The sequence below is a fragment of the Lampris incognitus genome, chromosome 1, assembly GCF_029633865.1.
Source record: "Lampris incognitus isolate fLamInc1 chromosome 1, fLamInc1.hap2, whole genome shotgun sequence".
Classification (NCBI taxonomy): Eukaryota; Metazoa; Chordata; class Actinopteri; order Lampriformes; family Lampridae; genus Lampris; species Lampris incognitus.
In genome coordinates this window covers 95,105,938-95,174,464 of record NC_079211.1, presented here as the reverse complement: position 1 = coordinate 95,174,464, position 68,527 = coordinate 95,105,938, and the positions used below count along the sequence as shown (strand labels likewise).

Genomic DNA, 68,527 nt, shown 5'->3' with positions numbered 1-68,527 from the left:
TCCCGACGCCGGTGCTAACAACATGGCTATTGCTAACGCTAGCATTTACGCCGCTACTGTGAACCTACCCGACTTTTGGCAGCATAATCCACGGCCGTGGTTTCAACATGTGGAAGCCCAGTTCCAGCTGAGAGGGATAACGCAGGGTGCAACGCAGTACTTCCACGTAGTGGCGGCGTTAGACGCATCGACAACGGCGCGAGCAATGACACTGTTGGAAGCTCCGCCAGCTGCTGGCAAGTACGATGCTCCTCCTGAAACTATTTGAACTGTCGGAGCTGGAGAAGGCAGACCGTTTACTGTCCCCGAATGGCCTCGGCGACGGCAAACTGTCTGAGTTAATGGAAAAAATGCTGTCTGTGCTGGGATCGGCTGATCCGGCCTTTCTTTTCACACACATTTTTCTGAGGCAGCTCCCCGCGCCTGTACGCACAGCACTGGCCAGTTCTCCTCTCGCCGCCTCCAAGGACTACCGTTCTCTGGCTGCTGAAGCAGACAGGGTTTTCCTGGCCAACCGGCAACAGTTTGTGCATGCCCTGCTACCCCACAAGACAGCCCCACCACCACCTGTGTACGACTATATGGACACCGCGGCTGCGGTGACAGCCCGCCGCCAAGCTGACGACGGGCTCTGTTATTACCATGCCAGGTTTGGGGCAAAAGCAAAACAGTGTCGCAAACCCTGCAGTTACAGGGTTCAGGGAAACGCCAAGGCCGGCGCTCGTTAACGGCTATGGGCGCCGGCCGTGACTGCAAGCTGTTGTTCATCAGAGACTCCTTGTCGGGCCGGCGGCTGCTGGTTGACTCTGGCGCTCAACGCAGCATACTACCAGCACAAGCTGTGGACACGATGACCGACAGTCACGGCCCCCAGATGGACGCCGCCAACGGCACGTCCATTCGGACGTACGGTATCAGACATGTGGACGTGTGTTTTGGCGGCCGACGTTTCGGCTGGGACTTTGTGATGGCTGCTGTATCCACCTCGCTCCTAGGTGCGGATTTCCTCTGTGCTTTCAACCTGCTGGTGGATGTTAAAAACTGTCTCGTGATTGATGCCGTCTCTTTTGCGTCATACCCCTGCACGCTTGGGGGGGCTGGAGCGCTGTGCCTCGCTAACACACTCTCCACCGGGGATCCATACTAACGCCTGCTCGCCAATTTCCCCGAGCTCACCACACCCACCTTCTCCTCGGCGGTGGCCAAGCACGGCGTGGAACATCATATCACCACAGTGGGCCCCCCAGTTTACGCCCGGGCCCGACGCCTCGACTCGGCCAAGCTCGCAATAGCCAGGGAGGAGTTTTCGACTATGGAGCGCCTCGGCATTGTCCGCCGTTCTGACAGCCCGTGGGCTTCCCCTCTTCACATGGTTACTAAGGCCAACGGGGGTTGGCGCTCGTGCGGGGACTACCGTCGCCTAAACAATGCCACGACCCCCGACCGGTACCCCATACCGCACATACAAGATTTCTCTACCCACCTGGCGGGCGCTGCCATCTATTCCAAAATCGACTTAGTGCGGGGGTATCACCAAGTGCCGGTCCACCCACTGGATGTCCCAAAAAACGGCTGTCATCGAACCCTTTGGGCTCTTTGAGTTCTTACGTATGCCTTTCGGCCTTAAAGGGGCGGCGCAGACGTTTCAACGCCTTATGGATTCTGTGCTCCGCGACATGCCATTTTTGTTTGTGTACTTAGACGACATCCTAGTGGCCAGCGCGTCGGCGGAGGAACACATGACGCACCTCAGACAGCTGTTCGACAGGCTCAGCGAACACGGCCTCATCATCAACCCAGCTAAGTGTCAGTTCGGGGAGTCGTCCATCACCTTCCTCGGGCACCACATCACTCCACAGGGGGCCGTTCCCCTCCCTGCCAGGGTTGAGGCTGTCACCATGTTCCCTCACCCCCGCACTATACAGTCGCTGCAGGAATTCCTGGGCATGGTGAACTTTTATAACCGTTTCCTGCCCCGTGCCGCCCACATCATGCGTCCCCTGTATGAGGCCCTGCGGGGTAAGAAGTCTAAGGACGAGCTGGACTGGTTTTCGGGGATGGACAAGGCTTTTGTGGCCGCCAAGACCGCGCTGGCCAACGCTGCGCTGCTAGCTCACCCGTCGCCTGCCGCCCCCATAGCCCTTACAACGGATGCCTCCGACTACGCCGTGGGGGCCGTGTGTGAGCAGTGGGTGGGGGTGGGGGGGGCTGGCAGCCGTTGGCGTTCTTCAGTAAACAACTCCGTGAGAGCGAGCGCAAATACAGCACCTTTGATAGGGAGCTACTGGGTCTCTTCCTCGCAACCAGACACTTTAGGTTCCTATTGGAGGGCCGACAGTTCACCGCTTTCGTGGACCACAAACCGCTGACATTCTGTATGGCCAAAACCTCAGAACCGTGGTCTGGGCGTCAGCGGCGCCATCTCGCGACGGTTTCCGAGTTTACCACGGACATACAACACGTGTCGGGCAAGGATAACTTCGTCGCCGACTGCCTTTCACGGGCGGTTGTTAACGCCGTTCACTTGGGACTCGACTACGCCGCTATGGCAGCGGACCAAGCCAAGGACGCGACCGTTCAAGACTACCGGTCGACCGCTACGGCTGGAGGACGTGACGTTCGACGCGGCCAACACCACCCTCCTCTGTGACATCTCCACCGGTCAACCGCGCCCCCGGTGCCTACTTCCTGGCGGCGCCGAGTTTTCGACACCGTCCACGGCCTTTCCCACCCTGGAGTGAAGGCCTCGACCAAGCTGGTGAGCGTCAACTTCGTTTGGCCTGGGCTCCGTAAGGATGTTAGAGCCTGGGCCGGCTCGTGTGTGGCGTGCCAACGTGCCAAGGTGCACCGCCATACCAAGGCCCCTTTGGCACCGTTTGTGGTTCCAGAGAGGCGGTTTGACCACGTCAATGTTGACCTGGTGGGTCCCCTGCCCCCCTCCCGTGGTTATACATTCCTCCTCACTATTGTGGACAGGGCCACCAGGTGGCCAGAGGCTATTCCCTTGTCCTCCACGACGGCAGCAGAGGTAGCACGGGCGTTTATCGGCTGCTGGGTGGCCCGTTTCGGCACGCCTGGTGACATCACGAGCGACCGGGGCTCCCAGTTTACCTCGGAGCTCTGGACGGCGGTCGCTGAGCCCCTGGGGGTGAATATCCACCGCACTATGGCGTACAACCCGCAGAGCAACGGACTTTGTGAGCGGTTCCATCGGGACAGGTTCAGAGCAGGAGAGCATGCGGCCATAGGAGACATCAAGAAGATGTACAATTCTGTGTGGCTGAACGAAAGAGAGGTTCACCTTCATCAGTTCCTCTGGAGGGACTCACTCGAGGAAGAGATCCGAGACTTCGCTATCACTCGGGTCAATATTGGAGACAGGCCAGCGGGATGCATAGCGCAGGGAAACCGTGAGACTGCCCAGGTTCTCTCACATGAGCGATGAGACAAGAGTGCTTGAAGAGGAAAGCTATGTGGATGACATCTTCACGTCCCACAATGACCCAGGGAAGCTGAACAAGATCACAAGAGGAGTGGAGGAGATACTCTGGGCCGGAGGCTTCTTGCTCAAACCGTGGGTTCGGTCTGGTCAAAGTGGGAGGTGCGAGGGTAGTCAGGTTGGGCAAGCTGATAAAAGCCCAAGTCCAGAGTCCGGAACCCTGGTGTTGCCCAACCAGCTAGGGCAGGAAGACAACAAGGCTCTTGGTGTCGGATACTAAGTGGACAGCGACAGACTCTTCCTGATGGTTTCAATCAACTTCTCCAAAAGAAAGCAGAAGATGAGGACGGGGGTCGACCTCTCAGAGAAGGAGATCAAGGAGAAAACGCTAAACCCTCAGACCAGACGGGAGCTCCTAAGCCAGGTAGCAGGGCTCTATGACCCTGTTGGTGTAGCTACCCCGGCCAAAGAGAGAGGGGCCATCTTGGTAAGGAGAGCCTTCCAGGAGACTGGGGGAGGAGACTCCAAGAAAGACATGTGGGACAGTCCCCTTCTGACAGACCTCTGGGCAGATGCCATCAAGCTTTTTGAAGAGTATGTGCGGCTTCATCAAATCAGTTTCGAAAGGAGCCTTACTCTTCCTGGATGGAGGGGGAGGCCGTGGGGCATCACGTTTTCAGATGGGATGATGACGCCTTCGGAGCTGTTCTGTACCTGAGGTGGGAGACGTCTACAGAGGCGGACATCCGCCTTGTTGAGTCAAAGGCCAAGCTGGCGCCCCTTGACCAGAAGGGCGACGTGGTCAAAGCAGAGTTCTGCGGCGCTGTCTTCGCTGCCAGGCTGAGAGGGTTCTGGGAGAGGCAGGGTCGACTTGAGGTGGAGAGATGGTTCCACTTCGTAGACAGTCAGACTATCCTGGGAGCTATCCAGAGGGAGAGTTACGGGTATCAGACATTATTCGCGAACAGGGTCGGGGAGTTTCAGAAGGCTGGGCCAGTAGCTGACTGGTGGTGGATCTCAGGAGATCTGAACGTCGCCGACCTTATCACCCGAGGAGGTCCTCTAGAACAGTGTTTCTCAACCGGGGGTCCGCGGACCCCTAGCGGTCCGTGGTGTAATTGCAAGGGGTCCGTGAAAATAAAATATCTTTAAAAAAAAGATCCTATGACATTTATAGAAATAGGATCATTTTACTCAAATGTGACTGAGACCTTTATCTACCTAAACTATAAAGGGTGACAGGACTTTTTTCTCTAATTACATCTGTTTCACAAGTGTAATTTATTGTATTTTAATAAGAGATCTCGCTCCCGTTTGCATTGCTAAAAGTTACTGCATAAAAATTCTGTTGTTACCTATATCTGAAAGTTACTGAATACATATTCTGTTTTGTTACATATATCTGAAAGTTACTGCATAAGAATTCTGTTTTGTTAACCATATCTAAGTTACAACTGAAAGCTCTTATTTTTGCCCCAAAGAGTGAATAAATGCTATAATGCAATTTAAAATGCAGTTTCTACTGTTTCTATCAAATTGCAACCCCCCTCCCCCAAGATCAGGTGGAGGGGTCCTCAGGGTAGATCAAAAATACGCAGGGGGTCCAGGACCCCAAAAAGGTTGAGAACCACTGCTCTAGAAGACCTGGGTGAGGGCTCCATTTGGCAAAAGGGTCCTGAGTTCCAAGTGAGGCCGGTAGAAGAGTGTCCCATGAAGTCCGCGGCGGAGGTGGCGGCCAGCACCAGAGAGGCTGTGAGTAAGCTCCAGCGGAGGGCATTCACAGTGGCTTTCACTAGAGCCCAGTGGAAGAAGACGGCAAATCCTGTCCAGGGGCCTCTGGGTGGGACTGACGAGGCTCCTGTGCACACGGTGAAGGAGGAAGAGTCGTCCTCCGCTGAGATTGAAAACAAGGAGAGGCTCTTGGGCGCGGCTATCGTTGATCTGGTTGAGCCTGAAAAGTTCAGTAGCTTGGTCAAGCTCTGTGGGGTGATCGGTTGGGTTCGCCGAGCTGTTAAGAGACGGATGATTCGCGGGAGAGCCATGGAGAGAGCAGAGTGGGAGGCTAAGCACTCGAGAGAGAAGGTGAGCAAGCCAGTTCTCGATGTGGGGGAGGTCAGAGCTGCCTTTTGGGACCTATGTGTAGCCAGGTGGTAAATCTGTTAAATATGTTAAATGATTTTCCACTTAAATTTAGTATAGTTTAACTGTTAATATATGTAATTGTTACACTGTCAAGCCATGTAAAATGTCATTTGATGTAGTTAAATTGTGAAGCAGATTGTGAGTGTATTTTTATAGTTTTGGTTGTCATTGCATGTTTTGACCAGTAAGTGGCAGTGTTGCGGACTTTTATTGTAACTCCGTGCAAGTTATCCAAGTGCATCTTGGGTATTCTTTCTTTTTTTTTCTTGTGTGGAGCACCTGAAGATTGCGGTGTGACGGTGCTCTGACTCCGCAGTAAGTAAGGGTAAATATCTTGTGAAATATACCTGTAACATTATTCCAAACAATATTGTATGTCGGTAATTTGACAAGATGGTTTGATTTAGACGCTACTGGAGTTGATGTTCGGTGATTTTGGGCGCGAGCCGTCGACCACTGTTCGCCATTGCAGGCATGACAAGGTAATGTTGGCGTGAATAAAGCCACACCATGCCATTGTATTTGGGATGTAAAGGTTTTATATGCATTTTAATTCTGTTTAAAGGTAACTGACAGAGTGAGAAGTTGCGCGATCTTCAGGAAGTTCCACATGTCTTTGTTAAACCCTGTTTAACATACATAGTCCACTGCCGTATTTTGCACCGTATGTTGTATGTTGTATTTATTTTCCTTTTAAAATCTTTTCTGTTAAACTTGCCACATCTGTGAACATTTATGAGCTGTTTGCTCGAAAGACACAGGAATGTATGCACTCAGTAAAACGATCTGCATTCGAAGGTTCAAACAATAAAATTAAAGCTACAAGAACCCCGGAAGTAATTGTGTCCTGTGTGGTATCTAATTCCACGGGCTACATAATTTTGGTACCAGGAGTGGGGTGTAGCTAAAACATTTTTTTTTAAAATTGGCAACAGAGTGGCTTATTTTTACTTAAAAAAAATACGGCAGTGGTGAAGATTGCTGGTGACGTCCGTTGGTGTTGAGTCAGAGATTTTTGTTTAGTTTAAGTACAAACTTGTGAAAGTTATTTCGTTTACATGTAGTTAAATTGTAACATTGTTTGAATTGTTAGTTACATAAGTGAATCTGAGTATTGATAATAATAATGCGATTTATTCCAGTTCCGATTGTATGATTTCTGTGTGCTTGTTAAGGACTTTTATTGCGAAATTCTATTGGCGAGAAATGCGTGCATCCGGGGTCTCAGTTAGGGAGCTGCTGTGATTGGCTGATTTACGTTCTGGGGGTGACGTCAAGAAAGTTAATACAGCTTCAGAGCGGGGACTCTTTAGTATGACTGGACGAGGACGGACTGGTGAGTGATTGCAAGAGTGAGTGAGCTATATTGTGTGTTAGCTTTGAGTTGAGGGTACTTGAATGATGTATGTTTGTATTTTGTGTGTTTTCTTTTTCAAGGTTCGTAACCTGTTGGTTAAAAATAAAGAAATTTTCGACCATTGAGTGACGTCCTGTTCATCCTCGCCTCAGCTGCGGGGCTTGTTTGAGAGTTAGCAGCACAGTGTGTGTGCATGGGGTAGTATCGTAGACCCCCTGTTAAGCAGTTGGCTGAATCACAAATGAAGAGGCCTCAAGAGGTATCCAAGTATCGGGTGCCAGTCTTGTAAATTATACTTAACTTCCTTGATTGAGGACTTAAGATTAATGGGGGGGATTTTTTTTAGGACGATTGTGTGATTTGGTCAGAGGGTTCTTGAGGCTTGTCTCATAGAAGCCTCAGAATGAACACTGATGGGTAGCAATGTGAGCGGAGCAGACATGGACATGGTTTTTACATTGTTGACCACAGCATTTATGAATCATGTTACATTCCAAATGACTGGAGCTCTCCTGCCTCTTCATAGTGCAGTTGAATGGGCCAGTAAGGTATCAGCTGTCAAAGTGGGTCTGCATTTTGAGTAATCGGAGTAAACATTTGATAAACACATTGAACACTGAGGTTGGTGGCAGGGCCCTCGCAGGAGCCGCGGTCCAACGTGGGTGTCGACTCTGCAGTAGCGCTCTATACGCCCGTTCGAATCCCTGTGTTACCTCCGGCTTGGTCGGGTGTCCCTACAGACACAATTGGCCATGTCTGCGGGTGGGAAGCTGGATGTGGGTATGTGTCTTGGTCGCTGCACTAGCGCCTCCTCTAGTCGGTCGGGGCACCTGTTCAGAGGGGGAGGGGGAACTTGGGGGAATCGTCCTCCGGGTGAAACTCCTCACTGTCAGGTGAAAAGCAGCTGGCAACGCCACATGTATCGGAGGAGGCACGTGGCAGTCTGCAGCCCTCCCCGGATCGGCAGAGGGGGTGGTGCAGCGACCGGGACGGCTCAGAAAATAGGGTAATTGGCTAAGTCCAATTGGGGATAAAAAAAAACTGTAGTAGCGTCTATGGCCTGACCACTAACCAGCAGTAGGATCTGGGAGACAAGGGAGGGTGTTGGTGTTTATAAAGTAATATAGCGGCAGTCCTGACTGACCAATGCCAACTAGGTTGCTGCTGATACTCTCCTGCCATTTCCATTGAGTGATGCCAGGGTAGAACAGTGAATCTCCACGGGTTTCAAGCAAAAAAACAAAACAAAAAAAAGTGACGTTGCTTTCACACTTCAAGTAAGACTGAGTGGGAGCCCAGCAAACACGAAAGTTCAGAAATTTTGAGTGTTATATGTAGTAAGATATAAAAGGAAATGAGGTCTTACTCTTTCAGCAAAATATCCCGTTTCTACAGTAATTATGGCATGGGCTCCATAGTCCAGAAGCGTTCTCCTAAATAGGTATTGCTGCAGGTCTGGTCTAGTTACTCACAAGGGCACTGGCAATCTTCTTACAGGAAGAATGAACTGCAAGCCCGGTGTGAAGTCAGGATAGGATAAGCCTTTACTTTGTAGAGGGCATTGCAAACCTTAGAAGAAATAAAGTTATGTCAAACATTATTTTTGTGGATATTCAGTCCATTAATATTCATTGTGTATTTTTTTGGAAAAAGAAAAAAACTATGCTGTCAGTTACATGTACTGCAGACTGTTATTTTGTCCACCCCCTTGTACGGCTATCCATTTATCCAGTATAACCACCATTCTTTCTGACAGCGATGCAGAGCCCTAATCCCAGAGTATTTTGGCACAACTGCTTCCAGTTGCTGAGGTGGAAGTCTGGTTGAAGCATACAGATATGGAGGACAGATGTGGACTAAAATTACTCAAGACTGATGACCAAACAAAATTTTCTAATTTTTATTTTTCAGTTGAAACATGAACATATAAAAAGATACAAATAACTTGTTGAAAGCTTTAACAACAACACAGTTTTACAGTTACAACACATTAGCCACTTATACAGTACATTAAAAGAGCAGCTGCTCATTATTCAAGTGTCCCGCGAACAGGATTGGTTTCAACTCATTTCAGTGGATGGAACAACACAGATGTAACACATTTCAATGGTAATGAACAAGAATACCACTGACCATATTATATGGGAAACTTGTAAACGGACATCAGTGATGGTGCTTGGAGCTAATTTGATATGAAATGTATTGTTAACCATAACTTGGTGAAGTTTCCCAACTATTTTCATCGAAATGCAGCTTGGGGGGGGGGTGCTCTGGTGGCTCATCTGGTAAAGTGCGTACCACATAAAGTTGAGTCCTTGCCACAGCTGCCTGGGTTCGAATCCGGCCCAGGCCCTTCGCTGCATGTCATCCCCTCTCTCTCCTGCCTTTCTCAAAAACAGCCAATATAAGAGTAGGCATGTTAAGTGTAACTGTCATGAAGGACAGTGTACTCCAACCTCCCATAGAACGATATTCATAAAAGGAACATGTAGCCACAAATTATAAAAAAGTTTACCTTGAATAGGCCCTTACCTAAAGACTTGATCTCACCAACAGTGCAGTGTCAAGGACTGTATTCACCATCTTCACATCTTAACCAAAATTTTGATCTTAATGCGATTACTAAAATAACACGGGGTTTGTCAACATTTGAATTATGAAAGTTAACAATTAAGGTCATACTTGGAGTGGCAGTAATGCGGCAGATTAGTCCTGTATAAATCATTTTTAGGACATCTAGACCCCATCTACTTCTGTATGCTAATCCATCGCAGATGTCATAACTTGGGACATTCACTTAATACATTGAAAGGGATGTTTCAGAAATTCGAAAGTGTATTAATTCAATTCAATATAATTATAAAAATAATTATAGTGAATGTTAATAATGAAGATAATAGTTATGTAATGAACAACATCAGAGGCGAGCAGAAAATAATAGGCTTCAAAAATTCGAAACTATCCCTTTAAGTTGTTCATTTTTAAAGCTGCCATCTCTACTTAACTTCATCTTTTTGTATTGAATCAAATTAAGCGCTAAATTTAGATTACGGTGTGCGGGAAAAAGTGGTGTTCAGCTAATCTGCAAAGCAGGGAAACAGATCTCTCCGACATTAGAATAGTTTTTTACAGGTGGTCAGTGAATGACTTACAAAAAAACTGGACCGATTGGTAGGTATCTTAATGATAAGGTACCATCAAACCTCTGTGAGAGGCTAAATCTCAAGTCTTGTTCCTGGGCTGAAAAACCGAAAGAAGGCTATTTTGCAGGAATCTGAGCACATCAGTGTTTATGTTCAGTCACTGATTAAAGTATCTGTAGCAGGTCTACATTAGTTCAGAGATGAATTCCTGAAAACAATACCTGGTTCGGTCACATAGACTGGGGAGAATAGAATGCTGTGGTCTCTAATACATTTCCAGTATAGACACAGAATTCGGTGTGTGTTCAATTAGCAGTCTGAGGTCTGCTCAGAATCACAATAATACCTTTCAATAGTTGTCCATGTATACATTTATTGGTTCGACAGTCTTCAGCTTAGCACGCACACATCTTTTTTGGCTGTCTATGTCCATCTCACAGCCCCAGTGAAGCCTTTAGTAGAGATGCCATATCTTCAGGTATGCTCCCCTCATCACCTAAGAGAGAAAGGGTGTTTTACATACAAAAGAAAGAAAGCCATTTTATTTTGTCATTGTATTCTTACAACAAATTTGTTCTCTGCATTTAAACCATCTTATTGTATAGCAGCAGTGGGCAGCTGCAGCCCCAGGGGACCAACTCTAGTTCTTCTTTCCATTGTCTTGGTCAGGGACACAGATGGGAGTATTTACCCTAACATGCATGTCTTTTTGATGGTGGGAGGAAACTGGAGCACCAGGAGGAAACCTACGCAGACACAGGGAGAACATGCAAACTTCACAAAGAAAGGACTGGGACAGCCTGCAGTTCGAACCCAGGACCTTCTTGCTGTGAGACAACAGTGTTAACCATTGGGCTACCATGGAAATCATTCCAAGGGCTTTGGCCTCCGTGGAACTCAGATCAACCGACAAAGGCATTTTTAGCCCCACGTGTCAGGTAATATAGCTAACTAGCAGGTAAACCATGACTTGAATTATTCCTTTAAACTTAAGGTCTACTACCCTTGTATGGGTCTGAAAACTGTGGAGAATGTCAGCATTATAATCATGCACTCTATACAACACTGCTTATACAGGCTACTGTATTGAGCTGAACTGTAAAATTTGTGTAAGAAATCCTGGACAATTTTATGTCATAAACATCCTGTTGGGGAAAAAGAGTGAAGCAGCAGGAACTGGGATTCATCAGACCAGACAGTGTTTCTCCAATTACCCCTGTCCAATGTTTTCCTTTCTTAGCCCATTCGAACTGCAGTTTTTCTTTTTTTGTTTTGTCCTGAAAAAGGTGGAAATCTGTGAGGTTGTCAGCTACCATATCCCATTTTTGTTGAGCTGTGACAAGTTGTGCATTCTCTTAGGGATGTTTTGGAACCAATGTTGTACTGACCATAGACTGTATGTTGCTCTGCACAATTTCATGTCAGCCTCCTTTGACTCCTTATGTTAATTAGTTGTTTTTTGATAACTTGCCGATATTGGGTGGACATCTTTTGGCTGGCGGATCATTCCAAAGCCATATGGACTGAAGCTTGTGAAAACTTCAGCATTATTACAGTTTTTGACGCACCCTTCAAAAGTCGCTTGAACATTTTTATTGTCCATTCTAACTCCCATATAAATCAACGCCTGATTTTTTCAAGCCTAAAAATCTACCTTGTAACCTGTCTCTACCCCATCATTTACACTGACTAAATTGGATTCAACCCATGAAATTAACTAAAGATCATAATTTCCCCCAAATACACATGGTTAGGGCCGCCCCCCCAAGAGAAAGTGTCCCTAATCTTTTATACACTCAATACATATTTATTAGGAATGTCTTTTTTGACTGTGATGGACTGGAGGCTTGTCCAGGGTGTCTCCCCGCCTGCCGCCCAATGACTGCTGGGATAGGCTCCAGCATCCCTTCCACCCTAAGCAGCACAAGCGGTTTGGATAATGGATGGATGGATGTCTTTTTTGAGAATTGCTGACTCTTGGGACCCTATAAGTTAAATATTAAGTATGCCAATATAGTTCAGTATAATATATATCTATATATATAGATAGTTATATAGTATTCACTCATTAAAAAAAAATCTCTTTCTTGCGCGTTTACTTGAGCACTGGTTTTGCTCTTAGATACTTGTTTAGAGAGAAGATGCACTTATGACCTCTGATGACTAGTAGCTCTCCTGATTTCCTACGTTAAATGCACTTATTGTAAGTTGCTTTGGATAAAAGCGTCGGCTAACTGACTGTAATGTAATATATCTATATGTATATATATATACATTAGCAGCTGATGAGTGCGCGACGCACGAAACAAGCTTGTACTGATCTGTATTTTAAAAAAAAATTCCTACATCTATCTATATCTATATCAACAATGATGATATTCCGCTCCTCATTAGTCGAGCACTCAACACCATTGATGGTTTTGGAAAAAAACACTATATATATATATATATATATGTGTGTGTGTGTGTGTTTTGGCTGTCTGCTCTTTCGGCTGTGCTCCGGACCCACTCCATTAGATGATGTACATTAAGTACCCAACTGGATATTTAAAAAAACTGCAGCGGATTGTCAACAAGGCATCCAAAATCATAGGTAACCCACTCCCCTTAGTTGAATTGCTACATACTAACTGGACTGTAAAGCAAGCAAAGAAGATCATCTCCAACCCTTCACATCCTGCTCATCACCTCTTCCAGCTCCTTCCCTCAAGGGGGTGCTACAGGTCACTGTCCACTAAGACTAAACGCTTCACAAACAGTTTTTTTCCCCTAGCTATCAGGACTCTGAATTCCTCCCTATAGTCCCCTCCTCACACACCATTGGCACAAATACCACCATTCACCTAACTGTTATGCGTGATATGTTTATTTCTGTTATTGCGTAACTGTATTGTTTGTGATAATATGTGGAGTGTCTGTTGTTGTCCATGTATGTATTGTGCTGCAGAGTTTGTGTACCAAAAACAAATTCCACCAGCTTTGGTTGTGTGGCTAATAAAACAATCTAATCTAATTTCATTTTGTTATATTTTAAATGTATGCTTTTTCAACAGTGCCCCAGCCCTTTAAGTCCTTGCTTTTTCAAAACGAGCCCAAGTCCCTCCCCCATTGGTTGTAATGTTTCTGATGTTACTTTTCAAATGTTTTCTATCCTCCCATTGGTTGCTGTGCACCGTAACTAGAGGCGTGGCGTGAGGCAACATAGCATTTATTCGATTTTTGTTTTGTTTTGTTGTCATTTAGCCACCTTGGCAGTTGATGAGTGCGTGATGCACGAAACAGGCTTGTACTGCAATATATTAAAGATTTTTTCCCCTACATCTATCTGAATATTCCCCTCCTCGTTTGTTGAGCACTCTTACCAACACCATTGATGGTTTCTGGGAAAAACAACCCTATTTCTGCTCCTTATCCTGTTGAGCACTTTTGAAGCCACCACGGATCCAGTGAATTTTGGATATTCAACAAAGAACATACCAGTGCTCACACAGAAGAACTTCCTGAAACGCCTCATTGCAAAGACAGAAATTCACAAGAATGGTAAGATGGAGAGCATTCTTCTTTCTTAATCCAGCTAACTCACCAAAAGAAAAGCTAACCTATGGATTCAAATCATCTAAATCACCGCTGCCTATCCCAGAGCTGAAACCCTTTGATGAGAGTATGCTCAGAATCATTCAGAACATTAAATTTAAACACCCAAACAAAGCTTTCCAGAAGAAACTCCATAAAGACACACGAATGATAAAAGAGGATGATAAACTCTTCATTGCAGCTGACAAGACTACTAATTTTTTATAAGCTAGGGACCGATCAAAATGACCATCTTCTACATACACTATATGTACAAAGGTATTGGGACACACCTCTTAATCATTGAATTCAGGTGTTTCATTCAGACCCATTGCCACAGGTGTATAAAATCAAGCAGCTAGCCATGCAGTCTGCATTTACAAACATTTGTGAAAGAATGGGTCGTTCCGAAGAGCTCAGTGAATTCAAGCGTGGTACTGTCATGGGATGTCACCTTTGCAATAAGTCAGTTCATGAAATGTCTTCCCTGCTAGATATTCCACAGTCAACTGTAAGTGGTATTATTGAAAAGTGGAAGCATTTAGGAACAACAGCAAGTCAGCCATGTGGCAGACCACGTAAAGTCACACAGTGGGGTCAATGAGTGCCGAGGCGCATAATGTGTAAAAGTCACCAATGCTTTGTTGACTCAATAACTGAGTCCAATCTTCCTCTGGCATTAATATCAGCACAAAAACTGTGAGCCGGGAGCTTCATGGAATGGGTTTCCATGGCCGAGCAGCTGCATGCATACCTTACATCACCAAGCACAATACCAAGCGTCAGATGGAGTGGTGTAAAGCACACTGCCACTGGACTCTGAAGCAGTGGAAACGTGTTCTGTGGAGTGACGATTTACGCTTCTCCGTATGGCGGTCTGATGGACGAGTCTGGGTTTGGCGGATGCCAGGAGAACATTACCTGCCTGACTGCATTGTGCTAACTGTAAAGTTCGGTGGAGGAGGGATAATGGTATGGGGTTGTTTTTCAGGGGTTGGGCTAGGCCCCTTAGTTATAGTGAAGGGAAATCTTAATGCTTCAGCATACCAAGACATTTTGGACAATTCTATGCTTCCAGCTTTGTGGGAACAGTTTGGGGAGAGCCCTTTTCTGTTCCAGCATGGTTGGCAGGTGTGGAAGAACTTGACTGGCCTGCACAGAGCCCTGACTTCAACCCCATCGAACACCTTTGGGATGAACTAGAATGGAGATTGCAAGCCAGGTCTTCTCATCCAACATCCGTGCCTGCCTGACCTCACAAATGCTCTTCTGGCTGAACGGGCAAAAATTACCCCAGACACACTCCAAACTCTTGTGGAAAGCCTTCCCAGAAGAGTGGAAGCTGTTACAGCTGCAAAGGGGGAACCAACTCCATATTAATGTCCATGGATTTAGAATGGGATGTCATAAAAGCTCCTGGAGGTGTAATCACCAGGTGTCCCAATACTTTTGTAAATATAGTGTAGCAACGTCACCAATCGTACAAGAAGGCTGCGAAGTCCGCCAAAAGAGACATCACTTTAAAGGACAAAAAAATTGCATCGGATCTGAAATTGGACGACCGCATTGATGTCACAGCCCGGAAGCAAGCCTTTATTACCCTGAAAGACCACAAACCAAAATATAGGCTTATCAACCCCACCAAACCTGAAACAGGTAAGCTAAGCAAAAAGATTATCGAAAATATAAATAGGAAGATTCTGAAGGGGGTTCCTTTAAATCAGTGGAAGAACACTGACCAAGTATTAGAATGGTTTAGGGGCATAGATGACAAGAGCAGACATACGTTTATATGCTTTGATATTTGCGAGTTTTACCCATCCACAACTAAAGAGCTACTACACAAAGCTATTGAGTTTGCCTCAACATGCACCACAATATCTGACCAAGACAGAGACATAATAACCCACACCAAAGAATCAATTTTATACCACAAGGGAAACCCATGGCAAAAGCAAGGTAGCAGCAAATTCGACGTGACCTCTGACGAGGTTGAGGACCTCGTCAGAGGAGCAAGGTGGCATAGAGTGGGACGTGGAGAGGTGAGGGAGGGTGCAGAGGGCGGGCTAGTGCGAGGAGCGCTAACCGGGTGGTGAGAAAAGGAGGATCTGATGTCACTTACCTTCTTGTCAAATAAGTTAGCGAATTCATCAGGGAGAAGGGAGGAAGTAGGAGGGGGAGGTGGGGGTTGAAGAAGTGTAGAGAAGGCTTCAAAGAGTTTTTTAGGATTCGAGGCAGAGGATAGGATTTTAGAGCGATAGAAGGCAGCTTTAGCAGCAGCAAGGGAGGAGGAGAAAGTGGAAAGAAGAGATTGGAAGTTGAGAAGGTCCTCTGGGAGTTTGGCTTTTCTCCATTTGCGCTTTGCCACTCTTAGGCTCTGTCTGTCAGTATGTAGTGAGTCGGACAGACAAAGGGCAGGTGGAGTTGGGCGTGCAGGCCTGGAGGTGAGGGGACAGAGATTGTCCAGAGAAGAGGAGAGGGTAGAGAGCAGTGTCAGTGGGTAGGAGAGAGAAAGATTCCGGTGTAGGGAGGATAGAGGCAACAGAGGAAGAAAGATCAGGGGCGGCGACAGAGCAGCAGTGTCTATGGGTGGAAACCATGTGGGTAGGGGGAGAGGCTGAGGAGGGAGAAGAGAGGAAGAGAGAGTAGGATATGAAATAGTGGTCAGAGAGCTGGAGGGGAGTAACAGAGAGATTGGAAATAGGACAGTGTCTAGTAAAGATAAGGTCCAGCTAGTTGCCGGCCTTGTGGGTAGGAGGAGAGAGGGTGAGAGGTGAAGGTCAAAGGAGAGGAAAGAGAAAAGACGATCTAGCTTGTTAGTGTGGATGTTGAAGTCACCGAGAAGGATAAGTGCAGAGTCATCAACAGGGAAGTGCGAGACAAGTGTGTCAGGCTCCTCCAGAAACTCACCAAGGGGGCCTGGTGGGCAGTACACAACCACAATGGTGAGTTTGACTGGATAAGAGACAGTAACAGCATGAAATTCAAAAGAGGGCGGAGACAATTGTAGAATGGAAACAGAGTATTTCCATTTCGGGCAGATTAGCAGGCCAGTACCACCACCGTACCTCCCAGCTCTGGGAGTGTGAGAAAAAGAGTACACATCTGACAGAGCTGCGGATGTGGTAGTGTTTTCTGGCATGATCCAGGTCTCATTTAGAGCTAGAAAGTTGAGGGAGAGCAAGGATGCATAGCCTGAGGTAAACTCAGCTTTCGGCACCGCAGACTGGCAATTCCAGAAATCTCCCATCACCACTTGCTCACCGTAAGTAGAGAGAGTGGGATAGATGAGATTGGTAGGGTCACAGCGCCTAGGAGTGACCCAACATCTATGCCAGCCCCGGGAAGAGGGAAGGATAGGAATGCGAAGGAAACACAGTCTATACTAGGTACACAAAATACAGATGACTGACCAGATCTAAAGAGAGCAGTCCTTGCTTGACTCAGTCTTGGCTTGAAAAAGTTGCACTTTCCTTTGTTCACTCTAGCTTTCGTTCAACCTAGACCTGTTTGCCCTCGGCTTGTTTGCCTGATGCTTGTAGCAGAAGTGATTTAAAGAACACTCAGTACGTTTACATGCACGGTTTAGTAGCGCTATGGTTACAGCTCGATTAGTTCATTAGTCTGACTACTGACTTTGGTCCCAGTATACATGCGCGGGAGGGAAATCGATTTACTGAGGGAGTCATGTGGGCTCTGCTACGATAGGTGGCGATATGCACTCTTTCAGCTTGTTTGTATTGTGCCATTACCGGTTGACCTATTACGTCACACACGCAGAGCACAACAATCATCGTAGTGAACTAGGAAGTCCTTTTAAACCCTGTCTCGACCATCTGCTCGGCTATGTTTTTGAATAAGTCGCCATTTCTTGTCTTCCTCCCGTCCATGTATTATAAAATGTTCAGCTCTTTCAACTGAGTAAGCATATACTCCGTCTCTTCATCCGTCCAAAAATGAGCTCTCGATGTTTTTGCCATGTTTGCAGTTACTGGCTTCCTCTTCTTGTGTCCCCCTCTTCTTCTGTTTACGCTGTTCGACTTCCGGGTCAAACTTGGCGCGTGGAAAGTTAGCGCGTGCGCAGATCGCCTCGACCAGCTCCAGTCCAACTAAGGTGTATACAAGCAGAAGTAAATCGACTTCCAATCGCATTATCTGGGTGTGTTAGTCCGACTATTACAACTTCGATTTCAGTCGAGCTAATATGTTTACATGCATTTTAAAAGTCCGGGTTTAGTCGGACTAACACAATAATTCGATTTTTTAAGTGTCATGTAAACGTACTGACAGATTGCTAACTGTCTGCCAGGAGTGCTGGCCACACCCTGGCCACTTAACACCCAATTGGCCAAATAGCTAAACTGAAACTAGGCCTATTACCCAGAAACTGGTCACTTATGTAAAGCTCTATCAAACCTCACACAAAACTATTAAAACTGCAAACAGCAAGCTACCAAGGAATATATTTATAATCTAAAAGGATAACTAAGTCAAAACAGCTGGGCAACAAGAAATATTTAAGGACACACTAGGTGATAACAGCTACAGCTAGAATAAGATCCCACTAGGAACCAGCAGCAGACCTTTTGAGAAAAGCACTAATACTCAAGCAGCTGGAATAAGACTAATGGCAACTTGTTAAGCAAGAAAGATGATACCTACTCTATTCTAGATGAACCAACAATTCTGAATCACTCCAGAAGTTAAAATGCACAGATATATCAAAACAGCAGTCACTTATATCAAAACAGAAGTCAGATATAGCAAAACAACAGTCAGTTATAGCAAAACAGCAGTCAGTTATATCAAAACAGCAGCCAGTTATAGCAAAACAGCAGTCAGATATAGCAAAACAGCAGTCAGTTATAACAAAACAGCAGTCAGATACAGCAAAACAGCAGTCAGTTATACCAAAGCAGCAGTCAGTTATATCAAAACAGCAGTCAGTTATAGCAAAACAGTAGTCAGTTATATCAAAGCAGCAGTCAAGATATATCAAAACAGCAGTCGGTTACAGCAAAACAGCAGTCAACATGATTTGTAGTGACAGTTTGCGAGCACGTAATTATGCATGAAACAGTTTGGGTGTGCTCGTGTATGAGATGGTGTTCTGCATCTCCTTACCCCCCTCACTGGCAGTCATATCCTGCTCCAGTTTGAGTTTCTTCTGTCCCAGTCGCAACATAGAGTCCTCTATAGTGTCCTTACTGATTAGTTTAATCACCTGCACTGTCCTGATACACATGTGCAGGCGCGCGCGCACACACACACACACACACAAAAAGGTAATTAGTCACAGTGCCTTACAACACTCAACACTCTCTTTTGCCACTTTTCTTTTTAAAACAGGATTTTACACAAAAGATATTTACTCTTTGTAAGCTTTTATGAGTTAAATCTTTAGTTTGGATCTAACCTTACTATGTGCCTCCCTGCACTTGTCATTTACATGTGGATATAAATGAATTGTTAAATGCAGCAGGTGTTGTCCATTCTTACTTAGTCTGGCCAAGACGGTGACATCTGTCCTCAGCCTGTTTGTCGTTATAAGGGTTACAGTCGATGTCATGTAGAATGACGACATTAGCCGAGGTGAGATTGATGCCCAGGCCTCCAGCTCGTGTTGACAACATGAACACAAAGATGTCACAGTCCGTATTGAACTCATCAATCAGCACAATCCTGTAGGAAAGAAAGAGTTTCCTGAGCCATAGATGTGACATTCTAATGTAAACTGGAAGCTAGAAGACAAAGGCGTTGAAGGCCTCTTCTGAATTTGCAGATCAACCTGACGTCCTAGACAGAGTTGGACAATGCACATGCTCCCACTGGCCTTGGACTGAGCTTTCTCGCTCGTGTTTCTACCCTCTACTCTAAAGTCAGAATAAAATTACCAAGGAGGACTGGACAATTTACTGTCCTTTAAAAGGAATAGAAGAAAATCCTGGACTTTGAATATGGACAGAAAAAAGAAAGAAAGAAAAAAAAAAATAGAGCTTGGTCCCAGTCTGAGACACTGGATCTTTTGCTGAGCTAGATGGAAAAATATTTTCACATTTTTGATTGCATGAATTAAAATCCCAAGAATCTCAATTATCACATCCTTTTTCCTCCACAAATGTACCATAATTTTTCCAACAGCCAATTTGAGGGTTGAACTAACCTATCTAAACAGTTACACTGAGCAGCAAAGCAGAAAGGGACAGAACATCAGAGTCGATTGAGGGTTGGGCCAGGCAATATTGACAAAATCAAATATCACAATATTTTTGACTGAATAACTCCATATTGATAATGTGACAATGTTTTGGGAATGATGACTGGCACTTTCATAAGATACCTATATACAAAAAAATATTGAGAAATGATCATTAGTAATGTGGATATGATGACCAAGCAGGTAGAGGCATTCATTTTTTGTTTTTTGATTTTCTCCCCAATTGTACTTGGCCAATTACCCTATTTTCCGAGCCATCCCAGTCGCTGCTCCACCCCCTCTGCTGATCCAGGGAGGGTTGCAGAGTACCACACGTCTCCTCTGATACATGTGGAGTCGCCAGCCACTTGTTTTCACCTGACAGTGAGGGGTTTCACCAGGGGGATGTAGCGCCTGGGAGGATCATGCTCTTCCCCCAGCGCCCCCCCCCCGAACAGGTGCCGCGACCAACCAGAGGAGGCGCTAGAGCAGCGACCAGGACACACCCACATCCGGATTCCCACCCGCAGACAACGCCATTTGTGTTTGTAGGGATGCCCGACCAAGTCAGAAGTAACACGGGGATTCGAACTGGCAATACCCATGTTGGTAGGCAATGGAATAGCCCACTACGCTACCCGGATGCCCAGGTAGAGGCATTCATTGCTGATTTCACTCAGTTAAGACAGTCTAATAAGTTCAGAAAATTGTATCACTTTGCTGTAATGAAGCCTTTTAGGACCAAGAACGACAACAACATTTTAAGTTGTATCACATTATTACATAACTAGAATCCCACTTCATATCTAGTCTCATATCGCGATATTCGAGCTCAGCTCTAAATGAGCGTTTTCAAAGTTGTCCATTTACAACAAAGAAAACAGAAATATTCGTAACAGTTTCCTTACTATTTCATGCAGTTAACAACAGTGAATCATAATCAAAGGTGTAGGATCTATTGTTACAATCCTGAAAACAGTTTTTGTTAACTGTTACCTATGATGATAATTGCACCGTTTGACCACTCATTCTCAATGAAAGAATGGACAGTGCTGTTGCCTCAGCACTCTCCTGGCTGCTAAATAAAACGTTTTAGCTTTTGTTGTCGTACTATGTTGGGAAAGGTCAGGGAAAGTTAGTAACACTAAAATGGGCATTTACAAAAGCAAGATTTGGAAATTTGTGGATTAGCTACTTTATTAAATACACCAAATATAGAAAAGTATCAAAACAGACATTTGTTTGTATGCATAACCTCAGGATTGACTTTAATGAATTTGAAATAAATGTTTGGCTAACCTTATATAAAATGTAATTTCAAAGTATGTCAATTCTAAACAATTTCGACCTGCTGGTCACCAGTTTAACTGAACTGACTTCAATTTCTGTCACTTTTGACTCCTATGTGATTTGTGCCGCTTCGTGTTAGGTTTAATTGCACTGAACACCCGACCACTTTTACCTGTCGGCTATAGGCGTGGATCCATCCAGTCTGACATAGCGATGCTTGAGGTGTTTCAGCAGTATCTCCACGATGTCCAGCATCATGGTGAACTGACTGAATAACACCACTCTGTCCCCCTGGAGAGCCAAAGTTATATATGCTGACAAAATGGTGGAAACATGTACATTAGCAAGACAGACAGGATGGTATGAGATAGTCCACCGATAGTCAGATGAGAAAGTCCAGCATAGTAATGTTTGGAAATAGCTGTGAGTACAACCTTCCTGTCCTGAGCAAAAATGTTTTGAACAGAGTAAGCTCTGCACATTCAAAAATTTAATGTCACACACTCAGATTTCAGTTTTCATTACTGATTTTGTAGATTACTGGAATATCTGCAATACTGAGCCAATTTATGTTATTCATTATGGGTGCTGTAGTATAACAGTTCTATTGTTATGATCCTCATTTTGAATTTAAATGTGGATCCATGAATAAAGTACAAAGTTTTCCCTCAATGTAAAAAAAAAAAGTCTCTTGCCTTGTTTTTAAGTGAGGCCAACAGTTCTGTGAGCTGGTGGAACTTCCCAGAGTCCAGCAGCAGATGGTTTTCAAGCTGGTAGGCGCTGATGGAGGAGTACTGCTGGCACAGACGATGCAGCTCAAAGTCGGACATCAACTCCATGTCCTCCTGGATTAAAGCAGCATCTGCATCAAAGTGACTAGGCTCCTGGGGAAAGAGAGAAGAGGAATGGGGATAAAAATGATCATAAAGGCAAGCACGTAAATGGCAAAGAAACCTTAAGAGAATAGATGAGGCATGGTGGGGTGAGGTTTATAATAGTAATGCATTTTACAAAACACAGTTAAAAACAACTAGCACTGTATCAGACGACATAAAATCAAACAAAGCAGGGGTATACAATGATAAGTTAATACAATAGATAGATATAAAATCAATCATCTTCTGTGCAAAACTCAATGTGGGTGTAACCATTATAGGCAGGATCAGACTGAATATGCCAGTTTGAAAAAGTGTGTTTTGAGATGGGATTTGAAGGTGGAAAGAGAGTCAATATTGTGAATGTCTTGTGGGAGGAGAGTTCCAGAGGTGGGGGGCAGAACAACTGAAGGCTCTAGACCCCATGATAGTCAAGTGGACAGATGGTGTAGTGAGTTGGAAGGGGCATTAGATGAATGATGAAACGTTTTTCTCTCAATAAACTTTGTTTCCAGATGAACTGATTCAACTTTCTGTGATTTTCTTACCTGGATTATTGAGCATGCATAAAGACAGATGGGGTTATCTATTTCCCCTTATCAAAGGAAATGAAAAATCCTTAAGTGTGTGCGCAAAAACATGTTTCATGTCTATGCGTGAATGGGCATGTGTGAATTTAAGTATGTATCTTAGCTATTCCCTAATCAAAGACAATTTTCACCAAGGTTCAGAATTTCTAGATGGGCTTTACTGGAAAGTGAGAGGAATGATCTAAGAGACATAAATTGGGAGATGAATTTCACCCACAGTGGATAACAAACACGCTACAGACAAAAAAAAAAAAAAAACAAAAAAAAAAAAGAAAAACAAAAAAAAGTTGGTTCTCTCTGAAGTCATACTGACCTTGAGCATAAGTTTACTCATGGCTTTGAGTTTGTCCGTGGTGTAATACTGTCTATGAAGCAGAGGGTGGTTCGCCATTTTCCTTAACTGCATCATCACATTACATAACTCTTTCTCTGCAGGGGAGAGATGGATACATAGATGGACAGAGATATAAAGATAGCTGAGTTCAAGGGATTTTACACACACACACACACACACACACACACACACACACACACACACACACACACATTGTGATTACATAAATATAGCAAATATAAGTACAATGCAGTAGTAAAAGCCTTACTCTCTCCATTGTTGGAATGTTTAAGTTTCTTGAAAAGGTTCTGGTAGAGAGCCTGCTGTTTTTCACTCATCGAGCAGAACACCAGTTTTTCTTCTTTGGCTGGCAACTGCTGAAGGACCTGGAAAAGAGAAAACCCACCAGCTATTTAATGAACTGTTTCAAATTTTTCATTTAAAAAAAAGTTTACAGACTCTTTATCACACTTGTTTTTAATTTGCTTTTTTAAATACATTCAGTTGTATTTTAGCAACCTTGCCTCATGTATTATTTAATATTGAGTGACTGAGGCCTGTGTAGGATTTATTTAGGAAGTGAGATCCTACACAAATCATTACAGATGTGATGACAATCTTTACTACCAGACCTCTTTGAAACATGTCTTGCATTCTTTAGCAGCACTGTTTCTAAGTGTATTACAAGATATGATAAACACTGCTCACCTCACTCTTAAGTCTTCTAAGGATAAACGGTTTCATGATGAGTTTTGCCTGTGTGATGCGGTCCCTCTCAAAAGAGCTTTTCTCCTCATGGGATTTCTATTAGGGGAAAACATTCCAAATCATTAATATGCCAGCCCTCTTAAAAGCATCTGAAACTGTTAAAGTACCCCTCCACTCAAAAAATATATATAAAAAAAAAAAACTTTCCCCTAAAATGTCTGGCCTTGACTATACTGGCTTGTATCTGTGCAATGTTTGTCACTAGAGCGGTGTTTTCACATTCCACTACTGGAGGAGGAGCTGTCCATACACTTCCCTAAAATCTGATTCAAACTTTTCCTGGGTAAGCTAGACTTGGTACATCACAAATCTGAAAGCAAATTGCTGTCTAATATGCAAATGCAGGGCGGGCAAAGAAACCTTAAACCTCCTGTGCAGAGCACACTTGTCAGTGCAAAGAACGAGTTTGCATTAGCACAGTGAACGTTTTGACAGCAAACATGGTAGTGTGCAGTTTTTGGATGTAAAACGGATGCTTGGAGCATCCTTCTACTATCTTCCAAAAAAATCCCACTATACTGCGGAAATGGTTAGAATTTATTCATAGACATCGGTGTCACATTCCTACAAACCTGGAGGGACTGCATATCTGCAATGCTCATTTCAGTGAGGAGTGTTTCCATAACCTAATGCAAAAGCCACTGGGTTTTCACAAGAAATTAGTTTTGAAGTCTGATGCCGTGCCGACTATTTATTCTGGGACTGTGACATCAAGTGGGGAGTCATTATGTAAGTTATTTCTTTTACTCAACCAACAGTCAAATGAAAGCTTTCTGAATGTAACACATTTCCTTTGTGACTTATAAATAGCATTAACTATGTTAGCTATTTAGTGGATACCTTGGGAGAGGAATAGGCTACGGGAGTAAACCCCTACAGAAAATCAACATCCACAGTGCCTTTGTTTTTCTTGCCCTTTTGTATCTGTTTAAGTCAGAGAGTACTGCTGGCGTCGTATGTAGCTGCCACTTCTCCCTCTCGTAGCCCCCCCCCTTCCCATCCACCCCTGTATGTTTATGCTATGTTTATCTGTTGTCTTGTTTCACCGCCGTTTACTGTAAAGTGACTTCGAGTGTTATAAAAGCGCTATATAAGTTTAATTTATTATTTGCTAGTTCTTTGATAATAGTAAAACTTCAAACTATGTATTTAGCTAACATTTCTAGTCTGGACTTCGATCCTGACTGGGTTCACTCGTGTCCCCCCTGCTCCAGCAGTGCCACTAAAGGCATCCGTCATCGTGCGCGCTGAGAGCTGACAGAGCACTGTTGGCAGCCATCAGCGACGGGGCCCCCTCCGATGCTTTCCAGGGTTGGCCCCAAAAAAAAACTATCGAGACCATAAACTTAAGTGTGGTGCAGGTCGCCTCGCCCTGACGTCCCGGTGGTTTTGAATTTTAGACGACTGCCAATGAGCCAGTTCCCAGGCAAACTTGGTTGGCTATCAAGATAAACAGATATTACAAATAATATAAAAATCTCAGCCAGACGGCATATATCTTTCAGCAAACTTTGATTAGATCTCTGGTATATCAAGCTCAATATATCAAGATGATGTGTGGTGGGTGTTCTGGTGCAAAATGGCTGCAGTGCATCACCCAGGTGGGTGCTACACATTGGTGGTGGCTGAGGTGAGTTCCCCTTCAAATGTGAAGCACTCTGGGTGTCTTGAAAAGCGCTATATAAATGTAAAGATTATTATTATTATAGTAGTATTATTATTACATAGTTACGTAACAACAATGTGACAATTTGAACACATTGTAACATCGTAGCACATATTATTGTATGTTTTTTAAACAAGGTTTATTTTCAATTTTCTAAACACACCCACAACCTGGGCCGGATCTAGGCATAGTCAAACTAGGCAGCTACCTAGAGTCTAATTGCCACAGGGGGGGGCCCAGACAGACAATAAAAACATCAACTTTAGGTCTACATTAAAAATATTTAACATAAAATATTTTAAAATAATTTTGGATAAAAAAAAAATATCCATCTATAACTTTATTTCAGTAGAGTCCGACTGAGGCTCAAACATGTATGGCTGAATCTCTCCAGTGTTTGCTCTAACGCTAGCCATTTTGGCACACACCGCTCTTTCACAGGTCAACCTAGACAAAGCAGCAGTGGTGGGCGGGGTGTGAGGCCTATGATATTTGCATATTCATAGATCCTGAATTTCTCAATGAGGGAGAAAAAGTAGATGTGCTTCCAGCCCCTTTTCAGAGTGTTTTTTTTATTACTTTTTATGTGGTAAAACCATGTTAAACAAGATATTAATTATCCCCGAGTATTTTTAAACTTTAAAAAGTGTCTGGAGGGGTACTTCAACAAATAGCTGCAAAAAAAAAACAAAAACAGGAAAAAAGTGTATAAAGAGGATGAGTAAAACTTTACAATCCCAGTTTCTGAGAGCTGACTGGGCTGCTTGTAGAACTTGGTATTTTCTGTGATTACAAGATGGTTTACCCTTCAACGTTAAGGGAAAATGAACATGGCTGTGCATTTTATTTGCCCTTCAACAAAGCTCTATATCTTAATTTGAACAGTGGTTATCATCACAGAAGCAAATTGATCTTGTCAGGTACTCGTTTTGGCAAACCAAGGGCATTTCTGGAAAATAAACCGCAGAACTGCCTTAATGACAGAATAAAACATTATTTTCCTTATGGCAGTGAGCAGTGTACTTTGCATTCTGAGGAAGAAAACAATGTCAGAAATGAATTTTTGCATTTCAAATGATGAGCTAAAAGAACAGGTCAGTAAATTGTAAAATTATCAAATAGAGATAGAATTTTTTTTAGATTACAACACTGCACAGGACCCTGTATGCATAGGGACCATTTTATTAAGATTTTTGTCTTTACTTAAAATCCTTTTGTTCTTGAATTTGAAGATATCTTTTCTTCAGTTGACTCATTATCTAAGGATTGAAGCATGGACTCACGAACAGCGCTGGGGAAAATGGATGATAGACGAGAGAATGAATAGACGAGATGAGTTCCATGTTGGTATGAATAGCCTGGACCAAAGGTTGTAACTTGAGAGTAGTACCCCACCCCCATCCCCTTTTCATGTTTTCGTTTTTTTATATTTTTGTTTAAATTTACTTCATTGTACATACTATGTCATCAATCTTGCTTTTGTTCATTGTAATAATTCACCGTTTTCCTTATTCAGCATGCCTGCAATGTATTGTGGTACAAGGTGTATAGGACGCACGCCAGATTGTAAACAAACACGCGTTCAGTACTGTCATCAGTGGTTATGTTATGGATCATGCTAAAGTTTCAAGCGATTTTCCAATGCTATCTTCGAACGATCCCAGGTCAAGTTTTTTCAAAACTCCAGCAAGGACTCGGGATCCAACCACACGTTACTTGAACATCATATTTGCGAAGAACCAAAGGAAATCGAGAACGACTCTGCGGCTGCAAATCGAGATGGGAATAGCAGTGTGGCTTACTGGTGACAGCGTCATGGTAGATGTGAGCAACACTGATGGTTGCTGGATTACAGACTTAGTTCTAATGCCCAAAGTAGATGAAGACATTTTAAACAACAGATTGATCAAAAATACAGAAACTATGCCTGACAAGATTGCACCGATGGCCGACAGAAACAAGCTCCATGGTTACAAATTTTGGAAAGAGGGCTATGTGTCGAAAGTTCGAGTGAAACCTAATGTGAGCAGGGGAGACAAAAATCTGTTTCTGGTCAAGTCTAGTGTCGCAGCTTCAATGAAAAGTGTTCGATATGTTGTTTACTGCTATCTAGATCAAATTTCTGGTAAAGTAATTTATGCTAAATGCAACTGCAAAGCTGGTGAAGGGGGCTCTTGCAAGCACCTTGCTGCTGTACTATATACACACTTCTTGACTACACAAATTTAGAACTTAAATGTGTTCCAGAAGATGTGACTTGCACTCAGAGGTTGCAACAATGGTATGTCCCAGGTAAAAGGATAACTTCAAGCACAGCAGTCAAAGTTGATGCCCTGGAGTTTGAAAAAGCATCATATCAGAAGGATAAATCAAACAATGATTATAGACAAGACTATTGCTCTACACCCCCATTTGCCAGGATTGTTACAGCTGAGGACATTAAGAAGATGTCAGAAGCTGAATACCATTTGGGATGCAATAAAATTCTAATTCCTTGTTCTTCTCCGAATTATTCATGCATCCTGGAACACAGCAAGTGTAACCACAAAAAACATTTTTGGGCCCATCTCGATTTGCAACCGCAAAGTCGTTCTCGATTTCCTAAGGTTCTTCGCAAATATGACGTTCAAGTAATGTGTGGCTGGGTCCCGAGTCCTTGCTGGAGTTTTGAAAAAAAAAAAAAAACTAGACTCAGGATTATTCAAAGATAGCATTGGAAAATCGCTTGAAACTTTGGCATGATCCATAACATAACCACTGATGACAGTACTGAACGTGTGTTTGTTTACAATCTGGCGCGCATCCTATACACCTTGTACCACAATGCAGTGCGGGCACGCTGAATAAGGAAAACGGTGAATTACTGAAAAATTAAATAAAATAAAGACAATAAATTAAAAAAAATATTCTAAACTCATTTCTGGTAGCCAGCTAGCAAAAATGTATATTTTTATTTGAGACAAATGAAATGCTACAGGGTGAAATTTCTTAAATTAGCCTCGGAGAAATGTGAGGGATGGATGTTAAGTGAGCATGTGCAATTTGTTTATACAGTCTCACTCTCGTCTCTTGCGCACATACACACAAGTAAGAGGAAATGTTAAAAGCAGCACACTTACATTGGTAGAGACATATACTTACCATGGAAAACATCTTGGAGATCTGTGTTGTGGAGCTAGAGAACAAAGAAGGCATGATGAAGTTTAACAGAGACATCAGCTCTATGAGGTTGTTCTGTAGCGGGGTCCCCGTCAGCAGCAAGCGATGCTCTGCCTAGAGGAAGCAAAAAACACAGTTAGTGAGAAACACACACAGAAACACACACACACACACACGTAGAAATACTGACACACAAATAAATGTAGATTTGCTAAATATTACATAAAATTAAATAGATTTGACACAACAAAAATGCCAGTGAACTAACATTGATAGCCATAAGGTGACGATAACGCAGGGAGTTCATGTTCTTCAGCATGTGGCCCTCGTCAAAAACGGCATATTTCAGACGAAGCTTCCGGAAAAGGCTACGATCACAGTCATTTCCTATGGCCAGGTTATACCTAGAAAACAATATATAAAAAAACGACAAAACACATTCTATACATGAACACACAAAAACGTTTCCTTCTGGCCCTGAGTTGTACTTTTTGGAAAACGTAAAAAAACAGGCAATACACGCAAGAAAACCTTATATCATGGTCAAATACCTGCAAATATGAAGATGGGTGGACAACCACATGAAAAGACTTTTGAAGCAATCAACAGTAGAATTACAGACGACTCAAAATTAACTACAGATTACTTAAAACTGACTTAAAAAAAAAAATCACATAAAATTCAGAAATGCCAGTGGCCATCATTCAAAACATATCTCAGGTCTGGAAAAACGGCCAATTTACTTTTCTTTTTTCTCCACTTTTTGCAAAAGGCTGACAATGCCATTAACTCCCACTAGGGGTCTCTTAAAAATATTGTATGACATTATGTCATGTATGGATTCAGAAAGCTGCAAAAATCACAAACACACCGAATGTTTTACCTATGCCCCATGATTTGCAAACAATGTGATTTATAAAGGCCCCACAATTCACTTTACAAATACAACACACACCTCTCAAAACACAATGTGATTTGTAAATACGAAACACAATGTGGTTTGTAAATACAAAACACGGCTATCAAAAAAAGCACAATGTGCTTTGTAAATACAAATGCTACTTACTAACAAATGCTGGGCAGGTTCCACAAATGTAAAGAAAAAATGCTAATAAATAAGCAACACTTTGCAAGTTTGTCATCAGTTTTACAAGTACACAGCAACACATAATTTGTGGTTCATCTGACTTCTGGCACTGTTATTCCACATGTATGAGTTGCAAATGCCTGATTTCTCACAAATGGGCTGAGCAAAAAAACAGCAGGTGGTGCCACAGGGGCATCTACCCTCCATTTAACTCATTTAGTCTTCCAAGGGAGCTGCCTCGGATTTCTCCAGATCAGTCAGAGTGCATGGACATGGTGTTTCAAAATGAGCAGTCAACAAGTGGGTTAATGTTGTATTCGAGACAACTCGGAACTGCCGACTTGAAATTTCCCAGTTCCAACTTTGAAACACTACTTGCATAGAACTTACGTGGTCACAATAACATTGAATTCCTCCACTTGGTTGAGGATGTCACGTCGGAGGTATCGGCGATCTTCCACAGATCCTGCATGAAAGGACAGTCTTAGTTTTGCCCTGTGAATTCCATACTTGTTTTGAAGTTAGTTTAAATGGACTATGAATAAGAGATCACCAAAACATTACAGCTGGAATGCATAAGTGTGTAAAACTGCCCATTTCAGTTTCATTTCTACAACTATGGGAACACTTTTTGACTGCCAGTACACTTTAATTGCCAACTTAACCCCAAAAACAAACATGTGAAATCACCTTCTCGAAAAGGTGTGCAAGAAATCTTACCATAATAGACAAGAACTTTGAGGCTTGGACACCACCGCTTCAACTCTCTAACCCAGTTATCTAAGAACCAGCAGGGATAAAAAAAAGGATGCACGAGAGCAATGTAAAACATTAAACAGAACAAAACACTTACTCCAAAGATAATGCCAGGTATGTTAAAGAGGCCATATCATGCTTTTTGGGTTTTTCCCTTTCCTTTAGTGTGTTATATAGCTGGGAGGTAACAGTAAAATGTCTGCAGAGTTACAAAGCACAAAGTCCACACCAACGGGAGTTATTCTCGCCGACAGAAAACACTGTAGGAAACGCTTTGTTTGTAGTCCAGCGTGTTTTCTGTTACTTAACTACATCACTATGTAACACATTTTCATAATCCCTGCCTCGCGGCTAGTTTAGGCTGCCCTCAACACTGGCAAGAGGATGAGGCGGTGCTCACATGGACTGAGTTCCTCCCTTCGGCAGGCTTCCAGAAGCTGGCCAATACGAACAAAGTAATGGGCTTTTAGGGAGGGACGCCTTAAAGAGACAGCTAAAGCAAGCTAAAACAGCTTGTTTCAGACAGAGGACAAACTGAGGGGCTGCATAAAGGACCAGTATAAGATAAATAAATAATTTTTTTCTTTAACTGAATCACGCAAAGCTACTCCAGTGGAGCCCCAGAATAAAAATACAGAGCTGGAATGAGCATGATATAGCCCCTTTAATGCTGATGTCCATTAATAATTTGTTCTGTGTAGGTTAATGGGATAAACTGCTTAGCATTGAGCAGGGTAATGATGAAATTACACCAGTTGTTATGCTCACTTTTGTGTGTGTTTGTACGAGAAAATCTGTGTGTAAGAGCATCTATGTAAAAATTGATATTGGATTTTCATGTAAAAAAAAAAAAAAGTAGAAAAAAGTGCTTATTAAATCAGGTGGTTGGGCTATGTATTGGCATGAGTTTGGCAATATGAATCATGAATCAATATCATGATAAAATTGTCATATTCTAATATATATGTGATATGATACTATAAACACTGCAATTTTTTGTCAAACTTTTCAGAAAATTTCATAAAGAAAACACCTCATGCATAAAATCAGAGTAGTCAGAGCCATAGCTAGTGTGGCACTGGCAAAGCCTGCTGATGTTGTGGCTCTGTGGAACCCTGTTACAATACTGCACCTGCCAGCTAGTGGTCAGAGATGTAAACAATAATATGCAGAAGTGCCGCCACCACAGCTCTTTGATTGCAATCTTAAGAACCGATGCAGTGTTTTTGAAATTCCATTAAATTATGGAAAAGATAGTTTAGCGATACTGAAATGTATCAATATTTTCTTATACCCCTATAATGTTGATTATAATTACCAAGTGTAGAAGATGGCACAGTAATGAGATGGGGACCTTCTATTCCATTCTGGTAGAGCTGGGCTAGGAATGCTATGGTCTGAATACTCTTCCCCAAACCCTGGAGTGGAGGAGAGAAACAAAAGAGGAGAGAGAGAAACGAAGAGACAAAGATAGTTTTTCAAAGATAGAGAGGGAAAGAAAAACAAGCATGGCAATGAAGGAGATTGATACATAAAGAAAAAGAAAAAAGGGAGAGAAAGGTGAGAAAAGTCTGTTTGACATCTGTGTTTTTGATCAAACACCTTCAGTGTAAACAGTAGAAACCCTGCCAGTACTTAAATCCCAGTTCACAAACTAAACCAATGACATTATGTGTGAGCTGTGCAACTTTCTTCTCATTCTCTCTCTGAAGACTAAAACAACAAATCTTTGTTCCCTACACTTCACCTGCCAGGTGGTTAAATACAAACACTATCACACAAAACACTTTATATAGTTGTACCAATTTTCACTGAATTGGGTAACTTAAAGAGGGTGAGAGAGAAAAGAAAGCAAAAGAGAGAACTTGTGTATAGTGTATGTGCATGGTCAGTCTTCCTTACCATTTCATCTGCTAGTATGCCACTCAGTTTGTGCCGATGCAATAGGAGAAGCCATTGTAGGCCAATCAGTTGATAGGACTTCAACTGAAACCTGACAGACCATAAGAATGTGGTTCAACATCCTGACATCCAATTAAAAAAACTATACAAACATCTTAAACCAGACATTGTGTTCAACTAATGAAAGGAGAACTGATAATCACTGCCCACTACCTGATTAGGAAAACAATGGTTCTATCTGACCAAAATCTAATATCGCTACAGCATCAAGCTGTTTTCTAAAACTGGCATTGGCTCCCTACTTGGTCTTGGAGAATTATATTGAGAGGGGTTTACCTTTGAAAAATTGCAATAATTTCCAATTGCTCCTGCCAGAAAGTATGTGTTTATCAATAGCAGAGATGATTTCACTTAGGGTTTTAGCTGACAATGCTTAGCAACAAAACTGAGTCACATACAGTAAAACCTCTACAGGCTTAATCTATTTTTTTTATAAATAAGGCTTTTCTACATAAACTAGGAATGCTTCTTCTCTGTGCATTCACTTAATAGAGAACTTGGGGAACTTGCTGTGTAGATGGAGTCTGCCCCCTTGTCCATGATCAAAGTAATACGATTTACCATTAAAGAGGAAGTATGGGTATGCACACACACACGCACGCACGCACGCACACGAATGTAAGTTACTTACTGGCTGTTAAGTATACTGGGCTGTGTCATGGTCCCCATTCTCTTCTCCATGACCTGAGTGACCTCTTTGACCATTTTAGAGGAGATGGTCTCACATTTGGACATGAGGCCCAAGACAACTGTCCTCTCTTTGAGGACCACTTTGCAGCCAAACAATAGGTCCTCTGATAGTCCATTCTCCTTATTGAAGACCTCGCTCTGGAGAATAGAGGAATGCATTGTTACACTATATAAATACAGTTTAGATGGTATCTATTCAGTTGGTATAGTGCAGTGGTTCTCAACCTTTTTGGGGTCCTGGACCCCCTGCGTATTTTTGATCTACCCTGAGGACCCCTCCACCTGATCTTGGGGGAGGGGGGTTGCAATTTGATAGAAACAGTAGAAACTGCATTTTAAATTGCATTATAGCATTTATTCACTCTTTGGGGCAAAAATAAGAGCTTTCAGTTGTAACTTAGATATAGTTAACAAAACAGAATTCTTATGCAGTAACTTTCAGATATATGTAACAAAACAGAATATGTATTCAGTAACTTTCAGATATATGTAACAACAGAATTTTTATGCAGTAACTTTTAACAATGCAAACGGGAGCAAGATCTCTTATTAAAATACAATAAATTACACTTGTGAAACAGATGTAATTAGAGAAAAAAGTCCTGTTACCCTCTATAGTTTAGGTAGATAAAGGTCTCAGTCACATTTGAGTAAAATGATCCTATTTCTATAAATGTCATAGGATCTTTTTTTTAAAGATATTTTATTTTCACGGACCTCTTGCAATTACACCACGGACCACTAGGGGTCCGCGGACCCCCGGTTGAGAAACACTGGTATAGCGGATGCCTTTGCAGCACTGCATTAAGTGCTCAGTGGATGCAAGTACTTAGTAGATCATTCCCTCATTGGAGCCCCCCACCCCTGAATAGATTATAAAGGGACACATAATTGCAATTACTGCTTACACAGTTACAAGTAAAACTTGGCAATCGCAGTTTCTGAGAGCTAACTAGACTGCTTGTAGAACTTCATATTTCCTGTGATCATAAGATGTTTTACCCTTCAACATTTACATAGTTCCAGAGACTGTCAATTAATAGTCTAGAAGTAATTGCTCTTAATGGCAATACTCCTTATAGGGGTTCTCCCTCAGGGGGCAAAACAGCCCAACTCCAGGTTAAAAGAACCCAATTTTAAAGAGGTACTGCACATTTGTTTGTCAGACATATATCAAATCAATTCTTGAATATGCAGCACCAGCCTGGATCACAGCCTCAAAACACCAGTTCAACAAACTACAAACCATCCAAATGAGGCAATAAAAATGGCATACAGACTCTTACTGTACAGCAGCCCCTACTATATCCACAGCATGTCCGGACTCCAAACCATTCGACAAAGAAACGTCATCCTCTCACAGAAATACACATAGAGCAATCCACAACCCAGCACTGATGCAGTTAATGTAAGAAGCACAATGGGCCACCGGAGCACCCCTCTCTACAATCCTGCAAAACAAACCACCATAATTAACAAAATTCTGCCACTGATAGAACCCACATGATTTCATTTGACTTTTATCATTCCACACACCTTATATATTTAATGCATCAACTCTACTTTTCACCGTTCCCTTCTTCCTTACATTTCTATCTGCTTTACTTTCATGAACAGCTGCATGACCAAATCAAGGGGGGGGGGGATTATGCATTTGGTCATGTGTGTGGGTTCGTGTTACTGTTGGTCTGTCTGTGGCTAATCTTGCTAACTACTGGACCTATCAGCCTAAATTTTTTTGTGCAGTTATGACTGTATGATGAAGAATATCTCGTGGTTGTGGTGATTAAAATCCTCCGAAAAACATTTTTTCTCACTATCACCGCTCCCTCTCTTCATTAACTCTCTAGCTCGCTTGTTACCTTGCGAGGCAGCTGGATTCATGAGATCACGCACATTCATCTTGCCAGGCTTCAAGTTATGCGCTTGTGGCTGAACCATGGTGGTTTGGACCAATCAGTGTCCTATGAGAAACTACTGGCAGCTACGTGCGTGGTTTAGGTGTGACGACAACGAGAAGTCACTGTTTGTTTGAAAACAACAATGGCAGCTCCTAAAGAGGTTAGCATAGATGCTGCTATAGCATTAGTAATATCAGAACTGAAGAGTATTTCTTCATTAAAAGAAGAGCAAAGAATGGCACTGAACGCTTTACTCGATGGAAAAGATTTTTTCACTCTTCTCCTGACTCTTCGGCAAGAGTTTTATTTAATCTGATTGGTTGAAGTTAGCCCGTGATAGACAAATGGTTCACCAATCCCCTCCAAAGTATTTATTTAAAGTGCCTACCCTTTTCCAAACAGTTTCCGAGGACTTCTCAGATGGTTCTGTTGCTGATATCAAACAGAATTGTCAACTCATTACACTCCATTGCCACCTTCAGTCTGACATTGTCTCCACTCTTAAGATTTCCTTGGAGGAGGTGGATTCGATTTTCCCTCACCAATCACTAGAGACCAATGTATCTGCCTTACTGAGGTTTTAATAGTGGAGCAGAGCAAAGTAAAAACAAACTACGATGTCAGGCAATATTGAGAAGACATGCCATCTATGTAACATAAATTTGTTAATCAAAGAGATCATATCAAATTCAAGAACATTATTCAGGAGCCCAAACACAAAAGAGAGGCCATTAAGTGAACGTTTCCGAGATGTTGGGGTAATTCTTCCATATTGACAACAGCTTGACAATGGCGTCAGGTGGTGCCTTCGTATTTTCCCTTCTCCCGGTAGGTGGAAAAAAGGGGATGGCTTGTCGCCAATTCTCAGCACGAGAGACATACCAGAGACCAGGGATCTGCACTCTACTGAGTGCACTCCTCTAGTTCAAAATTATGCAGTGAGTGGAGTTAGGCTCAGACATGGGGGAGAAGTTACACTTTAACGGTGAAGAAATATTTACTAATGACCAAAATATGCAACGATACGGTCTGGCATCACATCAATTCTTCTTCTTTCAGTTTATTCACCGTTTCTCGGGGGGTTTTCTCAGGGGTTGCCACAGTGGATTTTATAGTTTCCATTGGTACCCTGAGAAGGCACAGCACCAATGGTGGCCATTGTTAACCCAGGCCTTGACCAACCCGGTATCGTCCTGTCAATCCACATACTGATTTGGCAAAATTTTATGTCAGCTGCCCTTCCTGACACAACCACTAACCCTATGGGCCTGGTATCGTACCAACCCTGATATCACATCAATTAATGTCTTTATGGAAATGTCCTAACCAACAATCTGAATTTGAGGTTTTGACTTATCTCTTTGCAGCAGGCTGTTTTATCTATCTGAGACCATAACAAGTGTGGCCAGGTGGATCAAGTAAACATTACCTTAGGAGCCAAAGACACAGTATGAGTCTGCATGGCTATAAAGGAGTTTTCATGAACACTATATCATTGTCAAATATTGGGCTTCTACACCGGCTTAAATCACTACATAACAGTACGAGTACTGATTGACTCTGATGACAACTTTGTGATGAGAAGATGATCTAAGCTGGTGAAAGCCCAATATAAAAGGGTGCATAGAAAGAGTTTGCCAGCAGGTAGGAATTTTGGCTGCCTCTGCCTTATTAGGAAGGTCCCTTGACATAGGTATAGTATAATTCTTAAGTAAACAAAGCCCAAATAAAACTTAATAATGAGTCATCCACCAGGCAGTTGGTGTGATGTCTTCATAACAAGAATAACTGGCTTTTTGTTTTTCTACCTTTTCCCTATTGAGGGCTTATATAAACCGTTTTCTCCAGCACGGGTGCAGAGAGATGGACACCTGATGATTGTTATATCTTTGAACTGAGCACATAAACACACTCATACACACTACAACAGACACACATTTTCTCACCAGACTATGCCAGCTGTTAAAAAAGGGCCTCAGTTCCACTATCTTCTGGGCTTTTTTGACAGAACACCCAGCGATCAGCGAGAGCTCATCCAGGGAAGCTTCCTGGAGGAATTTCAGTATCTGACTCTTGAGCGTTGATTTCTCTCCAGCTTCCTCATCCTCTGCTCCAGAGTTCAGCTCTTCCTCTGAGTCCTCATATTCACTGCTAACAGTCTCGTCTTTGTTATCCTCCTCCCCTTCCGAACTGACATGCTCATCTGAGGCACGTGCCTTTCTCTTCCTCTCTGCAGCCACTTTCTTGGCAATACTGGTCCCACTGGCAAATCTAGACAGCATCTGGACCACCGAGGTAGAGGAGGAGGTAGTCATTTTGGGAGCTGAAGAGGAGCTAGAAGAAGATGGGGACTCAGAGCTTTTGCTGAGCCACTTTGACAGGTTGACAGCACTGCTGCTTGTTTTGGACTCCTTGTAGTCTTTTGAGGGCTTCCAGTCTTTACTGTCCCTTTCCACTTTGAAATTTCGGTGGTCTTTAGAGTTATTATGATCTCTACTGCCATTAGTGTCTCTGTGATCTTTGTGGTGCTTTGAGTCCTTGTGGTTCCGCACTGGATGGTCTGTGCTCTTTGATTTGGTGGATTTCCTCTCCTTGCACTCAGGTGAACTGAAGCTATCATCATCTGGTGTTGAAAAGAAAAAAATGCAGCGGTTTTACCAATTGCTATTTAATTACATTAAAATGATTTAACAATGAACATGCAAATTTCAAGCAACAAAATGGCCATGAGCTTATTACACATATGTTCAGGTGGGGATTAATGCTGATGAGAGTTCATATTACTGTTCTGACCTGTGCTTGAAAACATTCTTAGAACCTCCAGAGCATCTTCAAAATTCCAATCATGCTCTTGCAGCACCATTCGTAGCTCCTTCACAAGAAAGACCACAGGAATACATAAACAATAATGATGTGTGGGCAGGCATATGCGTGCATGTGCTTGTGTGTGTGCGTTTACCTCCTTGTCCTGATCAGGAAACTTTCTTTGCAGTCTCCTCACCATGACTTCCTGCTCTTCCCAAGCTGGCTCTGCCCCTTCATCTTCTTCACTAGAATCCTCCTCCTTTCAATAAAGAGACGAGGAGAAAGGTTAACAAGATCCTTCACCCACTTCAGTGAAATTGTTAATGGCATGTGCAGGAAAGCAAAACATTTCATAAACTCTACACAAAACATAAATTAGGCATCTTGCTTGATTAGCACACTAGTAGATGATTGTTAATAAAAGATTTAGCAAAGTAGGACTGCATAGGTGTTTCAACCAATTAAAAGGAAAAAAAGAATATCAATGGTCACCACATATGTTTCGCTATTTCCTGACTCCTTAAAAAATAATTATGGGATTTCCTAAGCATAATCTTTGGGGAGTGGTGCGAGGAAGCAGTAGTAAAGTACTATTATTTGCAGTGTATGCAGAAAAAGTAGGATCCACAAAATAGCAAAGAGGTTTGATTGACAGTTAACACATTAGCTTAATTTTAATGATGGAGAGAAAAACAATAAAGCAATACTTGTCTGAAACAGAAAAGAAGAAACAGTAGTTTTGTCTGTTGGATCTATCTAAAAGGCAGTGGAAATATCTCACCATTGATGGCCTAAATTTCTTGTAAGGTGGAGACACATCACTGTGCTGGGAGCTGCCGGATCCGTCCTTCTTTATTTTATCTTTTTGTTGGCTTTTTCTCTCTGAAACTGAAGGGAAACATTTGGATTATGGGTAACACTTTAGTATGGGGAACATAAAAAAACTTAATTACTAGTGAATTAGTAATGATCAACATGTCACTTTAGTATGGGGAACATATTCTAAGTAACAAAAACTAAATTTACAGTAATTTAACACTATTAACACTTGTAGTTTTGTGTTTTGTTATGTAAGAACAGACCATATTCATTAAGTGTTAGTAAGGGAGAATAACTCTTCTTGTGGTACTACCACCTTATAAAGTCCATACTAAGCAAAGCATATTGAGATGGTACTACTAATAAGCAATAATTCTGAGGTTATAGAGGGAAAACTCATAGTTAATGGCTTACTGGTTGTATAATAAGGCCATGCAGAACAAGGCATTAATAAGTACGTAATAATGACCAATTAAGAGCCAATATGTTGCTAATTTGCATGCTAATAAGCACCTAATTAATGGTGACTACGTTCCCCATACTAAAGTGTTACCGGATTATGTTTTCTGGAAAAACTTCATACTTTTTTTTTTTAAACTATAATTCACAGCTGACATCATGCACTGATTATTTATAGAAATGCGTCAATTTTTTCTTTCCTTTGTCTATATTAATTGTAGTACACCCTAATGCACTTCTGAAATAATTGCTTGCAAGTAGAGATTCACTAAAGTTTCATTTAACTTTTGGTAACAGCCAAAATGAGCACTTTAATTTATCTGCTGATGGAAAAAGCTTAAAATTCAGATTGATACAAAGAAACATAACATAACCCAGCCACTGAGGATGCACAAGCTAGTGCATTCTTAGTGCCGGTCCCAAGCTCGGATAAATGGGGAGGGTTGCGTCAGGAAGGGCATCCGGCGTAAAATCTTTGCCAAATCAAATATGCGGATCATAAATAAGATTTCCATACCGGAACGGTCAAGGCCCGGGTTACCAACAACCGCCACCGGTACTGTTAACCAGCAGTGTGCCGGTGGAAACTATGCTACTGTTGGGTGAAGGAGAAGGAGAGGGGGAAGGCATGTCCACAGGCAGCGAGAGAGGAGGAAGGGTAGGAGTGTGGAGGTGAGCGTCAGAACTTTGAATGTTGGCACTATGACTGGTAAAGGGAGAGAGCTGGCTGATATGATGGAAAGAAGAAAGGTAGGCATACTGTGTGTGCAAGAAACCAGGTGGAAGGGTAGTAAGGCCAGGAGTATCGGAGGTGGGTTCAAACTCTTCTACCATGGTGCGAATGGAAGGAGAAATGGGGTAGGGGTAATTCTGAAGGAAGAGTATGTCAAGAGTGTGCTGGAGGTGAAGAGAGTGTCAAACAGAGTGAGGAGTATGAAGCTAGAAATCGAAGGTGTATTGCTGAATGTTATCAGCGCATATGCCCCCAAGTTGGGTGTGAGATGGATGAGAAAGAACAATTCTGGAGTGAGTTGGATGACATGGTGGAGAGGGTACCCAAGGAGGAGAGAGTGGGGATTGGAGCGGACTTCAATGGACATGTTGGTGAAGGGAACAGAGGTGATGAGGAGGTGATGGGTAGGTAAGGTGTCAAGGAGAGAAAAGTGGAAGGACAGATGGTGGTGGATTTTGTGAAAAGGATGGAAATGGCTTTGGTGAATAAATATTTCAAGAAGAGGGAGGAACACAGGGTGACGTACAAGAGTGGAGGAAAGTGCACACAGGTGGACTATATCTTATGTAGAATGCGCAATCTCAAAGGGATTGGAGACTGCAAGGTGGTGACAGGGGAGAACATAGCTGGGCAACATCGGATGGTGGTCTGTAGAATAACTTTGAAGACCAAGAAGAGGAAGTGAGTGAAGGCAGAGCCGAAGATCAAATGGTGGAAGTTGAAGAAGGAAGACTGTTGTGTGGAGTTCAGGCAGGAGTTAAGACAGGCACTGGGTGGTAGTGAAGAGTTGCCGTATGGCTGAGCAGGCACTGCAGAAATAGTGAGGGAGACGGCTAGAAAGGCACTTGGACTGTCATCAGGACAGAGGAAGGAAGACAAGGAGACTTGGTGATGGAATGAGGAAGCACAGCAAATTATAAAGTGGAAGAGGTTGGCAAAGAAGAAGTAGGATAGTCAGAGAGATGAAGAAAGTAGACAGGAGTACAAGGAGACCCTGCGTAATGCGAAGAGACAGGTGGCAAAGGCAAAGAAAAACACGTGTGTTGAGTATGACAGGTTAGACACTAAGGAAGGAGAAAAGGACTTGGACCGATTGGCTAGATAGAGGGACCGAGCTGCGATGGATGTGCAGCAGGTTAGGGTGTTCAAGGATAGAGATAGAAATGTGCTGACAAGTGAGGAGAGTTTGCTGAGAAGGTGTAAGGAGTACCTTGAGGGGCTGATGAATGAAGAAAATGAGAGAGAGAGAAGGCTGGATGAATTTAAGGATAGTGAATCTGGAAGCGTAGTGGATTAGCAAGGAGGAAGTGAGGGCAGCTAGAGTGGAAAGGCAGTTGGTCCTGATCACATACCTGTGGAGGCACGGAGATGTTTAGGAGAGATGGCAGTGGGGTTTTTAACTAGATTGTTTAACACAATCTTGGAAAGTGAGAGGATGCCTGAGGAGTGGAGAAGAAGCACACTGGTACCGATTTTCAAGAACAAGGGCGATGTGCAGAACTGTAGCAACTACAGAGGTATAAAGTTGATCAGCCACAGCATGAACATATGGGAAAGAGTAATAGAAGCTAGGTTAAGAGGAGAGGTGACGATTAGCGAGCAGCAGTATGGTTTCATGCCATGAAAGAGCACCACAGATGCGATGTTTGCTTTGAGAATGTTGATCGAGAAGTATAGAGAAGACCAGAAGGAGTTACATTGTGACTTTGTATTTAAAGAAAGCATATGACAGGGTGCCAAGAAAGGAGGTGTGGTATTATATGAGGAAGTTGGGAGTTGCAGAGAAGTATGTAGGAGTGGCACAGGATATGTATGAGGAAAGTGTGACAATGGTGAGGTGTGCAGTTGGAATGACAGATGGGTTCAAGGTGGAGGTGGGATTACATCAAGGATCGGCTCTGAGCCCTTTCTTGTTTGCTATGGTGATGAACAGGTTGACGGACAAAATCAGGCAGGAGACTCCATGGACGATGATTTTCGCGGATGACATTGTGATCTGTAGCGAGAGTAGGGTGCAGGTAGAGAAGAGGTGGAGGTATGCACTGGAGAGAAGAGGAATGAAAGTCAGTAGGAGCAAGACGGAATACCTATGCGTGAATGAGAGGGAGGACAGTGGAATGGTCAGGATGCAAGGAGTTGAGGTGACAAAGGCATATGAGCTTAAATACTTGGGGTCAACTGTCCAAAGTAACGGGGAGTGCAGTAGAGAGGTGAAGAAGAGAGTGCAGGCAGGGTGGAGTGGGTGGAGAGGAGTGTCAGGAGTGGTTTGTGACAGAAGGGTACCAGCAAGAGTTAAAGGGAAGGTTTACAAGATGATTGTGAGACCAGCTATGTTATATGGTTTGGAGACAGTGGCACTGACGAAAAGACAGGAGGTGGAGTTGGAGGTGGCAGAGTTGAAGATGCTAAGATTTTCACTGGGAGTAACGAAGAAGGACAGGATTAGGAACGATTATATTAGAGGGACTGCTCAGGTTGGACGGTTTGGAGACAAAGCAAGAGAGGCAAGATTGAGATGGCTTGGACATGTGTGGAGGAGAGATGCTGGGTATATTGGGAGAAGGATGCTGAATATGGAGCTGCCAGGGAAGAGGAAAAGAGGAAGGCCAAAGAGGAGGTTTATGGATGTGGTGAGGGAGGACATGCAGGTGGCTGGCGGGACAGAGGGAGATGCAGAAGACAGGAGGAAATGGAAATGGATGATCCGCTGTGGCGACTCCTAACGGGAGCAGCCAAAAGTAGGAGAGTAGAAAGAAACATCACATCAAATTTCACCCGCCCAACATTTCAGCTGAATCAGTGGCCACAGTTTGCAGATGCTTTTGTTAAATAATGTCCTCGGCAAAGATGTTCTACAGTGCTTATTAAGCATTTTTTCCACCCTTGTAGCTTGACTTTGCTAGGGTCAAATACATATCCTAGCAAAAAAAGAATGATTGCGATGGTACAAATATGGAAAGATAGGAGAATAAGAAAAGAAGTGAAAGTCAGTCTACTTAAAGCACTCGTCTGGCCAGTGTTGTCATACAGAGCTGAAAGTTGGACATTGAAGAAAGCGATGGTAAACAGGATTGAGGCTGCAGAGATGTGGCTTTATCGTAGGATGCTTCGAATAAGTTGGACAGAGAAACGAACGAATGCAAGCATCCTTAATGAATTAGGACCAAAAAGAGGACTAATGGCACATATAATGAAAAGAAAGCTATCATTCTTTGGGCATACCTGTCGTCCAGGTGAAAGTAAATTAACAAAGACAGCGATTTAGCAAAGCGTAAGAGAGGCCGACCAAAAAGGCAGTATCATGATGACAACAAAGAATGGCTTAGTCTGAAAATATCGGAGGCAACAAGATCAGCTCAGGACAGAAAGAACTGGAAGAGACTTGTTTGGCAAGCATGTCATCCTGATGGTGCTGGCAACCCTCACTAATGAGGAGGCCGTGAAGAAGAAGAAGAAGAAGAAGAAGAAGAAGAAGAAGAAGAAGAAGAAGAAGAAGAAGAAGAAGAAGAAGAAGAAGAAGAAGAAGAAGAAGAAGAAGAAGAAGAAGAAGAAGAAGAAGAAGAAGAAGAAGAAGAAGAAGAAGAAGAAGAAGAAGAAGAAGAAGAAGAAGAAGAAGAAGAAGAAGAGGAGCAGCAGCTTGACTGAATTTTCAGCACATGAGTTGAAATGAGTGTTTCACTGTCAGCATCACCCGAGAATTATTTCGGTGCATATCCACTTGCATTATCTCTTGAAAATGTTTTATGTCCATGAAGATGAGCCATAACATCAAACATCACTGGCATCAAAAAACAAAAACAGAAAAAAAACAAAACCCACATTTACTTTTATCTATAACAAAGCCTTCTTCAAACAAAAACACCTCACAGCAAAATGTTTATTCTGCAGTTTATGTCGTGTTAAGATAGCATAAAGTTTAAGTATCATCCAAAGCTTTTCTATACTTTTTTTCAGTTTTTTTTACCCCCCCCCCCCCCTCCCAATTGTATGCAGCCAATTACCTCACTCTTCTGACCTGTCCCGGTCACTGCTCCACCCCCTCTGCCGATTGGGGAGGGTTGCAGAGTACCACATGCCTCCTCTGATACATGTGGAGTCACCAGCCCCTTTTTTTCACCTGACAGTGAGGAGTTTTGCCAGGAGGACGTAGCTTGTGGGAGGATCACACTATTCCCCCCAGTTCCCCCTCCTGCCTGAACAGGTGCCCCGACTGACCAAAGGAGACACTAGTGCAGTGACCAGGACACATACCCACATCTGGCTTCCCACCTGCAGACACGGCCAATTGTGTCAGTAGGGACGCCCAACCAAGCCAGAGGTAACACGGGGATTCGAAATAGCGATCCCATGGTGGTAGGCAACGGAATAGATCACCAAGCTACCCGGACGCCCCTTTTTTTCTACATTTTTATGTAAGGGCACATACACTAAATTAGAAAAATTAAAGTCAATCCTTACTTCCTTTCTCACCAAATTTCATGAGACAAGCAACCACAGCCCCATCCAAAGTGCTGGTACTCTCTATCACCTGAAAAGAAAACCAAATAGAACAGTCAAAATCAGAATTGTTCATCAACACATAAACACAACTATACAACAAAATATTGACACCCAATGTATAGGATATGTAACAGGACTTCACATGTAGTTCAGAAAAGACTGACTCTGTAAGCAGACTCCAAACAGACCAGGACCACACTGGACCACATCTTTTCAGTTTGACCATTTCATTTACAAATGCTTTCTGCTAAACATTTAAGTCATCTCCTGAACTAAAAAAATTAGTGTCATCTGCAAACAAAATAAACTGCACTATCTATGACACATTCAATCTACATGCACTCAGATGTATTGCCCGCAAACTGTACAAATTGTTTTCTGTTATCTAACTAACTGCTTAACCAATTTAAAACTACTCCTCTCACACCATATGTACGCAATTTAGCAATTAATATGTTATGATCTATTGTGTCTAATGCTTTTTTTTTTAAATCAATAAATACACCTATTGTGTATTTCTTATATTCTGTTGCTGTTGTAATCTCTTCCATTATTTTCAGTAATGCTAAAGACGTAGATCGATTTGTCGGAAAGCCATACTGACGCTCACTCAGCAATTTGTTTTTCCAAGAAAAGCATCTAATTTTTGTACAGTTTTTCGAGCACCTTGCAGAACTGTGAAAGCAAAGACACTGGTCTATAGTTAGTAAAACTGTGTTTATCTCCCATTTTAAAAAGTGGAATAACCTTTGCTGTTTTCATTCTGTCTGGAGAAATATCTGTGTGAAAAGAAAGATTAAAAATATAGCTTAAGAGGTTTGATTATGCAGTCAATAGTCTTTTTCACTATAATCATGTCGATCCCATCACTGTCAGTTGATGTCTTGTTTTTGGATTTTGCTACAATGGATCTAATTTCATTTTCACTCACCTCTCCTAGAAACATAGACTGTACCACTTTACTTCCCCCATTCTAGCCACCTTCTACTTGCCCATCGTTGTTTCTTAATGGAATTTGCAAGATTAGGCCCAACATCAACAAAAAAGGAATTAAATTCCTTTACCACTTCATTCATGCTTTTTATAACCTTATTATTGTCACTGATAAAATGATAGGGCAGATCTGTAGACACAGAGTTATTTCCGATTACATTGTTTAATATTTTCCAAGTACCTTTAATGTTATTTTGATTTTCTTTTAAAATTTTATTATCATATTCTTTCCTGGCTTGTCTCAATATCACTGTCAACTTAATTTTTGTAAACCTTGTATTGTATAGGTATAGTCTAGCATTTGTTTGTAAACCATGGTGCTGAACCAAAAATGAATTTGTTAACAGCATGGTTTTTCATGCACTGCCTGCTATTGTGCATGTGGTGTCCACCAGACCACGGAGATCCACTTATCATTCTTTTGCACAAGATTCTATATTAACAATACACACACACAATCCTTGAGAGGAATGCATGGGTATGTGAACACATAGATCCCCCATCTTCTTCTGAATTAAATATCCAAGGATATGATTTTTGATTGTTAATTGAGCTTCCGCTTACTGCTCCTTCTTGCATTTGCCACCTTCATCTCAGCCCCCACCCCCGGTGCAGTCGGACACCTCCACCCAATGTACACTATACTACACAGAATAAACTTTCGTAATCGCTCAGCTATTCTGAGTTTAATGTCACAGAGTAAACACAAGCATGATAACACAATCTTTTTTAAAGTTTCCCCAATGACATCTTTTCATCATTTGTCTTTCTTAAAGCTGTGCGTTTTTTTCTATTAATCTATCACACATTGTATTAAAACTGCTCCTTGTTGGGTATCCAAGCAATGTCAGTTGTAAGAATGAGAGACAATTGCTTAGCACCAATTGATGCTAAGCAATTGGGTAGAAGAGCCTCTACTCAATTACTACTGACCTCCAGTACCTCTGCTCTGCTCCTTTGAGGGAAGATCTCCTGTAGCTTGGTCACTTTTTCCTCCAGCTCCTCATCCTCCTCACCTTTCTGATCCTCACCCTCCCTTTTAGGTGACCTCCTCATAGGGTTTCTTCAGATGACAGACGAAGAGATGGTACAACAAAAGCAACATAATCTCAATTTTTTTTTCGAGCAGGCAACATCACTTCAGACCCATCATACTTGGTCACATGTTCCAACTCCTCTCCCCTGGTAGGAGCTACAGATCACTGTACCCCAAAACAAACAGACATAAAAAGTTTCTTTCCACGGGCTGTCATTGAAATGAACGCTTAACACTGCCAAATAAATCTAACCATTTTTTATATACTGCACTATACATTGTAAATATACTCGTTCACTCTGTCATGTATTTAAGTAACCTGCTAACATTTATTTCAGCATCTCTGACATATTCTCTGCACCATTGCATTGTATCGCCTCTTATGTCGCCTGTCTATAGTCAATCCCTGTGTATATACCTGAAGATTGTTGCGTTGTAGTGTTGTTATTCTATGTTAAGTACACTGAGCCACGAAACCGGAGTCAAATCCCATGTATGTGCAAACCTACATAGCCAATAAACGTGATTCTGATTTAGAAGGACGTTAGCAAGATTCCTCTTGGAATGTCTGTGTCAAGACCTCCATCAGCCATGAAAACGGACCAACACTAACTTTCAATTGTAATAATGAGCTAACACTCTGTGCTGCACGTCTTGCTCTATCCTCATGACCACAGTTCAACGTGGACCCCTCTCAAGCTGGCACAAAAACGAGCCTCGCTGTCTTGCTCCCAAACAAATGCAACCTAAACAGAACCCGGCCAACACACGTGGTAGGACAGCGATGCGATTGCTCACCCTACCTCAAGGATTGTATCTGGTCACGGGGTAGTAGTCTACACCGTTTTGAGGGAGCACACTCACGTGGGTTTGCTGGTTAACGTTGTCTTTATCTTCGAGTCGGGCGAGAGCTCCTCCTCGTCCGTGTCGCTGACGACATCCTCGAAAACAACTCCTCGGGCATGGGACTTCACGGGGCTTTTGACAGTCTTCACTCGAGCTGGACAACGGAAAGAATCGGTCATTTAACGGCTCGACTTCGATCTAACCTACCAGTGGAACACAAGGTCACCGACATCTCCCGGTTATGTCTCCCACTCATGTGCGGCGCTTGAAACTCAAGTTGAGCCGCACCACACTGTAAGGCCACGCTTGTCACCTGCGCCCGAACTCCTCGTGGGCTCGCAGGCACCGTAGCCCGGTACCGGGTTAGCAAACGGACTTGGAAACGAGTTATGCAAAGCTAACATTAGCTTGTCCGGCACACCTCTAGTTGCCTCGGTCGTGCCATCTTACCTGGCTTATTCTCCTTCTCTGACTCGGGGCTTATGGACCCGCTGTGCTGCTCTTTGTTCGTCGCCGCCGCCTTCTCGAAACGAAAACGTCCCAAATTGAACAGGCTCATTTTCCAGGCGTCCCCTGCGTCAGGAAGGAAGCGGTAGCCCTTTGTCTCCTTTTCTTGCCCGTCCGCGTTAGCTAGCGTTAGACGGTTAGTTTCCCCCCCCCCGCTGTGTGTGAAGTCGATGCTAGCTATGTATGCTAGCTTCTGTTTAGCATTGCAGCAAGGGGCTCGCACTGTCCGGGGAAAGAAAAAAAAGGGCGGATTTGAAGCTGTCAGCGCTAAATCCCTTATTCGCGATGCGTCAACAGTTGGTAAAGTCGAGCTGGTCGCGTATCAACACATATCGTTTGTACTTATCGCTCGTTCGGCTGCATCGCCGAATACTAAAACCGTTGTCCCGTGGCCCGGCTTGTAGCCCGTTTCCCGCGAACTCCGTCTGCCCTGAGGAATGCTATGCCGACGCCTTCGATTGGTCAGAGGACGACCGGTGTGTTGCCGGTAACCAATAGTAGAGAAAGAAATCGCGACCGGGTCCGCCTCCCAACTTCCGCTAGCTGCAGTGACGTAACGCCGCTACTTGTGGCCCCGGAGCCGTTAACGGGGGGGGGGGGGTTTCCGCCTCTCTGCGTAGAACAAATCCGAATAGGAAGTCGTCCAAGCAAAGGACTAGATAGAGTGGAAGAGAGGAATTCAAATTCAAATCTGGACAGACAGATTTATCAGCGTCCGTAGGGACCGATTCTAGACGGCGAAACTGCAATCGCTAAATGCGGAGGTGGGTACCCCGGCTTCACAAAGTAAAAGTCCTACCATGTTTTTATTCCAGCCATTCGTGTAACATGGCGATTACCTGGCTGCAGAGTGGTGCTAGTTAAACTCAGCGTGGGTAGAACCAATGCGTGGCAAGACTTTTACTTTGTAAAGCCGGGTCGTGCACCTCTGGTTAAATGTACTACTACAACTCGTACAACCATCACTGCTGCTACTACTACTACTACTACTACTACTACTACTTCCGGCTGCTCCCGTTAGGGGGCGCCACAGCGGATCATCCGTTTCCATTTCTTCCTGTCTTCTGCGTCTTCCTCTGTCACACCAGCCACCTGCACGTCCTCCTTCACCGCATCCATAAACCTCCTCTTTGGCCTTCCTCTTCTCCTCTTCCCTGGCAGCTCCATATTCAGCATCCTTCTCCCAATATACCCAGCATCTCTCCTCCACACATGTCCAACCATCACTGCTACTACTACCCAGCATCTCTCCTCCACACATGTCCAACCATCACTGCTACTACTACCCAGCATCTCTCCTCCACACATGTCCAAACCATCGCTGCTACTACTACCCAGCATCTCTCCTCCACACATGTCCAAACCATCACTGCCACTACTACCCAGCATCTCTCCTCCACACATGTCCAACCATCACTGCTCCTACTACCCAGCATCTCTCCTCCACACATGTCCAACCGTCACTGCTACTACTACCCAGCATTTCTCCCCCACACATGTCCAACCGTCACTGCTACTACTACCCAGCATCTCTCCCCCACACATGTCCAACCATCACTGCTACTACTACCCAGCATCTCTCCTCCACACATGTCCAACCATCACTGCCGCTACTACCCAGCATCTCTCCTCCACACATGTCCAACCATCACTGCTACTACTACCCAGCATCTCTCCTCCACACATGTCCAACCATCACTGCCACTACTACCCAGCATCTCTCCTCCACACATGTCCAAACCATCACTGCTACTACTACCCAGCATCTCTCCTCCACACATGTCCAAACCATCACTGCTACTACTACCCAGCATCTCTCCTCCACACATGTCCAAACCATCACTGCTACTACTACCCAGCATCACTCCTCCACACATGTCCAACCATCACTGCCACTACTACCCAGCATCTCTCCTCCACACATGTCCAACCATCACTGCTGCTACTACCCAGCATCACTCCTCCACACATGTCCAACCATCACTGCCACTACTACCCAGCATCTCTCCTCCACACATGTCCAACCATCACTGCTGCTACTACCCAGCATCTCTCCTCCACAAATGTCCAACCATCACTGCTACTACTACCCAGCATCTCTCCTCCACACATGTCCAAACCATCACTGCTACTACTACTGTTAATAAATGTACTACTCACAACAACTACGGGTTGCATAAACACCTTTTCCTCACAAAACCACAAAGTTAAAAATGAGACAAAAGGTTCAACGCAAACAACAATAGACAACTAGACGAAAGGTATGAGCTGCCGCACTTGCAGCCAAACAAATATAAGGGTAAAGCCTATTCACCCAGTATTGAAAGCACAACTCGGCGACTTCAATTTCAACACCACTTGGTCTAGAAAGTGCATGGCCTTGATTTGGTTTACATATCGTGAGCGATCATAATTTTCTTTTACATCATCACTCGATGAAACAAATATCCCATGCCACACATGCGCTTGCCTCCTACCCTGGACATTATCAGGACCAGGCTCCCTATCCTAACCTCATTGCTGTGTGTGTGTGTGTGTGTGTGTGTGTGTGTGTGTGTGTGTGTGTGTGTGTGTGTGTGTGTGTGTGTGTGTGTGTGTGTGTGTGTGTGTGTGTGTGTGTGTGTGTGTGTTTTCACTGCCCTTTGGGTGTCCTACCACATCTCCTTCAACAAATGAAGAATTACGTTTCGGCAGAACACGAATCTACTGCTACTACTTTCGGCTGCTCCCGTTAGGGGGCGCCACAGCGGATCATCCATTTCCATTTCCTCCTGTCTTCTGCATCTCCCTCTGTCCCGCCAGCCACCTGCATGTCCTCCCTCACCACATCCATAAACCTCCTCTTTGGCCTTCCTCTTTTCCTCTTCCCTGGCAGCTCCATATTCAGCATCCTTCTCCCAATATACCCAGCATCTCTCCTCCACACATGTCCAAGCCATCTCAAGCTTGCCTCTCTTGCTTTGTCTCCAAAGCGTCCAACCTGAGCAGTCCCTCTAATATAATCGTTCCTAATCCTGTCCTTCTTCGTTACTCCCAGTGAAAATCTTAGCATCTTCAACTCTGCCACCTCCAACTCCACCTCCTGTCTTTTCGTCAGTGCCACTGTCTCCAAACCATATAACATAGCTGGTCTCACAATCATCTTGTAAACCTTCCCTTTAACTCTTGCTGGTACCCTTCTGTCACAAACCACTCCTGAAACTCCTCTCCACCCACTCCACCCTGCCTGCACTCTCTTCTTCACCTCTCTACTGCACTCCCCGTTACTTTGGACAGTTGACCCCAAGTATTTAAACTCATATGCCTTTGTCACCTCCACTCCTTGCATCCTGACCATTCCACTGTCCTCCCTCTCATTCACGCATAGGTATTCCGTCTTGCTCCTACTGACTTTCATTCCTCTTCTCTCTAGTGCATACCTCCACCTCTCCAGGCTCTCTTCAACCTGCACCCTACTCTCGCTACAGATCACAATGTCATCCGCGAAAATCATCGTCCATGGAGTCTCCTGCCTGATTTTGTCCGTCAACCTGTTCATCACCATAGCAAACAAGAAAGGGCTCAGAGCCGATCCTTGATGTAATCCCACCTCCACCTCGAACCCACCTGTCATTCCAACTGCACACCTCACCATTGTCCCACTTCCCTCATACATATCCTGCACCACTCCTACATACTTCTCTGCAACTCCTGACTTCCTCATACAATACCACACCTCCACTCCCGGCACCCTGTTATATGCTTTCTTTAAATGTAACTCCTTCTGGCCTTCTCTATACTTCTCACTCAACGTTCTCAAAGCAAACATCGCATCTGTGGTGCTCTTTCATGGCATGAAACCATACTGCTGCTAGCTAATCGTCACCTCTCCTCTTAACCTAGCTTCTATTACTCTTCCCCATACCTTCATGCTGTGGCTGATCAACTTTATACCTCTGTAGTTGCTGCAGTTCTGCACATCGCCCTTGTTCTTGAAAATCAGTACCAGTATGCTTCTTCTCCCCTTCTCAGGCATCCTCTCACTTTCCAAGATTGTGTTAAACAATCTAGTTAAAAACTCCACTGCCATCTCTCCTAAACACCTCCATGCCTCCACAGGTATGTTATCTGTACCAACTGCCTTTCCACTCTTCATCCTCTTCATAGCTGCTCTCATTTCCTCCTTGCTAATCCAGTGCACTTCCTGATCCACTATCCCCACATCATCCAACCTTCTCTCTCTCTCATTTTCTTCATTCATCAGCCCCTCAAAGTACTCCTTCCACCTTCTTAGCACACTCTCCTCGCTTGTCAGCACATTTCCATCTCTATCCTTCATCACCATAACCTGCTGCACATCCTTCCCAGCTCGGTCCCTCTGTCTAGCCAATCGGTACAAGTCCTTTTCTCCTTCCTTAGTGTCTAACCTCTCATACAACTCACCATACGCCTTTTCCTTTAACTTTGCCATCTCTCTCTTCGCTTTATGCAGGGTCTCCTTGTACTCCTGTCTACTTTCTTCATCTCTCTGACTATCCTACTTCTTCTTTGCCAACCTCTTCCACTTTATAATTTGCTGTACTTCCTCATTCTACCACCAAGTCTCCTTGTCTTCCTTCCTCTGTCCTGATGACACTCCAAGTACCTTCCTAGCTGTCTCCCTCACTATTTCTGCAGTGGTTGTCCAGCCATACGGCAACTTTTCACTACCACCCAGTTCCTGTCTTAACTCCTGCCTGAACTCCACACAACAGTCTTCCTTCTTCAACTTCCACCATTTGATCTTCGGCTCTGCCTTCCCTCGCTTCCTCTTCTTGGTCTCATCTCTCTGAAGTCATCCTACCAACCACCAGCCGATGCTGCCCAGCTATGTTCTCCCCTGTCACCACCTTGCAGTCTCCAATCCCTTTGAGATTGCGCATTCTACATAAGATATAGTCCACCTGTGTGCACTTTCCTCCACTCTTCTACGTCACCCCGTGTTCCTCCATCTTCTTGAACTATGTATTCACCACAGCCATTTCCATCCTTTTCGCAAACTCGACCACCATCTGTCCTTCCACATTTCTCTCCTTGACTCCATACTTCCCATCACCAACATGTCCATTGAAGTCCGCTCCAATCACCACTCTCTCCTCCTTGGGTACCCTCTCCACCACGTCGTCCGACTCACTCCAGAATTCTTCTTTCTCGTCCATCTCACACCCAACTTGTGGGGCATATGCGCTGATAACATTCATCATCATACCTTCGGTTTCCAGCTTCATACTCATCACTCTGTCTGACACTCTCTTCACCTCCAGCACACTCTTGACATACTCTTCGTTCAGAATTACCCCTACCCCATTTCTCCTCCCATTCACACCATGGTAGAAGAGTTTGAACCCACCTCCGATACTCCTGGCCTTACTCCCCTTCCACCTGGTCTCTTGCACACACAGTATGCCTACCTTTCTTCTTTCCATCATGTCAGCCAGCTCTCTCCCTTTACCAGTCATAGTGCCAACATTCAAAGTTCCGACTCTCACCTCCACACGCCTACCCTTCCTCCTCTCTAGCTGCCTCTGGACATGCCTTCCCCCTCTCCTCCTCCTTCGCCCAACAGTAGCATAGTTTCCACCGACACCCTGCTGGTTAACAGTACCGGTGGCGGTTGTTGGTAACCCAGGCCTCGACCGATCCGGTATGGAAATCTTATTTACGATCCGCATATTTGATTTGGCAAAGATTTTATGCCGGATGCCCTTCCTGACGCAACCCTCCCCATTTGTCCGGGTTTGGGACTGGCACTAAGGATGCACTGGCTTGTGCATCCTCAGTGGCTGGGTTTCGGCAGAACACGAATAAGTAGCTTAAATGTGAGGGAGGATAAATGTGCACACTCGCTTCTAAATCACTTGTATAGTTTTCATACAATATTTGATAATGTTGAGAGAATGAGCATTGTTACAGTGAATGAGACTCAGGAAACTGTTGGGACACTAAGCATTGTTTCCTTTAGATTTAATTACCAGTTGGATTACACCTTCAATTGAAAACAATCACATTTTGTATAATGTTCCCACTTAAAACTGATCATGCTCATTATTGCCATTAAGGCAATGCCAAAATTCTAAGGCCTGCCATTTTAGGGCTAGTAAAGAGCACAGTGGTTTAGCTCAGGCTTAAAACTTAACATCTAAAGCAAAGAAGAAGCATGCTGGGGTGTATTTGTTAACTTAAAATGTGTTGGGAACAGTATTTCAGGAAGTATCCTAAATCTCCAATTTAATAAAATGGTTCTATGTGTGTAAAATTATAATCCAGACAACCGGAATTTTTTTATATAAAAAAAGTCATTTTTGAAAGGGTGATGTGATACAATCAGCTCAGCCACTCTGGTTACAATGTAGCTACATTGGTGGCTAGGGGGGGAAAGCAAAACATATCATCCAGGAAATGCTGTTCATTTTTGTTGAGTAGCTTGTTGTATCCACATTAAAGGTTGAACTTGTCATTCAATGTTCCTCTTTCAAATAACTTTGATCAAATATGACCTAAGGAGTAAACAAAATGGAATGTTGATAAAGAAAACCGGAAATATTATCATTTGCAAGTCAATGATACGAATCTAAATCAAGATCACCTTTTCCTCTTCCTTTGTCTGACGTCCACTAGGTCACCGACTAACTCTTCTTCTTCTTCACGTAGTTTCAAGGCTGTCATATATGTATTCACCAAAAGGGGGCAGCACATACACGTACACATACACTTACACGTACACTTGTTCGGTGTGACGGTCTTGGGCCAGAAGAAGAAGGGTTCCCATGGGCTGCTCCAACACTAAATACTCGTGTGTGTGTGTGTGTGTGTGTGTGTGTGTGTGTGTGTGTGTGTGTGTGTGTGCGGGGGGGTACTGGCAACTGGCAATTGGAAATTTAATTTAGAACAGGAATGACAGGACTGAAATTGAATAAGAACAGCTAGATGAATAAAACAGGACTCGATCACGGTAGAAAGCAGGGAAAGACACTTGGGTTGTTGCTTGTCCATAGGGGTTTCTAGCCCATTTTTGGGGGTGCTGCAGCACCCCTAAATTGAACCCCAGCACCCCTAAGATTGAAGAGATTTTTTATTTTTTACTGTATGTCCATGTTTCATAAGCCGAAGAAATGTCAAAACCATATCCGGTATATGGTTTAAACGTAATATTTTAACAACAAAAATACAGCACCCCCCATGCTTCGAAAATGGTTTGATCCACCTCCCCCCCAAATTTATCTTGCATGGCCGGCCAGCACTCTGGCTGCTCAGCACCCCTAAAGCTCTGATCCTAGAATCGCCCCTGCTTGTCGCCATTAACTTTCTCCTAATTTGCCTAGTTGGCAAAAAAAAAAAAAACCCATCACTGTATCACCCGGACCATTTTTTTCCCTCTTTGTTAATTAGTCAGGTTGAAATTTCCAAAGGGTTTATGCTTTGGGAAAATAAACAGTGTAGTCTAGTAAGTCCTTGTAGTATGACCCAAGTAGTGTAGTGTAGTGTAGTGTAGTGTAGTGTAGTGTAGTTTGTCCTTCATTTTAATTACGATGAAGAAGTAAAGAAAACAAGGCTAGAGTAATATCTGATTTAATAAAGCTTGATGATTTTGATTGTGAAGATTTGGAGTCTTTCCAACCCATCTGAAAAGAAACGTGCTGTCACCGTGCAGGTTGTTGTTGTGACTCCTAACTTAAACGCGGCCTTGTGAGACACACTCGGACACCATGCTGCGGTGCTCTGAGTTTAGTACCCTTGAAGGATTTTTGAAGACGAAACCGAGATAACCGAATGTTACAATCTGCAACAACTGTGGGTGTGTGTCGTTCTAAACCGAAATAAGGCAACACGTCACATTGTGGAGTATCAGCTCCATGAAGCTCCGGTACACATTATACACTCCTGATTGATTAATCTCCACGTTTGGTCTAGATGGACAAAGTCAATGGCAACAGCCCCTGATCACAACACACGTGTGCACGTGCATGCGTACACACACATGCACACACTCACACACACACACACACACACACACACACACACTGTCATTCAGCACTATCAATGAATATTCACAAGTTCTCAGAAGAAATAGAGGAGGGGGGGGAAAGTTTGTTTTATGATTTAATCTTTCTGACGTGCTGGGACTCGAGCGAGTGCACGATCCTGATTAAAGCTTGAATTTAATTAACAGAATTATTTTCAGCCTTACTTATTGTCATTATTGGGGAGCTTTTGGAGACAAGGTGATTTATAATCTATTTAACCTATTCTACTTGCTCTAAAGAGCACCTGATATAGCACCCACTTGGACGACACTTCATTCACCTGCTACCGTTTAAAAACACAGCTCTGTTCTGCAGGCACCGAGAATAGCTGGACATGTCCTCCTGCGATCCCTATTTGCTTTTCACGTTTACATTTTTTTTTTAGTGAGTTAGTTTGGATACCGATCATTGAAATGTGCTGCACATTTTGAAAGGGGGCAACCTTAACTTGCATTATTATGTCAGCACGGTCAGTACTGTACAACGATTATGACGGAATGGGCGAAAAGGAAGATATTTCCCAACAACGGTGCATGTAAGGCAACACAGTTAAAGGTTTGTGTGAAGCTATTTCTGAAGCGTTTAGAGCCAAATCACCACACAGTCTATCTACGCAGGGAGTTTCCGCTGAAATAAAAAGACAAAAGCGGATATCTTGTGATGATTTGGCTTGGGTCCTTTCACCTCCACAAGTCAGAGCAACCACTACAGCGCCATCCTGACGCCTCACTGTCTCCCCACGCCATCGTCATGGCGACCATATAAGTTATAGCACTGCATGTGTATATTTGTGTGTGTGTGTCTTTGTGTGTGCGTGTGTGAAAGCTGATGGGTTTGCATTTTGCACTGATTTTGTGCTCAGTACTGTGTGTGTGTGCGTGTGTGTGTGTGTGTGTGTGTGTGTGTGCATTTTACCAGGGGGACAATAGGCAGGCTGACATGGAGTCTGATAGGGGTCATGACCCTTCACAGCAGGAGTCCCAAACTGTGGCTCCTCGTCTCCTCCTGTCCTCCTGGTCAAGGTTTGAGTGTGTGAGTTTGTGTAATCGTGTATGAAAGTGTGTGTGTGTGTGTGTGTGCATGCGTGCATGTGTGTACGTGTAAATGGTGGATTGTGTTTATGCTGAAATGGCTGGTTCATTAGTGTTTGTGAGTTTCTGACTGTAACACAGGCATTGCCGACACGCTGATGACTCACATTATTAATTTATGTAACTATTTAACAAACAAACAAGCACACACACACACACACACACACACATACATATACACACAGTGATAACATCAAACACACAAACCAAAGGCAGTTTTGGCTGGGGCGGCTGTCGAGGTTAAACCCTGGCACTGACACACGAAAACAGAAAGTAGAGCGATATCGCTTTCTCCTGTACATTTGCAGAGTCATTTATCAGGTTACCATGAGAAAACACACAAAAAATACACACACACACACACAAAAAAAAAAATGCAAGCATGCACACAAGCCACAATCTCCACAAGCAGCACCACCACATACATTTGGGGACACACACATACACTCACGTGAATAGCGAGCACTCAGTGAAGCACATGTACTCCACACAGTATGCACATAATGCACCCTATGCATGTCCGCACACTGTGCAGTGTGCAGTTGTGATAATATCAAGTGTGTGGTGGTTAGCATGTGTGTGTACACTAGTGTGTGTGTTTATGTGTGTGGGCACGTGTCTGTGTACTGTATATGTTATGCATTTATGCATGTACGCCAGTCTAGGTTGTGTATGGACGTGTGCGCCTATGAGTTTGCAGGCTTGTGCCTGTATAACTCGTGTGTGTTCGTATGTGTACAAGCATGCATGCCAACGCGTTTCCAAGTTTGACCCAACCACGGCGTCCCAGCGGACTCGTCACAGAGTCTGTCACCACCCAGTCACCATGGCGCCCAACTTGGCCGAGACCCGACGGCGGCAGGGAGCACCTTGTCACCGTGGTAACACGTCTGGGATGTGACCCTCCCTCCCAGCACACACCACCCCGTACACCCATACACTTTGATGGCCCTTACTGAGGGCAGAATAAATTCCACTTGGACAAAAAAATTGAACTGCACCATTTGCTGGTACGAACCAGCGATAGAAGAAGAGAAGGCAAACGAAGCAGGGGAGATACAGTGAGGGGCAGGATGGAAATGGAAGGGGGGAAAAAGGGAGAGAGGAAGAAAGGCAGTGGGAGAGAAAAAGGGAAGAGAGGAAAAGAGATGAGGACATGGGAGGGACGGTGAAAGAGAGGCAGACATAGCTGTTTTGGAAGAGGCTGCAGATTGTTCTCCACCTACTTATATATATTTATGTATGTATTTAAAGTTATGGGTGTTAGTTCTGGAGTAGTAGTCACAAAGTTCCTTGGGTTAATAGGTGTTAAAATGGGGTAGCGTGCAAAAGCGTTTGCTACTAGTGTAGTGAAAGTTGTTTTTTTTGTCATTCATCATGGAAATCAGGGCGGAGCATTAAGTGTGTGAAATAAGTTTTTCACTGACAGAAGTACATTTCTCAAGTCAAGTCAATTCAGTTTTATCTGAAAAGCTCAATATCACAAATTACACATTTGCCTCAGGGGGCCTTACAGCAACACAACATCCTGTTTTTAGACCCTCGCATCGGATAAGGAACAACTCCCAAAAAACCCTTTAACAGGGAGGAAAATAGGTAGACACCTCAGGGAGAGCAACAGAGGAGGGATCTCTCTCCCAAGACGGACAACGTGCAGTGGATGTTGTGTTTGATCAATTTACAGAATACAACATTGAAAGAGGAGAACAGAATTATAAAATATGTGAAGAATATGACGAGCAGGATGCCAAGCAGTGTCCAGACGCCACCGCAACAGCCCAGGACCCAAGCCACGCGACCAGCATCACCATATTAGAGGAAAAAATTAGTCACACATCTCAGTGAGAGAAGGATATAACACTGAAACAGGATAACAAAATGATATGGACTCATACGATATATAAAAAGAAAGTGTGATGAGGGGGATGGGACTCCATGCCTTACTATGGATGGATGCTGATAAAGGAAGTTGTAGCATTATTTCAGGAACACAGATTGGGAACATAATTTAAAAAAAAAAGAAGAGATTATCTGTTTTGTTGTCCTTAAATCCCAGGAGGATACGCCTCCTCTCCGATCCGTCATAGACGTTTGATTCGTTCCTCTCCGTGTCGGTATGACAATCACAACCTCTAAACTAGACACGGAGAAAGGAGGAATCTGGTTTGTAGCTATTAAACGAAACCAAGTACAGGAGAATTTAGACGTAGGTGACTTTATATCGAGAGGAGTGCAGTAAACTTGGCAAACTGAAGTTAAATGCATTAGAAATGGGCTCTTTTATAGATGAGGTGAAACGATCAGAAATAATAACATGATGTTTGATGAAAAGTAAAACAATGTTGCTGCAGGACACAGTGTGTGGACTTCAAAAGCCCAGTTTTGAAAATACTTACAGAGCCAAACGCCCCCCCCCCCCACTTTGGTTAAGGGAAACCCATCTGTTGAATTAAGGTTTTGCAAATCTACTCCTGTATTTTCCCAATGTGTGTCTGGTGTGTGGTGTGTGTCTGTGTGAGAGTCTATAAACGGCCAAACTAAAGCACTTGGGGCCTTGATTCTTTTTGGAGGTTATTGGGGATGATCAGGGGCATCTATAAAAAATAGCAGAACATTAAAATTATGCATAACTAATTATGCATAAATATACAAAATATGCATTTTTCTAAAAATGGCTAAAAACCACTTTTCTCGGCATTTCAGATGATTCTGAGCATCTTTGATTTTTTTCACCTATATACAAAAAATTTTCTGGGACTTAGAAATGCTTTGGCATTATGCAAAATATGCATTTTTGCAAAAATGCACTTATGATCCTAATTTTTTTTGGAGGTGGTAGGTATTGTTCCAGAGAGGACCAGAAAAATAGCAGCAAATTAAAATAATGATGCAAAATTATGCATAATTATGCAAAATACGCATTTTCTAAAAATGGCTAAAAACCACTTTTCTCGGCATTTCAGATGATTCTGAGCATTTGGGGGGAGGGAGTTGGAGTGGGGGGGGGGTTAGGGGCAGGGGGAAGGCGGTTAGCTGGCAGGATGAAGAGGAGGGAGATTTAGACGGGTGGATAACCAAACCGCTACATTGTAGCGGGGTTCTTCTAGTCCCAATATATATTTGAGAGTGGGGGGGGGGGGGTAACGTGTTGCTTTACCCATAAACAGTCCATTTCAAATGAACATCATGCAGGTCAAAGAAGGTTGAATCATCATCATCCAAGAGGCTTCATCAGTTCGTGCCTTTCTGACTAGACCAAGCTAGTCAGAGAGGGACGAACTGATGAAGCCTCTTGGATGAGAGGTGGAACGTCTTCACGGATACATAACCAAGTCCAGTTGCACTTGATTCAACTCCTTTGGATAACCATGACCTGGATGAATGAGAACATTCACAGACAAGGTTGAATCAGTTCAATCAGGATACGTTTATTGACAGATACGTCTCGTCGCTCAGCCAGGTGACCTCTTCAGTCTAAACTGACTGCAGGTATCCCCACCCTTATAAACAATACAGCTGCATAACGACTGAAACCAACGCCCAATTTCATATGTAAATATGGGCGTGACCAATTAACTAGAGTTTCAATGGCCATGTGTACTATTCACAGAGGATTTGGGAATGTTTGCAATCACAGCATTGCAAGATTAAATTATTAAATGTCTTTTATTATTCCCCTTGAGAAAATTCAGTTACTGCAAATTGACCTATCCTCGCTGTGATCTGTGTAGTTAGGAGCAGTGGGCTGCCCGTCTTCATGCTGCGCCCGGGGACCAAACTCCCGTTCTTTTCCCATCGCCTTGGCCAGGGGTACAGACAGGAGTATAAACCCTAACATGCATGTTTCTTTTGATGGTGGGGGAAACCAGAGCACCCGGAGAAAACCCACCACAGACACGGGGAGAACATGCAAACTCCACACAGTGGACGACCTGGGATGACCCCCAAGGTTCGACAACCCCAGGGTTTGAACCCAGGACCTTCATGCTGTGAGGCGACAGCGCTAACCACTGGGCCACTGTGCCACCCAAACGCTGGCGACAGATGTACTCTTAGCCCCCCCCCCCCTCAGTTCAGGGATGGTCATTCCCTCTTCACATAGATGACCTCTTTGACTCCCCATTCAAACCAGCGTCCCTCCCTATTAAGGATGTGCACATCCTCATCCTTGAAAGAGTGGCCGCTGGCCTGTAGATGGGTGTAGACTGCGAAGTCCTGGCCTGACACATTAGCTCTTCTGTGTTGTGCCATCCTCTTGGCCAGCATCTGTTTAGTTTCCCCAATGTACATACGTACCCGACACTCCTGCCACTCCTGAAAAGTTGAGACGTGTATTTTCCAAACACCATGTCTCCGTTGCTTTAAAACCCCAACACACGCTGCGCCAGAAGTTGGTCCACCCCAAGGATTGGGTCCCCCAGCACAAACAGAGTAATATAGTGTACGCTGTTAAGTGCCGGGAGGATTGCCGTGACTTATACATTGGGGAAACCAAACAGACGCAGGCCAAGAGGATGGCACAACACAGGAGAGTTAATACATAAGGCTAGGACTCTGCAGTCTACACCCATCTACAGGCCAATGGCCCCTCTTTCAAGGATGAGCATGTGCACATCCTTGATAGGAAGGACTGATGGTTTGAACGGAGAGTCAGAGAGGCCATCTATGTTAAGAGGGAATGACAATCCCTGAACTGGGGGGCAGGGGCTAAGAGTACATCTGTCGCCATCTTCTTCCTATTTTTTTCTCTCTGTTAAAGGGTTTTTTTAGAGAGTTGTTCCTTATCCGATGAGATGGTCTAAGGACAGGATGTTGTGTTGCTGTTAAAGCCCACTGAGGCAAATTTGTGATATTGGGCTATACAAATAAAATTGATTTGATCTTACAATGCTGTGGTTGCAAACATACCCAAATCCTCTGTGAACAGTACACAGCCACTGAAACTGTAGTTAATGGTTATGCCCATATTTGCATATGAAACTGGTTGTTGGTTTCAGTCATGCCACTGTATTGTTTATAAGGGTGGAACTGATTCAACCTTCTCTGATTTTCTTACCTGGATTATTGAGCATGCATCAAAACATCATGCAGGGTATCTACTATATGGTGAGCTCCATACACATCTGAGCCACAACAACTAGCCTGGCTTATTGAAAAGACCAAGCCTGGGTCATGATAGTCCAACTACAGACTCTGTTTCTGGGTTTGAATTAAAGGCACATCACAATCATGATATTTGACAGCTAAACATCCAGTTCACATGTTTTCTATAAAAAGTGTGTTTGTGACAGGAATAAAAAAGAAACATTCAGTTAAATTAGGGGATTTTTTTTCTTTTGCTTTATTTGAACAAGGCAGCAGAAATTTAAGAGCTAGGAAGGGAAGCAAGGCATGTTCTGGTCCAGATTCAAACCCAGGACACCAGACTATACATGGTGCACATGCTGCCAAGATGCACTTTCAGATATGTACTTGAGTTTCTGCCTTGTAAACTCAGGATTAGGGCTTCCACCCATACTGGTATTTCTGTTTAAACACCTTAAACAATAAAACTTCTGACACGGAGGAGATTCTTCCCATCTGTTCAGTTTTGTGGGATTTTACATTTCATTTGGATATCTTGTCAAAATATTAAAGAATTCTTGAACCTATTTTTTTCCATTATTTTATTTTGTCACTTTTCCTTTTGATAGGACAATCCCAGATGGACTGGCAGCCTGTCCAGGGTGTCTCCTCGCCTGCTGCCCAATGACTGCTGGGATAGGCTCCAGCATCCCTGCGACCCTGAGAGCAGGATAAGCGGTTTGGATAATGGATGGATGGATACACAACTTAATGTTCATGTTTACTAGTAGAGTTGGTAACTGTTGAGGGACCTCACATGATGGTGATGATGAGTTCTCTCGAGATTTCTTCCCTATCAGTTTGCAAGAGTTTACCAACCCTACTTCTGCCCTGCACCAACATATCAATATGTTTCTTTTCAATCACCATTCAACTTCTCTCTCTCTCTCTCTCTCTCTCTCTCTCTCTCTCTCTCTCTCTCTCTCTCTCTCTCTCTCTCTCTCTCTCTCTCTCTCTCTCTCTCTCTCTCTCTCTCTCTCTCTACTTACCCCTCCAAAGGAAAGCAGAAACAGCAGGGAAGAATTCCCAGGATACTGGAGGCAAGGCTGCTGAGCAGCGAAGACACGGAGGGGCAATGACTGATCCCTCTGGCTGCCTTACAGGACATCAGTCAAACCAGGCTTTGCTGGTGCTGCATTCCTCTGTATTGTGTCCATATCTGATGCCCTCAATCACACAATGCTCATGTTGTCTCTGTCATGAATGTGACATTGTAAATTGCATACATATTGTAACATGCATGGATAAGCAGACACGTTGGTCCTTAAGTAAAGGGTTGGGCTCTTTAGTCAACTGGTTAACGTTGTCGCTTGCGGAGTGGGAGACACTGGTTCGTGTCCTGGTTGTGGCGGTTCCCGGACTGCCCCCCAAATTCGCTACAATATCTGTATGTTCAACACTGTGAATCAGCTTAATTGTTTTATCCTTAAGGGATCATTTATTTTTTTATTTTTTTTACAGCCTGGGTCATATTTTTGAAGTTTCAGCCATCGTGCATATTGTTTATTGTGTTGTTATCACAGTACATGATATTGGTTCCCCTTTAGTTGTTGCTACCTGAGTGGGAAGAGGGGTGGATCTACTTGGTTGTTCGCTCGCATGGTGTAAGTAAGGAGTGCAGCGTGTTAATTAAGATCCAGTTATTGAACCCAAGCCCGTTTTGTCATTCAATATAAAGTACAAACAAAACATGGTGTCAGAAAGTACAAACAAAACATGGCTCAGAAAACGGACCTGGCAAAGAAAGTGGAGTTCAAAACAGCAGCTGACTTCATGGAGAAATAAGAAGAAGGAGTGTGTTGAATTCCAAAGACACAGAATGCAAAGGAAAAAAATAAGGATCACAGGAGTCATGCACATGCTAGAAGAAGGACATGTCCAGCGTGAACAGTGAAAGTGACATAGAAGCTGAGGCTAACATTAGCGACAACATTGTGGACATCCATCCATCCATTATCCAAACCACTTATCCTGCTCTCAGGGTCACGGGGATGCTGGGGCCTATCCCAGCAGTCATTGGGTGGCAGGCAGGGAGACACCACAGGGCTGACCATATCTAACACAATCAGCAAATAAATCAAGTAAGACAAAATCCTGTACACATTTCCATCATGGATAAGCTCAGCCCTCCTACACCTATGCAGTTCAGAGGTAATCTCACTGATAACTGGAAATGTTTCAAGCAGAGATTTTATATATGTATGGCTGCAAGTGGAGCAGGAGGAGGAGATGAGAAGCTACAAGCGTCCATTTTTCTACATGTGATAGGAGAAGATGCATTGGACATTTACAATAGCTTTCAAATCGATGAAGGGAATTTAACATTGACTGTGCTAATGGCAAAGTTCAAGGAGTACTTTGTGCCCAGCAAGAATGTCACTTCTGAGAGATACCAGTTCTTCTCTGCCGATCAGAAAGCAGGCATGAGTTTTGATCAGTACTTGGCTGAACTGCATACACTGAGCAAGACATGTGAATTTGGAATTTTGAAAGACTCACTAGTCAAAGACAGGATTGTATGTGGAATCCCAAATAATGGCCGCAGAGAAAGATTACTGCGTGAACAAAATTTAACGGTAGAGACATGTGAAGAGCGGCTGAGATCACTTGTGCACAAGCAAAAGAGCTGTGCAGGGAGGAGTCAGCAGCAGTGCATACTGTAAAACGAGAGGGGAAGCGGCCAAAACAGTTTGCAAAACAAAAGCAAATGGAGAAAAGTCCCAAAAGTACAAACAGTAAATGTGGCAGATGTGGAGGCACGCATAGTATGCCTAAATAATGCCCTACTTATGGAAAATTGTCTCACAACTGTGGGAAAAATAGCCATTTTGCAAAGTGTTGCAAAGCGGAGGCTTCAAGAAAGAAAGTTCACACAGTGGAAGAGGAGCCAGAGGAGTTCTTCGTTGACTCTGTACAGTCTAGCACAGACAAGGATGAATGGATTGCTCCACTGACTGTGAATGAGACCATAATTCCATTCAAAATTGATACTGGTGCACAGGAAAACCTTTTGTCTGTTGATGATTACAAAACCCTCACAGTTAAGAGTAAAATATACCCAGTGAAAACTAAAGTGACTGGCTATACTGGAGAGACTGTTCCAGTAATAGGGGGTTGTGTGGTGACACTAAAACACAAGGGACGACAGGTAAAGGTGCAGTTGCTCATTGTAGAGAAGGACATACGGCCAATCCTAGGATCGAGAGCAAGTGAAAAACTTGACCTAGTGAGAAGAGTGTTTATGGTGAATTCTCGCATGAACACAGATCATGATTCACTCATGCTGGAGTACAAAGATGTGTTTAAAGGACTTGAATGCTTGCCTGGAGAACACAAAATAAGTGTGGATGACACAGTGACTCCTGTTATGCATGCATGCAGAAAGGTTCCATTTGCACTGAGACAAAAACTCGAAAATGAGCTAGCCCGTATGGAGAAGTTGAACATCATAAAGAAAATAGATGAACCAACAGATTGGGTGAGCTCATTAGTCATTGTGCAGAAGCCAAATGGAGATCTACACACATGTTTAGATCCATGGGATCTTAACAGAGCTATAAAGATGGAGCATTTCAAGTTACCCACAAGAGAAGCGATCATGTCGCAGTTTGCAGTCCAATCTGAAACTAAACAGAGATAAGTGTCAGATTGCAGTGAAAAGCCCTACCTTTGTGGGAGATGTGATTTCAGAGGAATGTGTCAAGCCAGATCCAAGCAAGACATCAGCCATAGTGAACATGGAACATCCACAAAACAAAGAGGAGGTGAGATTATTTATGGGTATAGTCACATATTTGGCTAAGTTCATACCTCAGTTGTCTGCCCAATCAGCACGACTCAGAAGCCTTCTAGAGCAAAGAATGAATGGGCATCGTCTCATGAGCAAGAACCATGTTTCCAACAGCTGGAAGAGATCTTAACCAAGGAGCCTGTGCTCAAGTTTTATGACCCAGAAAAGAGCACCAGGATTTAGGCAGATGCTTCTCAGTATGGCCTAGGTGCAGTACTGTTGCAGATGCATGGCAACAGCCTATGCTTCTCATGCATTGACAAGTGCAGAAGCTAATTATGCACAAATTGAGAAGGAACTACTGGCCAGCACATATTCATGTTAATGTTTTCATCAGTACGTGTATGGACAGGCTTTTGAAGTAGAAACTGACCACAAGTCCTTAGTATCAATAATGTCCAAGCCCCTCAATGACTGTCCAATGAGGAGTCAGTGTCTGTTAATCAGACTGCAGAAATACGATGTGAAAATGATTTACACACCAGGAAAATCCATGTTCGCTGCTCATACTCTACCATGCGCAGTTAGCAAGAAGGAAAGTCCAGATGAACAGAAAAGTGCAGAGATAAAAGCATATGTTGACATGATTGTCACATCGCTTCCAATGTCTGCTGGGTGAACAGAGCAGATCAGAAAAGCAACTGAGCTAGATGAAATGATGAAAGAGCTAAAAAAGACCATACTGACAGGGTGGCCTGAACAAAAGCTTGATTGCCCAAGGCAGATTCAAGACTTCTGGGCATGCAGAGCAGAGCTCTCAATTGTTAATGACATTGTTTTCAAGAGAAGCAAGTTTGTCATCCTGGCATCCATGCGCAAGGAAATGTGGCAGAAGGTGCATGTGGACATTTTGGAGAGGAAAAATGAAAATGCAGAGCATGTGAGGTAATGTACTGGCCAAGGCTTAACCAAGACATTACCCAGACTACAGTATCCTGTGAAATATGCCTCACCTACAGGTCCAAGCACCAAGCAGAGCCGCTCGTGCCTCACCCTGTACCTGATCACCCATACCAGAAAGTCGGAGTTGATTTAATTGACTGTAATGGTAAGAGCAACATTGTAGTTACAGATTGCTTCTCCGACTACCCGGAAGTCGCAACACTGCAGTCAACATCCAACAAAACAGTTACAGCCTACCTGAAAACAGTCTTTGCAAGACATGGTGTTCCCTGTGAGGTGTTTTTGGATAACGGGCCACCGTTTTCAAGTAGTGAGTTTGCTTCTTTTGCAGAGGGCTGGGGTTTTCACCATACCACCTCAAATCCGAACTACCCAAGGTCCAATGGGCTCACAGAGAGTTCAATCAAAACTGTCAAGGCCCTCATGAAGAAAGCTCAATATGGACAGGAGGATTTCCAGAGGAGTCTGATGATTTACTGGAGTGCGCCGCCAGAAAATGGTTTGTCCCCGGCCCAAATGCTGATGGGACGGCGCATATGTGCTAACCTTCCAATCCATGAGAACCTGTTGACACATGGAGGAGCCCACAGAATCAAGGCAAGGAAACAGGTACAAAAAGAGAAACACAAAAAAGCAACATGACAAGAAGGCAACACACTTATCAAGCCTCAGGCCAGGCGATAAAGTTCGTATCCTGGATCACACAACAGGCACATGGTCACAAGAAGAAGTTGTACCACGCTCATACAGAATCCAAACCGACCATGGTGCAGTTCTGAGACGAAACCGCGTGGACCTGAGACCACGAGTGACAGTCCCGGAGACAGACTGTAATAATTAATTATGCATAATTTTAATTTTCTGCTATTTTTTTATAGGTGCCCCTGATCATCCCCAATAACCTCCAAAAAGAGTCAAGGCCCCAAGTGCTTTAGTTTGGCCGTTTATAGACTCTCACACAGACACACACCACACACCAGACACACATTGTGAAAATACAGGAGTAGATGGACGGGCCCGCGCAACTGAGAGGTTAGAGATAATGGCAAATCATGTACACAGTCTAACTGAGGCGCTGGAGTTTTATGGCTGTCTGTTAACGGAAAGGATTGAAAGCCCAACTGAAACGGCATTTCGAGAGTCTGCTTTCCGCATCGTGGTGTATTTCCAAGCCAAACAGGATAAACAGGCGGGACACAACGTTCAGCGGAATGTGATTTGAACATTGAAAGGTGGGCGTGTTGCTAGCTAGCTAGTGTAACCGGATATATTCTTGCCCGGTGCGGGATTCGATATAGGGTGTATTGCACCACAAGGCGACGTCACTAACCGCTCGGCTAAAGGGTCTTATTAGTAGTTTACACTAGCTAGCGAACGAGCTCTGTGCCGCTGAAAGCTGAACGCTGATTGGACGGGTGGATGTCAAAGGTTGAAACCGGTTGGTTCAAGCCTACGTAAGCGCGCGTCATATGTTGTTTTACAGAAAGAAAACACGACGGGATTTTAATATAAAAATACAAAGAATTTTTTTTTTTTGTATTTTTGGCACATATTGTTAAACAGTTACACGGTATTACCGGATAAAAGGTATTTTTTTGATTTCATCTTACTTTAAGGTGGCTGTTGTAAACTAGTAATAAGAAACGTTAGCCCATGGCTAGCGGGTCTGACCCTTTAGCCGAGCGGTTAGCGACGTCGCCTTGTGGTGCAGAACACCCCGTATCGAATCCCGCACCGGGCAACAAAATAACCGGTTACACTGTTGTAAAACTCTGTTTAGTAATGTTCCCATAAAATCTCCAAAATAAAGCTGGTGAGGACAATTGTATCATAACTGGCATGCACAATGGCCAAAACTGCATAATTAAGACCAAGTTTGTTGGGGGGGGGACGGAATCATCCTTTAATTGTAGTTCTCGTTTGAGAAAGTACACATGCGACCCCTATGAAA

The 68,527-nt window shown here is 43.6% G+C and overlaps 1 protein-coding gene across 1 annotated transcript; it reads right to left on the bottom strand.

Annotated features, from left to right (window-relative positions):
* Positions 1-8,913: 8,913 nt before the first annotated feature.
* Positions 8,914-47,716, bottom strand: smarcad1a (SWI/SNF-related, matrix-associated actin-dependent regulator of chromatin, subfamily a, containing DEAD/H box 1 a). Its single transcript, XM_056284420.1, has 23 exons — positions 47,570-47,716; positions 47,138-47,273; positions 46,171-46,300; positions 44,203-44,272; positions 38,515-38,621; positions 37,888-37,992; positions 37,722-37,800; positions 36,875-37,551; positions 32,969-33,165; positions 32,278-32,368; positions 31,694-31,793; positions 30,340-30,399; positions 30,010-30,085; positions 28,801-28,936; positions 28,515-28,646; positions 23,648-23,743; positions 23,208-23,325; positions 22,919-23,034; positions 21,836-22,024; positions 21,313-21,431; positions 19,154-19,336; positions 18,779-18,888; positions 8,914-10,577 (listed from the first exon to the last, which is right to left on the bottom strand). Exons 1-23 carry the CDS (start codon positions 47,676-47,678, stop codon positions 10,516-10,518), a joined length of 3,198 nt encoding a protein of 1,065 aa, XP_056140395.1. The 5' UTR covers positions 47,679-47,716; the 3' UTR covers positions 8,914-10,515.
* Between the last annotated feature and the right edge of the window lie 20,811 nt (positions 47,717-68,527).

Coding starts and splice junctions, on each gene's coding strand:
- smarcad1a (XM_056284420.1), bottom strand. CDS start 47,678: ATGAGCCTGTTCAATTTGGGACGTTTTCGTTTCGAGAAGGCGGCGGCG. Junction 38,622..44,202: donor GAAATTTGGTGAGAAAGGAA/GTAAGGATTGAC, acceptor GTTTCCCTTCAG/TTTCAGAGAGAAAAAGCCAA. Junction 10,578..18,778: donor TATGACTGCCAGTGAGGGGG/GTAAGGAGATGC, acceptor TTTCTCTCTTAG/GTGATGAGGGGAGCATACCT.